This window comes from Pleurodeles waltl, chromosome 4_2 (genome assembly GCF_031143425.1).
Source record: "Pleurodeles waltl isolate 20211129_DDA chromosome 4_2, aPleWal1.hap1.20221129, whole genome shotgun sequence".
NCBI lineage: Eukaryota > Metazoa > Chordata > Amphibia > Caudata > Salamandridae > Pleurodeles > Pleurodeles waltl.
Genome location: NC_090443.1, coordinates 378915764 through 378987852, shown reverse-complemented (window position 1 = coordinate 378987852; position 72089 = coordinate 378915764).

Sequence of the window (72089 nt, the reverse complement as noted above, 5' to 3'; positions counted from 1 at the left end):
GCATGGGAGGGCACCTCTGGGCTCCTTCCGAGCCCACAGGTCCCTTAACGCCTGCCCTGACCAGGCGTTAAAAAATGAAGCAAAAGCGGCTGGACGTCATTTTTTCAGGCCCGTCCACTCCCGTGCGTCATTTTTGCACGGGAGTTTAAATAAGGCGCACATGCCTTAGAGTCATTTTTTAGAAGGGAACGCCTACCTTGCATATCATTAACGCAAGGTAGGTGTCCACGCAAAAAAATGACGCAAACTCCAAGATCTTTGGCGCTAGAAGGGTCTAACGCCAAAGTATAAATATGGAGTTAGCTTTGCGTCGGATTTGCGTAAAAAAAAACAACGCAAATCCGGCGCAAACAGAGTATAAATATGCCCCTGAGGGTTACATCTTGTAAAAAGCAAGCTGGGTTTGTGAGCTGTCTCTATATGCATCTGTGGGTACATAACTCAATAATACCAAAAATGGGTCTCTCATGAAAGGTCTAGTTAAATGTTTTCTGAAATACTGCAAGCGTTTGTAAGCTATTCCCTTCCTTTCCCTTGCGTTTGGCCATTTCCAAAATGGATAGATAGGAAAGTTAGACTCCTGACTTATAAAACTGTATGACTGTTCTCCTAACATATACAATTCAGAAACCATCAAACTCAGAGTGAAAAACAAAGGTCAGTTACACCATGCTTGATATGCTCTAGAGGTCACCAATCAGTCATATTTTTATACAAATTGCAAGAAACTGGAGGCAATGTCTTTGTAGGTTTTTCAAGATTTTTTTTTACTCTCGGACAATGATGGCAAAATGTACTTTAAAGTAGCGCACTGATAAAACTAAAAGATAAACAAAAAAAAAAAACATTGGCTACCGATGAAGCTTTCCAGGGCAAAAATTCAGGCATTCAAGGTCATGAGTCTTTCTATGGCCAAGATCCAGACTAATGACCTCAAAGCTCCTGTGGAGAGAGTTCAACTCATAGAGCCATCGAACACGCTGTTGTGCAAGTCTCAATATCTGCTATTCAGAGGCGCCCCCCCACCCCCCCATTGGAGCAGGGGAGTGTAGCCCCTCTGCTGCCAGTGCAGCAAACATGAAAAATAAAATGGTAATAAAATGAATTATCATTTTATTTTTCACTGCTCTCAACCCGAGCATTGTTTGGGGATGGGGCATTGATGCTGTCTGGCAGCAGGGGAGTGGTGCTCACTCTCCAAGTTTAAAATGTGCATGGTAGTTTGGCCGGCTGTTTTGAGCCTTCAGCTTTAAGTCCGGAGCTCTCAGCATGATTAAGAGCTTTGGAATTTGAGACTAAAGGCATTCTGATTTTTTTTACTGTGCCTGCCACTGGACTGTGGTTCGACGACCCTTCACTGTTGAGGGTCACCAGCCGCAACTGCTGCTATTGGATCTCTGCACAGTCCTACTGATGGCAGGCATAGTGCCATAGACTGCTAAACTGAAAGCTCCAATGGAAGCCAGTCAATGCTTTCAATTGTCAAAATGTGATTACAGTAATTGCCATTTTTGGGACCCACAAATTAGGCTTCTGCGTTTGCACCTAACTAAATAGCTGAATGGCAAAAACTATCGGTTTTGATGCCTTGCTATTTACAGTGCACATTGTTTGAGCCCTCCGCTATCTGATAGAATGTTTATGTTGAAGAAGCTCTCAACCATATCAATGAGGTCACGCAAACCACTTTGCGTGGCTTTGAATGGCCTCATAGATATGAAGTAAGACAAAGCAGCGCAAGTCCCTGCTTTGCCTTACACTGCGCCAGGGAGGCTTTCCATGGGTGTTGCGGTTGGTTTTTCCACACAATGGGTTTTGATGCTGCTCCAGATTTACTAAATCACGTTAACCTGGGGAAGCAAAAAAAAACAGGGGAGGCATAATGAGGAGAAATATTTGTATTTCTCCTCAATTATTTCTCTTTCCATTTGTGGAAAGTGGAAAACATCTCTCTAGATTGTTTTGTGCAGCAAGGTGCCTGCACAAAAACAATCCTGCTGACAACGCAGACACCCTTGCACCATAGGGCAAGGGTGCCTGCTTTGGCGCTAGGTAGCCAAGTGTGCACCAGCGTGAGGGGGAAGGACAAGAATGCACTGTGTGCGCCAGCGTGAGGGGAAAGGACAAGAATGCACTGTGTGCACTAGCGTGAGGGAAAGGAATGCACTGTGTTCTCTAGCGTGAGGGGAAAGGACAAGAATGCACTGTGTGCGCCAGCGTGAGGGGACAGGACAAGAATGCACTGTGTGCACTAGCGTGAGGGGAAAGGAATGCACTGTGTGCTCTAGCGTGAGGGGAAAGAACAACAATACACTGTGTGCGCTAGCATGAGGGGAAAGGACAAAAATGCACTGTGTGTGCCAGTGTGAGGGGAAAGGAATGCACTGTGTGCGCCAGCGTGAGGGGAAAGGACAAGAATGCACTGTGTGCGCTAGCATGAGGGGAAAGGACAAGAATGCACTGTGTGCACCAGCGTGAGGGGAAAGGAATGCACTGTGTGCTCTAGCGTGAGGGGAAAGAACAAGAATGCACTGTGTGCTCTAGCGTGAGGGGAAAGAACAAGAATGCACTGTGTGCGCCAGCGTGAGGGGAAAGGACAAGAATGCACTGCGTGCGCTATCATGAGGGGAAAGGACAAGAATGCACTGTGTGCGCCAGCATAAGGGGAAAGGACAAGGATGCACTGAGTGCGCCAGCGTGTGGGGAAAGGACAAGAAGGCACTGTATTGCATTAATACAGTGCATTCTTGCCATTTCACATTGGGGTTGGGCAGCGCAGCAAGAAGGCTTGCGACACTGCCCTAGGCTAATTTCCCATAAATAAGCCCGGATATTTTTAAGTCCAGGTTGTTGCGTAAATGTTACTGATTGCACTTTTTATTGTAATCTCTTTCTTGGTACCATGTCCCCCGCGTACAGGCTTTCATAGTTTGTGTATTCAACAGAGGTATTCCTCGGGAAAATAAAAACAGAGATACCTACGTGGAATTTAAAAGCCAGCAATCCTGCACATTTATATATTGTGCATGACTAGTAACATCGATTCAATTCAAGAGATTCAATAACAACTGTTGCTTGAATGTATATTATCAACTGATTTTGGAGTGTATTGTATCTATCAGGACAGAACTTTCAGGATGACAAGAGGAAACAGAGACATCTTAAGCTGATTGATCAAACGCCAAGAGTGACAAGCTCAGCCGCATGGTATCAATCCACTGCATTGATAGATGAATGACATGATGGCCAACCGATGCTCTGCCTGCAGCCAATCAATCCATCACTGAACTGACTTGCTACTGTAGCGGTACTTCACGTTCAATACCAGGGAGAACAGCAAGCCAGATCACTCCGTCCACACACAGGTGGAAGGTGGAATCTTTACAACAGTCGTTTCTTTTCGCATTATTTTCGAGCTTTGATTTGTATTTATAAGAATTTTATTTTTCCTTTTGAGCACTTCCAGGAGCTACACTTACATTTAACAAGCATTTTGCTATTGGCATTAATCAGAACTTTTGATTGAACGCCTTAATTATATAGTCGAGAAATACTGTGAGCCACATAAAACATTATTTTTCAATACAAAAAGTTCAAAAGGAGATATCCTGGAAGGATGACACCTAGATTAGGGTCTCTTCATCAGTCTATAGTTCATGCAGTCCTTAGTTTGTGATAGTGGCTGTAAGTGGTTGGCACAGTAACTCATTTTTAGGGACTGGTGCTTATGTTTAATTAGAACATTGGAACGTTGGGAGCTGCATTGGAGACAATGGAGTTCTCTGGGCTTTTACTGGCTGGTAAAAGCCTGGAGCATCATCATTCCAATGTTCTTTGTTCACAGCCACAGCTGGGAATAAAGGGCTCACGGAGCCTGGGGTGAGGGTGATTGTAATCCCCTCTGGCTCCATGAGGACTTTGTTCTATTTATTTGAACATTCTGACCTCTAGTGACAGAATGTTCTAATACCCTTATAGCCCTTCGCAGCTGGGCTATACCAGCAATTAAAGTCCCGCTCCTTGTTCAAGGCCCTCGCCTTCGGCTGGGGCCTTTAACACTGGAGCAGGTCTTTCATGGTCGGTATAGCCCGCTATGGTGGGTTTAAGGCTAAATTAACAGACTTTGACCCAGAGTAAGAAACAGAAAGGAAGACAAAGGGAAAAAAGAGGAAGAGGAAGATAGAGACAGTGGAAGAAGGCAGTTATGAAAAAGAACCTGCAAGAGTGAGCTATAGAAACAGAAAGACACAGATGGTGGAAGAAAAAGGCATGAGATGGACTCAAAACCTAGCAGCCTTGGTGTTTACCTGAATTAATTTTTGTATAAAATAGGAATTGTTTGAATTCTGAGTGACTAATCTCAAGTGGATAAAGTGTTGCACTGTAAGAAAGTTTCGCTAACATCTGCAATGATGTGACATGCTTGGTCTGGCTGTGCAGGACAGAGAGCGTGCAGCTTCCTTTGCAGCATAGATGGCCCTTTAGCCTATCCCCTTACTGCTTCAGCAAGTATTGAGACTTGCATGGAAAAGCAAGTTTACCTGCTTGCCTTTCTGACTATCAAGGAAATCCTCATTAATTGGGGCACACCATAGTTTACATGACATCTTAAACGTCACTATAGATATTGAAATTCTTACGTAGTTGTTAACATGTATTCAGTCCAGTGCTTGTCTGGGTATCATGCCTTCTTTTCTCCTTTGCTTTCTCAGAAATCATACATTCTGGCCCTGTTTCACAAAGGTAAAATTACAATTTTGTGTAAATTTACGATTTTCTGCAATTCACAAAGCAATTTTAGATAGTAGTATCTTTATGACTGCCTATCATTGTATGTGCAGAGTCTATGCCACAAGTGAAGACTCTGCAGTCGTTACCATGCTACCCATAAAATTCCTTTGTGAATTGCAAAAAAATGTAAACGTACACAGACGTGTCAGTTTACCTTTGTAAATCAGGTTCTAAGTGCTTCTAGAAGTTAACCAGTTGTGTGCTAAACGTGTTTGCTCCAGGAAATATTTGTGTGTCACTTTTAGTTATTCTCTTCTCACCGCCGTGCAGATGACATTTTTTTAAGAAGTCTGAATCACAATCACTACTGATATTGTGTGTGACATCACAAATTAAGAAAAGTTGTATTGCTTAATACTTGATTTATCCTACATCTGTTAGAGTTTTCTTAAAAGTGAAATTTAACATGGACAGGTGTTTGCTCTTCAATGTGTATGAAAAATTGTTACATGCCACTTTCAAATGTCAGCTTGAACACTAAGGCTTGTTGGGCTCCACTGCATCAATTACATTTTGGCCCTAAAAATGACTGTTCTACACACACTCAGGGCCGCTCCTCCATAATAGCAGAGGAGCGTAAATCCCCCCCGCTCAGAGTCAGTCAGTGAAAAATAAAATGATAATAAAACAATTTTACTATCATTTTATTTATCACTGTCTGACTGAGCCATCAAATCTAGGGCAGGGACATGCCATGGCAGAGATGCAGAGTGGTGGGCATTTTAAGTGTTCATGTCGGGTTGGACGGCCAACTTAGGACGGCCAAATCGACATGTGCACTTACATTTCTCCAACCTAGCTGTTTTACACAGCTAGATGAAGTGGCATAGGCTCCCTGTGCCTGAGTAAGTGTCAGACCAGCCCACTCAGGGCAATCCCGGCGCTTCTATCATGCTTGGTGTAGCATGGGAGCAGCGCCTGATTTGGGAGCCTGTGCTTGTGCCCCAGTGATGTCCGGGAGCAGAGGAGCACCGAGGCGGCCGACAGTGCGACCAGGACTATCAGGTAGGTTTTTTTATTACTGTTATTGCGCTAACACACATCCCCCCACCCACCAATTTAAATTGGCGGCATCCGCCACTGCACACATTCCATGCCTCACAAATATTCCTGGAGATCAGTGGCATGGGAGTGCGAAGTAATATGCTCTGGTGGGCTTGAAATGCATGAACTGTGCAAATGTGTGAAGGCTTAAGGGAGGGAGGCTCCAGAGTATGAGATCTATGTAAAATTTCCTTTTTTCATTCTGCCCCTCCAAGTAAATTCTCAGTCACACTGTATTGTTTTAGTCTTTTTATAAAGCACTATGTGGCACCTTTTGTTGTCTTCAGAGCACTGACAAAGGTGACCAAAATATAAATTAGTGAAGGACAGGGAATTTAGAGTCCAATCAGGCGGGTGAAAGCGATATCATATTTTAATCAATAGCAAACCTAAAAAACAAACTGATAACCATGGAAGCCCTCAGCATTGCCCTGCAAACAATAATTTATCTTAATCATATATGAGTGTTCTGCAGAACTACTAGGGCTTTATGTAATACTTTTAAGCTTAACGTCAGCATATAATGCAAAATATGCCCACATGCCAAGATTTCATCACAAGATTAAACTATAGGAAAAAACTTCAAACTTAACATTAAGAACAAAAAGTTATCAGCTTTTGCACTAACCTTGTCTGCCAGATCCAATGGAAACTATGTTCTTTTCCATTCGTCACTGACTCGACCAGTGACTACATGTATTAATATAAGAGGAACAGTGGTATAGGCATATCTTTAATCTAGGGGCAGGGGCTGCAGGTTGTAGTGGATCTTTACAAGACAAAGAGACGCCTTAAAACAGTGGTTCCCAACCTTTGGTAAGGGGACCCCTGGGGGTCTGCTAAGTCTCCTCAGGCGGTCCACGACTACTTAGAAAATTAAATAGTATTAGCAGATTAGGTCACCAGCTTTCAGTAATGACTCAGTAGTGGGTCCCCAGATTCCAATAAAGATTCAGCGGGGGTCCCTGGGTTCCAGTAATGATAAAGTGAGGGTCCACAGATGTCAAAAGGTTGGAAACCACTACCTTAAAACTTTTGTCAGTGGACCACTGAACATAACTGTAACTGTGGAATGATATACCTTAGTAATATCTCTATATAACCGACTGTCTTTGCTCTGACAGGATCTGGGGATTCTTGAGAGCTAATTGGATAGATATACAAGTCTCTAACTCGATATATAAATGTACTCCCCTCCCTATGTTAGAATAACTACATCAGGGTGAGCTACTATATGGTCTTTCATGTAAGATGAATATATACAGGGCCACTGGACTAGAATTATGTGATTTCGCTGCTGCTGCATTGTCTGCATAATTATCAATTTGCTGCTGTTGCAACAAGCTCAATTAATTTTGCTGATCCTGAGTATACATGATCAAGGTCTTGCTTCTTTGCACATAGGTCCAAAATGAGGGTAAGGGGCACTTCATTCAGCACCCTGACCAAAAGGACAATATTTGCTAATGTGCGTAAAAATAACACATCATTGGAGACCAAAGACAAGCATGTTTGGGCAAATAATATTACTGAACTGCATTGAGCAAGCCAATTTTGTTTGGACCTCACCTTAGCTCTTTGCGTCATAGTTTATAACAATTGAACTGTCTTATATAGGTTCCAGAAATCCAGGTCCTGATTTATTAACACATTGCATCAGTGAAAGTGAGCAAAAGGACGCACACCACTACAAACGGATGATTTGTGATTTATTACACTGGCATGTTTCTCACAAGTAACACAAATTAGCACTATGCACACCATTGTGTCAAGGGTGTGGCCTGTGGGTGTTTCAAGGGTGTACCCATGCTACCAGGCATGGTTTTTGATGCAAAGCCAGACCTACAAATATTTGTGGAAAGGACAGTGTACCCAAAATGTATGCCTCCTCAAATGCAAGTGCAAAGAAGAAGTACTTTCCCTTCTCCAAACTTTTCAAATTTTGCATGTTTGATGCAATGTACAGTACACATACAAAGTAGAAAATGTTTTAAAGTTAGTGTAAACATAATGGGCTTCATTTACACGAGTCCTGCACCAAGGGAGGGTCACTTGTTTAGATCTTCCGGAGGTGCAGGACTCTCTATCATATCTATGAGGTGACGCACAGCCACCCTGCATGGCTTTGCATGGCCTCATAGATATGAAGAAAGGCAAGGCAGCACTTTTACACTGCATTACCTTACTGTGCATCAAGGAGGCACTCCATGGGCACTGCAGCAGGTTTTCCCACGTGACACCCATGGTTTTTGACTCTGCCCCTGATTTACTGAAACAAGTAAACCTGGCGCAGTGCCCAAACCTCATGCCTCCCCAGAGCAGGCATAACAAGGAAAAATGTTTTCATTTCTTCTCATTTTTTCCTTTCCACGTGTGCTGCATTCTGTAGTACACATAGAACAAAGAAAACACCTCCAGGGATTGTTTTTGTGCAGGAAGGTGTCCCTGCACAAAAACAATCCTGCCAACAACGTAGATACCCTTTTACCATGGTGCAAGGGTGCCTGCAAAAGAGCTAGGCAGCAATTTCTGCACTGGCACTAGCTGAAATATAGGAATTCACAGTATCTCGTGGATACAGTCAGTTTCTGCCTTTTCAATTTGGCGTAAGGCAGCACAGCTACAAAATGTGCGGCTCTGCCCTGCTCCAAATCTTTGTAAATGAGGCCCCACGTTTTTTGTACTGGGAAAGACTCCCTTCCTCTTCACAACCATGCTAGATTCTCGCACACACCTTTGCACTATGGTGCATTTTTGTAGACATTAAGCTCCCCTCGCACCCTTTCACACATCGCAGCATCTTTTGTTGCTGCAATGCAATTTGCCCTTCATGATAAGTGCATTCTTTAAAAAAAAAGATAGAAAAAGAGCCATTTCCTTCTAAAACCTTGACAGAAAGGGAAAGAACTCAAAAAAATGGCTTCACTAACATGCTCATTACAGTTTAGGTCTGTTTAGCATCCATCATTTGCCATTGCTGATTTCACTATGCCCAAAATCCTTTTGAAGGAATTAGTTAACGTGCATTCAAAGAGACGTCACACAATTATATTCTGCCATATTTTGTTACATTAGTAAGAAACCATTCATTTACTCCGCCTTTGATTGTAAATATTATCATCAACATCGCATCTCTATCACAGAAATTTGCAGGACACATTGGTTTTCACATAATAAATTAAGATTTCAGGAAAATAATTGTGTGTTAGTTAGAGAGCTGTGTATCCAAAGCTCAATGTCATCTTCATGTTTTACAGCGATTAAAATGAACACGAATATCAATAACAAGAAGCATCATTAAGGGAATCTTGTTATTTTAAATGGTCATTTGCAACAATTAAGCCCCACAAAACTATTCGCCCTTCACATTTTCTCGGCTTCTTTAACTTAAATAAATGGTTGCAGATAAGTGTTCACAGTTATTTTCTGGTAACAATATTCTCTGAAAAGATAAGTGGAAATAAATAAGACAAAATCATTTCCAAACAAAAAATGTGCTTCCTCAGTCGTATTCGTTGAAGATTTGTCTGCCTTCTCCTCGGGTGTTTTTCTTGTTTTCAACAACTTCTACGCAATATTTCCAGAGACAGAATGATGACTAGTCTATTACTTTACTGTTTCTATTATAACCTTTCATTTTCGAATATTTTTTTATGAACATGGACGATAAAAATCTGCTTACTTGACTGACAGGTTGTGAGTAAGACAAGTCGTCCTCCAAAATCCTAAATCAGAATTTCACGAGGCAAAGGTTCGAATCATAATGTGGCCTGCACAGTACAATGATATTTAAGAGCCTTGAAACTAATGTTTTAGGCGTTTAGTACATACATAGTCAATGTTATCACTTTACAGGGTTTACCAAGCAGCAGAGGAGCATACCGAATCTACACCTGTGGTGGTGTGGCCCTTTTGCCTAAAATAAGTTCGTGAACCTGTGATATAGATTTAACCGTCCAGTTTAAGGAGCCTCTAGGTACATGTGGCATCCTGTTATTATTGAGCATTGTAGACCCATATATTATGCACCTGTATACATCTACCTACGCCCCTATGCCTCCTGCAGGAAACTGCCTTTCAGTGCAGACTGTGCTTCAAATATTATTGATCATTCAGGTGTGCGTAGACAACGTTTAGCCATTAGGCTCCATCTGGAGTCGGATTCTGATCTAGCTCTGGTTTTTCACCTAACAGTATGCAGCACAAGGGCCTTGTACTTTCAGTTTTCGCACATAAATATTAGCCTTGAAGTTTCCACGTGCCATGGCCCATATTTATACTTTTTGACGCAAAACTGCGCCAACGCAGTTTTGCGTCAAAAAAAATAGCGCCGGCTAACGCCATTCTGAAGCGCCATGCGGGCGCCGTATTTATTGAATGACGTTAGCCGGCGTTAGCCGCCGGCGCTGTCTGGTGTGCGTAAAAAAAAACGACGTACACCAGGCAGCACCGGCGTAGGGGGAAAATGGCGTATGGGCGTCCACAAATGGTGCAAGTCAGGCTGAGGCAAAAAAATCGCCACAACCCGATTTGCGCCATTTTTTTACGACGCCCATCCCCCATTGAAATGACTCCTGTCTTAGCAAAGACAGGAGTCATGCCCCCTTGCCCAATGGCCATGCCCAGGGGACTTCTGTCCCCTGGGCATGGTCATTGGGCATAGTGGCATGTAGGGGGGCACAAATCAGGCCCCCCTATGCCACAAAAAAAAAATAATAATAATACTTACCTGGACTTACCTTAATGTCCCTGGGGTGGGTCCCTCCATCCTTTGGTGTCCTCCTGGGGTGGGCAAGGGTGGCAGGGGGTGTCCCTGGGGGCTTGGGAGGGCACCTCTGGGCTCATTCTGAGCCCACAGGTCCCTTAACGCCTGCCCTGACCCAGGCGCTAAAATCCGGCGCAAATGCAGGTTTTTTAGTCCCGCCCACTCCCGGGCGTCATTTTTGCCCGGGAGTATAAATACGACGCATATGCATCGCAGTCATTTTTTAAGACGGGAACGCCTACCTTGCATATCATTAACGCAAGGAAGGTGTTCACGCAAAAAAATGACTCTAACTCCATGAAGTTTGGCGCTAGACGCGTCTAACGCCAAAGTATAAATATGGAGTTAGTTTTGCGTCGAATTTGCGTCGAAAAAAACGACGCAAATTCGGCGCAAACGGAGTATAAATATGCCCCTATGTGTCTATGTCAGAAAAATCAGGGCTGGATAAATGTAATTCTCATGATATGGGGTCAGGAAAGGCTACATAGCTAGACCTGAAGAATGCAGACAATTATGAACCATAATTTCCTGGCCTAAAATATGAAGGGATAGCCTCAGGTATGCTAAATTTCACAGATCACATGCATAACTGTCCATAAACGTAACAGGTGTATCTCTGCTCCAGAGTTTTTCTTGAAAATGCAAACCTGTGCAGTTTAGCAAGTCTCTGTTACCAGCCAGAAAATGTCACTCCCTCTATAGCAAAGAGCTCTGGGTTCAACTCCTGCAGTCATCTTTCAACTCCAAATAAACAACTAAAGGAAAATGTGAGCTGTGTGAACTATGTATGTGCATATACATTTCTGTGGATATTATAAAGAACAAGCATAACTACATTTAATTGATGCACTGTACATCAGAAGTGGACTAGACGAGGCCCTAGATTTATTAATAGTTTTCATCTGGGTTGTGTTGTTTATTTGGCCTAGTCCCCATGCCAACTCCATTTTGGGATTTACAAAGCCACATGAATCCCAAGTTGCATGGCTTTGTAGGCACTGCATGGGTGGTGCATGGGGATTCTCATGCATCCATTCATATATATTTGTAACACAAAACCTTATTTACAAACACAAACATGGATTTGCACAAAAATATAGCGCCTACATGAGGCTGGAGTAACAAGGAGAAATGTCTTTATTTCTTTGTTATTTTCTCTTTGCCTGTGTACTGGAATCTGCAGAACACATATAAAAGAAGAAATAGCCTCTAAGGCTAGTTTTTGTACAGGAAGGTATGTCTTCCTGCACAAAACGATCCTGACCACATTGCAGGCACCCTTGCGCTATGACACAAAGGTGCCTGCAATGGTCCTAGGCAAACAAGTCCACCAGCATTGGAAGAGAGCAGAACTGTGCCACATCTTTGAAAATATGGTGCTATTCTGTTCTCTGTCTTTCACACAATGCAGTGCAGCAACTTTATTTGCCACACTGCTTTGCATTTGGGGGCATATTTATACTCCGTTTGCGCCGAATTTGCGTCGTTTTTTTCGACGCAAATTCGGCGCAAAACTAACGCCATATTTATACTTTGGCGTTAGACGCGTCTAGCGCCAAAGTATGAGGAAAGAGCGTAATTGTTTTGCGGGAACGCCTTCCTTGCGTTAATGAGATGCAAGGTAGGCGTTCCCGTCTAAAAAAATGACTGCGACGCAAATGCGTCGTATTTATACTCCCGGGCAAAAATCACGCCCGGGAGTGGGCGGGGCAAAAAACCCCGCATTTGCGCCGGATTTTAGCGCCTGGGTCAGGGCAGGCGTTAAGGGACCTGTGGGCTCAAAATGAGCCCACAGCTGCCCTCCCATGCCCCCAGGGACACCCCCTGCCACCCTTGCCCACCCCAGGAGGACACCCAAGGATGGAGGGACCCATCCCAGGGACATTCAGGTAAGTTCAGGTAAGTATAATTTTTTATTTTTTTTATATTTTTTTTTGGCATAGGGGGGCCTGATTTGTGCCCCCCTACATGTCTCAATGCCCAATGACCATGCCCAGGGGACATAAGTCCCCTGGGCATGGCCATTGGGCAAGGGGGCATGACTCCTGTCTTTACTAAGACAGGAGTCATGTAAATGACGTCTGGGCGTCGTTAAAAATGGCGCAAATCGGGTGGAGGCGATTTTTTGGCGTCAACCTGACTTGCACCATTTTAAGACGCCCTAACGCAATTTTCCCCAACGCCGGCGCTGCCTGGTGTACGTGGTTTTTTTCCACGCACACCAGGCAGCGCCGGTCTGCTAGCGCCGGCTAACGCCATTCAATAAATACGGCGCCCGCATGGCGCTTCAGAATGGCGTTAGCCGGCGCAAAACTTTTTGACGCTAAAATGCGTTAGCGCAGTTTAGCGTCAAAAAGTATAAATACGGGCCTAAATGTTAGTAAACATGCCCCTAGATTAGGTAGCTCAGGGAGAGTTCCCTTGAAGGTGTCACAAATGAGATGGAATGAGAGACAAGGAAAGAAAGGGTGAGGACAGCAGGACAAATTGGAGCAGAGTCCAAAGGAAGTGCAAGGGCGAGGTGCAAAGAAAGTATCATGGTTAGGTTGTGGTTAGGCAGAGAGAGTGTGGTCTTTGGACTAGGGCTTGATGGACACTTTTTAAATAGTGCAATAAATATAGCCATTTGGTGCACCCAGAATCAGGTAGACCTAGAGTTAACAACAAAAATAATGTTATCAGCAGCACTGGAGTTCACTCTCTGTCAACATATAAATCAGGCCCATAATCACTTAGCAATAGAAAAACTATTTCCCATGAGGACGATGCCCGATCAGGAATTTATTATTTGCAGTATCCTGCTGATGCTAAGAAGGGTCAATGAGGTAATAATTGTTGCTGCTCTTGATGGTTTAGGGGTTGAATCTTGGCAAGGCTAAATCAATCATCTAAGCCTTTTCTATTGTTGAGGACCACAAAACTAGAAGACAATAGTGTCCGTTGTTTACAGTGCTTGGAAACACACAGTTGAAATATGCCCAAAACTCTAGTATTTTAAGTACTCATACAAGCTTAAAACATAGCCATCGCACATGCGCTGCCTAGATTACTTCATTGCGACATTGACTCCCAGGGTTTTATCTTAATCCTTAAACTTGAGGAACTGACTGGGCAACCTTCAAATTTTATTAAGTATGCGAGTCCTTCGGTGCTATCCTTGTCCAACTTGAACGGGTGTCTGCTATTCTCCACATAAGCCCCTCTATCATTTAGGTGTGTACAAGAAACAAAATAGGTAAAGCAAATACACATTCTACTGAGAACATTCCTTCTAGTCACTTCAAGGTGAAGTTATAACCTACCTTAAAAATTAGTAAAAACAATCAGTGATGAGTTCCTCAGTAATCCTTGTGTTAACATTCAGGGTGCATTTAAATTCATAAATTGATTAGAGGTGAAAGCTTTCTGCTTCATGGTGCAGTGCATGAATGAGACTCCACTAAATTTTTGAATGGCTGAGTGTGCCTGGGTGGGTCTCTGTGTGTTGGGGGCCGGAGTGGCCACTACTTGTCCCCTACCTTTTTCCCTCCCCATATTCACTTAATAGTCCTACTATACACAGGCTTCCTCTTTCCCCCCACTTAGATGAATACAGATGAGGAATAGTACATCATCACAAGTATGTGGATATAACTGTCTCCAGTCGCTGCTTAGCTCTACTCTGTCTGGTTTTCAGCTGTATTGTTCTGCTATGATTGTATTATGTGACTGGACAGCTTTACTACTTGGTCATTGCCTCTGATTGTGGAACGGATATTACTCTGCTTTCACGTGAACCATATATACCACATTAATGAACCTTATCTTGTCCCAATATCAATAAGAACATGTTTTAGAAAAAAGTTTGGCAGTCATTCCTGCTATTTCGCAAACTGCTTCCAAAGCAACTAACAGCGAGTAAGCAAACATTCATAATTATTGAAAAATGTGTATTTGTTTGTAAATTGCGAGTAACTTACATACATATTTTTAAATGTAATAGCACTCACCTTGGTAAATACAATTACACCCCTAGTTAGTATTTTCAGAGTCCCACAAATACACCTTAGGCCGTGGGGCTCCAACAAGTATCTCAGGAGCCACTGGTGCCCTCTAGTACCCTGGAAGTAGTTTGCAAAGGCGAAGTCCAGCCCTATGTTGCTTTTTTCATTTGAATTTATTATTGCAAATATTTTTCCTTGACAAATCGAATGAATTAACAAACATTTCACATGAGAATTTCTCTTGATATTTGTATTCTGTGTCCTCTGATTACTATGGAAGGTTTTCTTTATATAAAAGTTGCTAGGTATTTGTCATACATATGTTAGTAGTGTGGCAAGCATTTAATCATCTATTATGAAGCTATTGACCACTAATATATAATCAATAGGAGCACCACGAAAACTCTGCTACCACCACAGCCTCGATCTTCAGCCCTGTTGGAATTGGCTACAAAGCAGCATTGGCAAAGTATTACTTAATATATATACTCTCATTACGAGTCTGGTGGTCCCACAATGGGACCCCCAAACTCATGGGGAGGATGCCAACACCATGCCGATGGCGTTCCCCTTGAAAGTATTACAATGTTCCTGCTGGGCTGACTGGCGGGAACATTGCAATACACGTTCCTACATGTCAGTCTGGCCAGAACAGTGCTACGAGATAGCACTTGGCTCTGTTAAAGGAGCCAAGTGCTATCTCACAGCATAGAGGGGGCCGACCAGCATCCTCGGAATGTGCACAGACCGCAAAGACAGTACGCATTCTGATGGTGCTGGGCAGGGAGGACCCTGCACTGCCAATGCCCACCCCCTCACTTGTTCTCTGCCAGCCTTTTCATGGTGGGGCAATCGGCATTAAAAGGCTGGTGGAGAAGAAGGTTGTAATCAGCCAGGAAGCACTGAGTTCAGTGCCGCACTGGCTGTATACAACCAAGACCACCGTCAGCCCATCGGGAACCATGTTCCTGGCATGGACAGCAGACCTCTGGTGGGTCTGCCAGTCAGGGTCGTAATTGGGTGGTAGGGCCGCCCAAAGTTCAGTGGTTCAACCGCTAACGCAAGTGTATCGGTCCTCGGACCGCCACACTCATATTGAGGCCCATAGGACTTTGTTACGAGTTTGGCGGTCCCACCACGAGACCGTCAAACTCACAGGAAGGACGCCACCACCATGGTCCTGACGTTCCCCCTGAACGTATTACAATGTTCCTGTTGGGAACATTGTAATACACATTCCCGCTGGGCTAACTGGTGGGAACACTGTTAGGATATTGGCCTTGGTTCCCTTGAAGGAGCCGATGCCAATATTCTAACACTCCAGCACACTTGGAATGCGCACTGTCTGCAAAGCAGACAGTGCGTATTCTGAAGGTGCTGGGCAGAGGGGCCCCTGCACTGCCCACAACATGATTGTGGGCAGTGCAGGGGCCCCCCTGTGGCCCCCAGCACTTCCTTTCTGCCAGTATTTTCATGGATGTCTCCCCGCCATGAGAAGGCTGGCAGAAAGAGGGGTTGTAATCAGCCAGGTGGCGCTGAGTTCAGTACAGCCATGGTTTGTTGCAAGCCAGACAGCCATCATGATGTCAGGAACTATGCTCCTGGCAGGGACGACGGTCCTTTGGCGCTCCGACCGCGAAGTCATAATTTGGAGGTCGGACCGCCAAAGCCGTGGCAGTCCAACCACCACTGTGAGTTTGACGGTCCCATAACCGCCAAACTCATAATGAGGCCCATAGTCTTCTTCAGGAGAAGCCATTAATGCAGTGCCTCTAATCCAATTGAATTCCATCCAAAATCTCTTAGGCCAAAACTAGTTGCAACTGTGATCACAAAACATTACATACAGCCTGCAACTTCCTGTTAAGTGACAAAGGGGGTCATTCTGACCCTGGCGGTCGGTGTTAAAGCGGCGGCCAACCCGCCAACAGGCAGGCGGTGCAAAAAATGGAATTCTGACCCTGGCGGAAACCGCCAACACAGACCGCCACTTTAACACTCCGACCGCCACGGCGGGACAAACAAACAGCGCGGCGGTCCCCGCCAACAGACAGGCGGGAAACAATGTACCGCCCACCCTATCACAACTCACCAATCCGCCACCTTTTCCGGGGCGGGAGCCCCACCGATAAAAACACAGCGGAAACAGACTACGAATGGGAAAACGCTCACCTCTACACACTCCACGAGGAATCTGGACAGCATGGAACCAGAACTACACATCCTACCAGCTATTGTCTACCTGCTCCTCTACCAGGAGCACGAACGCCGGCGCAGAAGACAATGGTGAGTACTGCACCTACGACACAGGGGAGGGGGGAGGAGAAAAGATTACGGGCACACACATACGCGACACACCCACCCTCACCCACAACTACCTACACATCAATGCAGAGCAACAACTCAGAGTGACACCCCTCAAACCCCCCGGAAGAATGCAAAGACAAAATAAAATGATCATGAAATTCAAATATATTGTAAGGCTACGTAAAACTTTTTTTTCAAACATCTAGAACTATATGCACATATGTAAATTGTCCTGTCCAAATTGGGTTTCAGTCATTGTACGTGGGCCGATGGGCCTCAACACATGGGCAAAGCCCACACAGGAGACCCAAAGCCATTGGAGAGAACACTGCAGGGGCATCAGATAGGAAAACTACAGGCACCTCAGGTGGAAGGGAAGGGGAGGCACCTCAGCCACATGAGTCCACGACGCCAGATCCACGAGGGGCCTCCGTGCCATCCTGGGGAGTGCAAAGCCACAGTCTCACAAGTCTCTACAGTGGGTGGCTTGCCCACTGTGCCATCCTGGGGAGTGCAAAGCCACAGTCTCACAAGTCTCTACAGTGGGTGGCTTGCCCACTGTGCCATCCTGGGGAGTGCAAAGCCACAGTCTCTCAAGTGGATTACAGACTCCACTGGTACTGGAGGAGGCATGGTGCCCAGAGTGCATCGTGCAGCCCTGCCCGACACAGATCCGGACCTGCCCCTTCTGCCAATGGGCCAGCGGTGCTTGAGACGGTGGTGCCCACGGGAGCTGTGCTTGAGACGGCGGTGCCCACCGGAGCTGTGCTTGAGACGGCGGTGCCCAGCGGAGCGGTGCTTGAGATGAAGGGCCCAGCGGAGCGGTGCTTGAGATGAAGGGCCCAGCGGAGCGGTGCTTGAGATGAAGGGCCCAGCGGAGCGGTGCTTGAGAGGAAGGGCCCAGCGGAGCGGTGCTTGAGATGAAGGGCCCAGCGGAGCGGTGCTTGAGAGGAAGGGCCCAGCGGAGCGGTGCTTGAGATGAAGGGGCCAGCGGAGCGGTGCTTGAGATGAAGGGCCCAGAGGTGCGGTGCTTGAGAGGAAGGGCCCAGCGGAGCGGTGCTTGAGAGGAAGGGCCCAGCGGAGCGGTGCTTGAGAGGAAGGGCCCAGCGGAGCGGTGCTTGAGATGAAGGGCCCAGCGGAGCGGTGCTTGAGAGGAAGGGCCCAGCGGAGCAGTGCTTGAGAGGAAGGGCCCAGCGGAGCGGTGCTTGAGATGAAGGGCCCAGCGGAGCGGTGCTTGAGATGAAGGGCCCTGTTCAGCGGTGCCTGTCTTGAAGGGCCCTGTTCAGCGGTTCTTGAGACGGCGGTGCCCTGTTCAGCGGTGCTTGTCTTTAAGGGCCCTGTTCAACGGTGCTTGTCTTGAAGGGCCCTGTTCAGCGGTGCTTGTCTTGAAGGGCCCTGTTCAGCGGTGCTTGTCTTGAAGGGCCCTGTTCAGCGGTGCCTATCCTGAAGGGCCCTATTCAGCGGTTCTTGAGACGGTGGTGTCCTGTTCAGCGGTGCTTGTCTTGAAGGGCCCTGTTCAGCGGTGCTTGTCTTGAAGGGCCCTGTTCAGCGGTGCCTGTCTTGAAGGGCCCTGTTCAGAGGTTCTTGAGACGGCGGTGCCCTGTACAGCGGTGCTTGTCTTGAAGGGCCCTGCTCAGCGGTGCTTGTCTTGAAGGGCCCTGTTCAGCGGTTCTTGACACGGCGGTGCCCTGTTCAGCGGTGCCTGTCTTGAAGGGCCCTGTTCAGCGGTTCTTGAGACGGCGGTGCCCTGTTCAGCGGTGCTTGTCTTGAAGGGCCCTGTTCAGGGGTGCTTGTCTTAAAGGGCCCTGTTCAGCGGTGCTTGTCTTGAAGGGCCCTGTTCAGCGGTTCTTGAGACGGCGGTGCCCTGTTCAGCGGTGCTTGTCTTGAAGGGTCCTGTTCAGCGGTGCCTGTCTTGAAGGGCCCTGTTCAGCGGTGCTTGTCTTCAAGGGCCCTGTTCAGCGGTTCTTGAGACGGCGGTTTCCCTGTTCAGCGGTGCTTGTCTTCAAGGGCCCTGTTCAGCGGTGCCTGTCTTGAAGGGCCCTGTTCAGCGGTGCTTGTCTTGAACGGCCCTGTTCAGCGGTGCTTGTCTTGAAGGGCCCTGTTCAGCGGTTCTTGAGACGGCGGTGCCCTGTTCAGCGGTGCTTGTCTTGAAGGGCCCTGTTCAGCGGTGCTTGTCTTGAAGGGCCCTGTTCAGCGGTGCTTGTCTTGAAGGGCCCTGTCCAGCGGTGCTTGTCTTGAAGGGCCCTGTTCAGCGGTTCTTGACATGTGTCTCCAGGGCACCATATCCGGCCAATATATGGAGTTCACTCGCCATCCGACTTCTAGCTTCCGGGGCCCTCCTGTGCTGGAGTCCCGGGCCCGTGGGTGTCCTCCTTCACACCCGGAATGGGGCTGGTGGGGCCCTCCTGGGCAGCTAGCCTGCTGCCGGACGTGTCAGCCGTGCTGCCCTTGCCATCCTTCCGTGGTTCCCTGTGGCCCTTGCCTCCCTTTGTAGATGTGCCAGGTGGCACCCCACAAACTGATGGTGCCAGGGTAGTGCCTTTGGAGGCTACCGTCTCTGGCCTCTCGCGCCGGGCCTTGCCTTTCTTGGTTTTCTTCCCAGGGGGTGGGCTGGCTGTCCCTTTACTGCTGGCCGATGTTGCTGCCCTTGAAGTTGGTGGACTCCAATATCCCTGTACTATGGACCTTGTAGGTCCAGGGGTTGTGGTGGCTGAGGTGCTGATTGGACTCTTACGAGATGGAGGGGGTTGGTCAGGTGATGGAAAGAGGTTAATTTTGGACAGGAAAAACTTTTTAGGAGCAGTGGGAAGGGTAGGTGCAGTGGGTATGGGAGTGGAGGAAGAGGATGTGGTTGTAGGAGAGTCAAGTGTGGTGTCTTTGGGTGCAGGTGCTTGTGACGGAGGCTGTCGTGAGGTGGATGGCTGTTGGGTGGGTGGCTGCCTGCGTTTGTGTGATTTGGAAGAGGGGGTGACAGACACACTGGGAGAGGACACAGGGGACGTGTAAATGGCAGTGGGGGTGGTGACTGCACGTGTGCGGAGTGTTCTGGTGGGTGTGCTGGTGATGGACGTAGTGGCTGATGATGTTGTGCATGCAAGTGTGAGTGGAGACGTCACAGGGAGGGAGGAGGGAGACGAGGAGGAGGGGGACACAGAGGAGGCAGTGGCTGTTGGTATGTCTGCATGTGGCTGTTGCTTGTGTGAATGCTTGTGTGATGTGTGGTGCTTATGTCTGGATGAGCTGCCCTTGGGTGTTGAGGTGTGTGCAGGCTGGTCTGTAGGTGTGTCTGGGATAGGCAGAGGAACAGGGGAGTGGGACTGGGTGGAGGAAGTTGGAGGAGGGAGGCAGGAGACAGGGACAATGGCTGCCGTCAGTGCTGAGGCCAGAGCGTTGAACGATCGCTGATGGGCAGCCTGACCCGAATGAATGCCCTCCAGGTATGCATTGCTCCGGTGCACCTCCCTTTCTACCCCCTGGATGGAATTCAAAAGGGTAGACTGCCCAACAATGAGCGTCCTGAGGAGGTCAATGACCTCCTCACTGAGGGCAGCAGGGGTAACTGGGGCAGGGCCTGAGGTGCTGGGGCGAAGGAGATGCCCGCCTTTGTGTGCGAGCGGGCACGGGGCGATCGCAGAGGGGCTGCTGGGAGGGCGGAGCTGGTGCGCTGGGTGGCGGCTGTACCTGTTGTTGCGGTGGGCACGGATGTTGCTGCCACCACAAGGGAGCTCCCTTCCGAGGACGTGTCTGTGTCGCTGATGTCTCCACGTGTCCCCGTTGTGGAGCTCCCCTCGCCCTCCGTCTCACTGGTGAACTCCGAGACGGTTGCATGGCCCTCCAGGGCCATGTGAGATGCAGCTCCCTCGTGCTCCGATGCTACTTCTCCTCTGCCTGATGATGCTAATGCACACATGAACAGGAAGAGCAGCAAAAAAGGGGGGGGGGGAATGAAGACATGTTGAGTGCATCCATTGGTAACACAGTTGGCGGACAGGACAGACACAGAAGCCCACTGCACTATGCCGCGCACTTGGGGTACACTACTCAATCATTGGGACTTGGCCTACAAGCCTATGGACGACTACTGCACACATAGGTGACACAGGGCCATGGATAGCTGTACTTGGCACCCTACAGAGGTGGGGGGCGGAGGGCACAGGGCCATGCCTTACGGAGGGGCCTAGCCTACAGAAATCGCCCTGGCCTAGGGATACCCACAGCCCTCCTCCCCCACCCAGGCGCCTCCACTGCACGCAAAGTCAGCAGAATATGTTTGTACTCACCCCCTTGTGTCTGCTGTGATGTCCTCATGCGCCCATCCAAATCGGGGTAGGCCACCGCCAGGATCGGGCCCAACAGGGGGGTCAATTGACAACTAGCACCCCTCCTACGTTGGGAGGCCATCCCCAGCAGAGCCTCCGCGGTCTTTCTGCTCCCGCGGCGGATGTCCTCCTACCTCTTGCGGCAGTGGGTGCCCCGTCTGTTGTGGACCCCCAGGGTCCGGACGTCCTTGGCGATGGCACGCCAAATGTCGATTTTCTGGTGGGCGCTGACCTACGTGACATGTACAGGGAGAGAAGAAGAATCATCACCTTCTGCATGCTCGATGTGCGTGGCCCCCCCATCCCCACCCTTGCCATGTGGCACATGCTCTCATCCGTCGTTTGATGCATGCCTCAATCGCTCCCCTCCCCACCATCTTTCATCCACCCGACTCAACACAGGCATTGCCCCCAAAGCATGCTCCCACTGTACTTACCTGTTGGTCTGGAGGACCGTAGAGTAGCGCATACTGGGGGAGGACCCCATCCACGAGTTTCTCCAATTCTTCAGAAGTGAAGGCAGGGGCCCTTTCCCCAGTCGCAGCAGCCATTGCATCTTCCAGACCGAGGTCACAGCAGCACTTGCAGTATAGGTCCTCTCCTGTGGATGATCAGGTCTCGAGTGATTAAGCAGGTAGAAAATGGCGGTCACGTCCACGGCGGTGCGTACCGCGGCGGTGCGTCCCGCGACCGCCGGCGCACTTTGTCATTGGCTCCTGAAACGCATAGGGTTCAATGTTAACCAATGCGGCTTAACGCCGCGGTCTTCGACCGCCTACCGCCACGGTGTGCCACGCCAGCGCATTTACCTCACATCCCATTGTCGCACTTCACAGGCCCGGCAGCCGCCATTTCAAGGGCCCACATGGCTTAATTTCTACTGCGTCACACATGCCTAGGCCTTGCATCGACACTCATACAAGCCATTAAATGCATATAGAATTGTGTACTGTGTAAGCTGTAGGAACTTACCTGTGGGTTGATTGACTCTGTGCTCGCTGTTGTCCTTCCTAGGCACCATCCGCTGGGACTTGCGAGGAGATGGAGGAATGTTCCCGTGTACAGACCGCTGGTGGACCTGTCGACAATGGAGGAACGACATGTCATTCTGAAATACAGGCTTGACCGAGCCACTATACATGAACTGTGTGTCCAGCTGGAGGCAGACCTGAAGTCACCCATCCGCCAACCCACAGGGATCCCCCCTCTAGTGCAGGTGCTGTCAGTACTCCAATTCTTAGCAAGTGGGTCATTTCAAACAACAGTGGCCATTTCATCAGGGATGTCTCAGCCTATGTTTTCCAAGGTGTTGTCCAGGGTGTTGTCTGCCCTGCTCAAACACATGCGGAGATACATCGTTTTCCCTGAGGTGGGGGATTTGCCTACAGTGAAGGGTGATTTCTATGCCCTTGGACATATTCCCAACATCATTGGTGCCATTGATGGGACACATGTGGCTTTGGTACCCCCCAGTGAAAGTGAACAGGTGTACAGGAAGAGAAAAAGTTATCATTCCATGAATGTCCAGGTGGTCTGTTTGGCTGACCAGTACATCTCCCATGTAAATGGCAAGTTCCCTGGGTCAGTGCATGACGCGTACATCATGCGAAATAGCAGCATCCCTTATGTGATGGAACAACTACGGAGACACCGTGTGTGGCTAATTGGTGACTCAGGTTACCCCAACCTGTCGTGGTTACTGACCCCAGTGAGGAATCCCAGGACAAGGGCAGAGGAACGCTACAATGAGGCCCATGGGCGAACTAGGAGGATTATAGAAAGAACCTTCTGCCTCCTGAAGGCCAGGTTTAGGTGCCTGCATGTGACAGGTGGATCCCTAATGTACTCACCAAAGAAGGTGTGCCAGATCATCGTGGCCTGCTGTATGCTTCACAACCTGGCATTGCGACGCCAGGTGCCTTTTGTGCAGGAGGATGGTCCAGATGGTGGTGTTGTAGCAGCTGTGGAGCCTGCGGAGAGTGAAGAGGAGGAAGACGAAGAGGACGACGCAGACAACAGGGACACAGTGATACAGCAGTATTTTCAATAACACACAGGTAAGAATCAACACCAGCATTTTACATTTACTTACAGTCTCCTGCCTCTCTACTGTCTGTCCTTTTCACCCAGTGGATGCTAACAGAGTTGTGACTTTCCCTTCCAATTTCAGAGATGTGGGCCCCACTGCGTGACCTCTGCTTTGTTTGCCCATGGACTACAGCTGTGTGACAGTGGTATGTTGTCATCACAATGTAACTGGTCATTTTTGCACGTTTATGTCTAATACATATTTTCAAAAAAAACAGGCAGACTCCAGATTATTTGTGTGCAATAAGTGTGTGTTCATTAAAGTGTTCAATTTTGGGACATGGTTGAAAATCGGTGATGGGTGATGGTGGAGGAATGTCCATGGCAGAGTCCAGATTCTCAGTCTCACAGGTGCATTGTCCATATGCCTGTGGAAGGTGGAGCAGGGGCAGTTTAAGGTTGGACAGGGTGACAATGTGGGACAGTGGGATGACATCAGGGGGTATCCTTTCCTGGCGGGGGTCTTGGCATCCTACTCTGTCTTCTTCCTAGATCTCAGGCCCCGCTTGCGGGGTGGTTCTTCTTCTGCAGGAGGTGGGGTTCTGGTGGCAGGTTGTTGCTGTGTCGGGGCCTCCTGTCCACTAGCGCCGGCAGAGGTGGTAGGCTGTTCCTGGTCCATGCTAGTGACAGGGGTCCTTTGTGGTGCCACATGGTCCCGCAATGTGGTGACAATCTGGTTGAGAGCCACAACGATGGTGCCCATTGCGGAACTAATGTTTCTCAGTTCTTCCCTGAACCCCATAAACTGTTCCTCCTGCAGTACCTGGATCTCCTGGAACCTGGCCAGGACCGTCGCCATCGTATCCTGGGAGTGGTGGTATGCTCCCATAATGGAGGTGAGGGCCTCGTGGAGAGTGGGTTCCCTGGGCCTGTCCCCCCCCTGTCGCACAGCAGCCCTCCCAGTTCCCCTGTTTCCCTGGGCCTCTGTCCCCTGGACCGTGTGCCCACTACCACTGCCCCCAGGTCCCTGTTGTTGTTGGGGTGGTGGGTTCACCTGGGTGCCCTGTAGTGGTGGACACACCGCTGATTGACGTGTCCTGGAGACAGAGGCATGGGCCCGCTGGGTGGGTGCTGTGCTGGTGTTCCCAGAGGGGGGTAGGTCTGCTGTAGCCTGTGGCTGTCTGAGGGGAACCGACTGTCCCGAGGTCCCCGATGGGCCGTGCTGGTCATCTGGGTCCAGGGAGACAGAGCTGCTGTCATCACTGGGGGCCTCTTCTGGGGGTGGGATGGACATTTCTGGACCCTCCTGGGCGGTGTGGTGGCGTTCGGGTCCTGCAGGGGTATAAGAGTATGGTTATTGCTTCTGTGTGTGCCATAGCGTGCAATGGGTGGGTGCCAGTGTACCCCAGTGCAGGCATTCCTTTGTGGGGGCTGTTGTGACGGCGGTTTGTGGGGGAGATGGGTATGTGCAGTGGGCATGCTTAGGTGATGGCTGTCAATGGTTTGTGGTGGCATGCAGGGTTTGGTGTTGGGATGGGTGGGTTGTGATGGTGAGATATTAGCAACGAGGATGTGTGATGGTGGTGGGGGGGAGGGTGGGGGTATGAGTTGGCATGCTGGTGGAGTGGGGGGGATGAAGTAGTGGAGATGAGACTTACCAGAGTCCATTCCTCCGCCTACTCCTGCGAGGCCCTCAGGATGCAGGATGTTCACGACCTGTTCCTCCAATGTTGTAAATTCTGGGGGTTGAGGTGGGGGTCCGCCGCCAGTCCGCTGCACTGTGATGTTGTGCCTGGATACCATGGAACGCACCTTCCCCCGTAGGTCGTTCCACCGCTTCCTGATGTCGTCCCGATTTCGTGGATGCTGTCCCACAGCGTTGACCCTGTCCACTATTCTTTGCCATAGCTCCATCTTCCTGGCAATGGTGGTGTGCTGCACCTGTGTCCCGAAAAGCTGGGGCTCTACCCGAACTATTTCCTCCACCATGACCCTGAGTTCTGCGTCTGAGAACCTGGGGTGTCTTTGGGGTGCCATGGGGTGGTGTGGATGAGGTGTGGGGTGGTGTTTGCGGGGATGAGTGTGGTGAGTGTAGTGGTGTGTGGTGTTTTGTGCGTGGTTGTTGTGTGGCTGATGGTGTAGTGTGCCTCTGTGTGATGGTGTTCTCTATTCTGTGCTGTCTCTCTCTGGCCTTCTTCTCTGATTTGTGGTCGTAGGGGTTTGTGGGTGATGTGGGTGTGAGTTTTATAGTTAATTGGGTGTGTGGGAGTGTTGTGTGTATGTGTCTCAGGTGTGTGTATTTCAAATTGTCCAATGTGGCAGTGTTTTGGAGCTGTATGTGTATTTTGAGCGCGGCGGTGTGTACCGCCAATGGAATACCACGGTTGAAAGACCGCCGCGTGGATTCGTGGGTCGTAATGGCATGGGCGTTTTTCTGTTGGCGTGACGGTGGAGGTTTGGTCTTCGCCAGTTTAACGCTGGCCGTTGGTGTGGCGGACTTTTGTTGATGTCGGGTTTTTGGCGGTTTGCCTCTTGAGGGTCAGAATGACCATGGCGGTTTACCGGGACCGCGGCGGTGTTGTGGCGGCCTTCTGACCGGCAGTAAGTGCCTTTTACCGCCGAGGTCAGAATGACCCCCAAAGTGTGCACCACACTCCCAAACCTCAGTTCACTTAAAATCACTGATATGGAAGTATGTCCAAGAACATATTTGGCTCGTGGAATATGTTTGCAGTTCACTGTAAATATTTAAGCTATGTGGAGTCAAGAATAGTAAATCTATGCTTACCTATACATATATACATAAAAACCTTCTTGAGGTTCTGGAAGTCGAGATTCTTACTTTGATATTTTTATCGCACAACATTATTTTGATTGATATTCTGACATACTACTCATTAGGACATGCAGAAATGTATCACAAGCAATTTGTTTGGTGATCTTGGTATATTAATTTGAAACTTAGCGAGGGCCTTCCAGTCCCTAAAGGGTTAGACCATACTGCTCAGGAAAGAAGATCTGATTCAATCTGAGGCAATAGTGAGTATTATTTCCAATTGAAAAGGCAATATGGTTATCCATCCTCCAAGAAAAAACATGCTTTCACATTGTAGATGAGGCTGAAGAACATGGATGGTTGCCATGCCTCCATTTCCTCTTTTTACTCTGTGAAGTACAAATTTGCCCATAGCTGCATTATTGTTTGGTCTCATGTACCCAATTTCCTTCTAGTTCCTTGATGAATGTCTGCTCAGATTGAATTGTATCTAGCCATTTTGGGGCTGGCTTGCTCACCCTAACTTTCAAATTAATTTACCAAGATCACCAAATGTTGCACTTGTTCCTAATTTCTGCATGTCCTCATGATGACAGAGTGTGACATAAGTGTCAAAATGCCATTGATTATTCCAGCAACTTGGAGCAGGAAAGACATTAATAAGTATAGTTTTAGAAGTTTGCACCATTGCCTGCACCTACTCACATATTCGTCACTGTATGCTGTGATGTTTTTTTAGAAACACATAGATCATATTTTGGCATTGTGTGATCACTTTTTGCTCTGAGCACTTATTTGTATTGTTCCTTATTCCATTTAGTATGTTCTAAAATGTCATGTTGGTGTCTATAAATTGTAGTGATGAACCTTCTTTAACAATAAAGTCAAATGTTTCATTACAATTTTGAAAATGCAACTTTTAGAACATTGGCATTTTCCTATCTTTATCCTTTTTGTGCCTGTAGCCTGGCCTGGGTCACATGACTCGTTGTAACTGACAGTTAGACTTTGTGAATTCCTCTGAGTTAGTCACTTAATGGAGGGATTAGTTGTGCCTGAATGGACCACCTGATGGCAGGATGGGGAGCAGAACAGAGCAGAGCCCAACTTGCAACTGAATAGCTTGTGCTCTGTCTTCACGCAAAGGGCCTAATGACCCCAGATTGCTACTGTAGCCAGCTTGGAGCTTGGGCAGGCGGGGCAGGAAATTTGGTTCACTTAAAAGGCACGGTCTAAAAATGTCTTCCACCTTCCAGATCCATAAAAAGGGGATCTCAGACACCAACTCTTCAGTATACTTCTAGACCTGTGGAAAGAAGGGCAGCTGTACTTCTGGAAGGACTGTCACTCTGCTGGACTGATGCTCTACAAGACTGCTGATCTGCTGGATTGCTGCCTTTATTGTCTTGCTACTCTGTTACCTTCTGCTGGGTACCTGGACTGTCCCAGGACCTCCAGAGTGACTTACAATGGCTAGTTTGCTGGCCTCCTGTTCAGAGCCACAAGGACACAAAAAAATTAGAACCCACACCTGGGCCCATCCTGAGTGAGTCCTGACCCTCCAAGTGGTATCTCTCCAGTCCTGGAACCTTGAAGGACGTGCTAAAGGTGCTCAGATAGCCAAAATCCAGAAGTGCAGGCTTTCTGGGAATTATTTTGGCTTAAAAAAGCTCTGAGAACCAGGAGGAGACCTGGACCAACCTGCAGGCCTAGCTGCCCGAGGTGCATCGCTGATCATCTTGATGTTGTGGCTTCTCCTGCTACATTCTTCTCCACAGCAGCAAATCTGATTCAGCAGTCCTTTGCCAAAGGTGTACCTTACCATGTGGAACTGTCTTTGGCTACAGCCCCATTCCTCGTCATGCTAGAGAGTTTTGACTTCCATGCCAGAGACTAAGGGCCTGATTTAGATTTGGTGGACAGGGTTACTCAGTCACAAATGTGACAGATATCCTGACTGCAGTATTACGATTCCATTATATCCTATGGAAGTCGTAATATGGCGGACAGAATAATTGTCTGAAAGTCTGTACGTAAAAATCTTTAATACGACTTCGACCCAAAGCTATCTGGCGATGAAGCTCTCCTATACCTCCTGCAGCCTTAAGCCTCTGAACTTTACCTTCTCATGACACGTTTATCAAGAATTTTTCTAAGTCTGAAGGTATGGGCAGACAAGGCCTAATCCGGAATGTGCTCCATTGCGATCTGCCATATTTTTTTACTTTGACTCGGTTTTTCTGCGACAAGATGTCTGGGGTTGACATTATGATCTCGTAGGTGCTCATTTTTTCTAAAAACTTTTAAAAATCATAACTCTGGTTCTAGTGTCTGGATTTTTGTCATTTTGCTGTCAAATAATTTGTTAAAATTGACCCTACGTTTTGTGTTGTGTTTGCACTTTATTTCTTTTTGTGTGCTGCATAAATACTCTACACACTGCCTCTAGGTTAAGCCAGACTGCTTTTTTTGTGCCAAGGTAACAAGGGATAAGCAAAGTTTAAGTAGTGACCTTTTGTGGGTCATCCTACAAGGTACTGTGACTGCTGCTTGACCAGGGCTCACACCCCAGTCAACCAATAACCTGAATTTCTAACATGTATCATGCCTCAGTTTCCACGCTTGATATGAAGTACAATTTACCTCTTAAAAATCTGCAAGGTGTTCGTTGCAAAAGCATTTCATTAATTATAATGAGAGAAAGGTAGATGTCCCTTGCCCCTGCAACCTCAATCAAGAAATTTTCAATGACTTATGAAACGTAATTATGTGTATGATATGGCCAAGGTGGCCTCGCAGCAAATGTGGGTATTGCCGAAGAACCTTACAAAAGTGGTGTCAGAGGGATTTTTACAAGAATGACCAGGTATTTGTTTCAGTATTGGGGTTCTACCTATTGCTGCCATTCACCATGACAATACTGGAACTGAAGAAGGACCGAACTGTACAGTTAACTGGATAGAACAACAAATTCCTACCGCGGTGGAGGTATCCCTCGTCACCATCCAATTCGATCTATGCAAAGCTCATTGGCATGGCAAGAATCCACCCGGTCTTCTATGACACTTACACCACTGAACCAAGACATATATTTTGAACTAATATATTTTTTACCTACAAGGAGCGGCGTCTGTATATAGGAACTGAAATTGGCAATTTGTGTACACTGCATTGAAACTGCAAAGAATAATTGATAGGATGGATAATCTCTCTGAACATGTAACCACTTATAACTTGCATATGGAAACTTGTATACACAGTGCACGCCTGCAAAATGTGCCTGCTTTGGTTGTTAACTTTTCAAAATATGTAAACACCAGCTCTGGTAGTAGAATGCATTTGTATCTATTTTAAAGTGATCGAATACCTTTGCATCATGTTGGCTATGGAAAACGCTCAAAATAAATAAATAAATGAATACATGAATAAATAAATCTTGCCTGTAATATAGTACCATAATTTTAGGGTGTACAAATATGCACTTTCATTAAACACCTTTGTAAGAGACCATACACTTAGGCTCAGATTAAAAACTGCAGTGTAATTCGGATTTGAACAAATCAGGCGGAAGAAAGGTTTCTAAACTGGTGTTAGGGTGGGTGACGAAAGAAAGAAAAATAGGTAGCGGAAATGTTGCTGGGGACATTGATACTGCCCGCTGTAAAAAGCTTGTGGTTTCGATTCGACAAGGCCCTCTCCATGACTATTCAGGCTACGAAGCTAGCAGCGACCTGTCATAGGTTGCTCAGAACTTTGAGGAAAATTCTTCATCTGCTCCCTTTTCCATCTAAAAGAATAGTTGTCCCGGCACTTGTACTGTCTAGACTGGGTTACCGTAATTCTCTGTGCTTGAGAGCCCCAAAGTCCACGATACAGTAGCTTCAAGTGGCCCAAAATGCTGCCGCTCGCATATTATGTAATGTTCCTAGACATCTATCACCCAACCTGCTCTCAAATCCCGTCACTGGCTTCCTGTGACACAGATTATCAAATTTAAAATTTGTTCGCAGAGCTCTGACGAATACCGGACCGATAATTTGTAACTCTCTTGTTACCCCCTATGTGCGGATTAGGTCTCAGCGCTTTGCAAAGGCCTCTCGATCAGTTGTTCCTCCCATTAAAAGAGCCAAGAGTGGAGGCCACTCTCTGCCCTCCCACCCCGCTACCGGTCCTAGATCCTGAACTTCAGTTCCGTAAACAACTAAAAACATGGTTGTTTACTCAAACGTCTTAGATGTTTATTTAAGGGTGGTTTTCTTTGCTGGCTTTTCTGACTGGTAGTGCTAGTGTACTTAGCGCGGGGACGCCTTTGGGCAGCCATGCTCTATATAAATACTGTGATGATGATGATTGAAAGGGGCACATGAATCATAGAATGGAATAAAGATAATTTAACAGGAGGAAAGCATTTTTCAACAGTAAATTGAACCTGGATATTGGATCGAGAAAGGCCCAAAAACATGTGCATTAGTGTTTTACGTTTAGAGTCCTATCCTTTGTTTTGAAGAGTAAAAGAGGCAAAAAAGTTACAATGCTTGCAAAAGTGGAAAAGAAAAGAAAACAAATGGAGAGAGGGGGAAAAGTGTGAAAGAAGGATAACAAAGGCGAGCCAAAATAAAATGGGGAAAGTATGGAAACAGAAAAAAACACAACAACTCAAGGAAGACAGAAAGCTAAAGGGAGGTGCCAAGAGTAACCGAGAAGTAAGTAGGACGAAGAAAGGATTACATTACATCACTCTAAGGAAACAATAAAAAGGGGGTAGTGGTGAACATACAATTGAGGAGGGGGAAAAGAGGCCAAAAGGAGGGGGGAAGAGGCTAAATAGGAGGCAATGAGGAAAATTGAAAGGAAATGAACGGAAAAGAGGAGGCAAGGCTGCAAAGGTGACAACAAAAAAAAAACAGAAAACTTGGTGAAGGTTAAAAATTTAAGATAAAAAGTGGAGCGAGGCAAAGGGAACACCAAAGAGCGATAATACTAAAATAAGTGAAATAAGAGCTGCTATTGGAATCAAGATTCAGAGCTGCGAGTAAGCCAAAAAATAGATAACGATACTTATTTAACAATCTTAGATAACCTATATTTCATGTTAACCTTAGCACATTGTTATAAAAAATTAATCCATTAATTTATTTAGTTAAACATGAAGGACACATTTGGGAAATAGGTGGGACCTATTGTATCTGGTATGACAGAAATATCTGGACATAAAAGTTAATGGCGTTCATATGCTAACATGAAGGACCTCAGATGCACCCTCATTCTCAGGATTGTCTCAGCAGGGTTGTGCTTATCTGTTATACTGGCAAAAATTGAATCTATTCTTGATTAATAGAACATAAAAATGTTGGGAGCACGACTGAAGACACAAAAGTGGCTCAGATCTCCTGAAATGCTAGCTGGTGCTTCATGTTTCCCCCCAAAAATATGTATTACTTGAAGAGCCAGTAATGTGATGCTACATCTTTATAGGGACATAAGGCTCACTCAATTGTTAATGCTTAGAGACCTGGGGCCATTGTCAAAATGAGTTGTCGATGTTTCTATTTCCATTTAAGTCTCAACAAACAAGAAAATGATAGACGAAAGTTTTGAATTATTCTCAGGTGACCGGGTCGCATTTCAATCTATCATTTTTTGCTCAGTGTGCCATTCTAAGAACAGACCAGCTGTATGAAAATCAGCCTTGTTCAATACTCCAATAGGAACCGACCAGCCCAAACTTCCAGGTCAGGTCTCCTCCAGGTGGGAGCACAGGGAAATTCCAGACCAGTTTCTGCCTACTTGGGCCTTGTCATTGAGGTATAGTTTGAGAACCATGGGCAGCAAGTACAGGGACCACATTTAGGCATACCTGTCTCACTTGGGGTACCTACTGCAACAAATAATAAAATGATGTATGAATGGACTGAATTAATCCCATCCACTGGCAGTTGCGATAGCAGCAGAACAGGAATGTCACAACCTGTCTGGGTAAAACTGAATGTCCGGACACTCCTCAGTGTCTTAGGCAAAAGGGTCTGTATCGCACCACACACATCCCCCTACATAACGAGCACTCACACGTTTCTCTTGAGAACAGATGTACTAAAACCCATTCAATGACACTTAGGCAAAGATTTACAAAACGTACACACAATGTAGCGCAGCACCTAAAAATGCTGCGCTGTGTTGCATGGGAGGAAGAGGGAAGGACAGTAGAGATATGGCACTCTCCTCCCCATTCCCTAGCGCCAACGCACAATCAGGCTGCCAAGCAACACACACACACCTTTGCAATTTAGCGCAAGAGTGTGTGCATGACTCCAAGATAGGTTTTGTACTGGAAGGGCACTCTTCCAGCACAAAAAAACTGTGCATAGATTAACTTTAAAACATTTCCCACTTTGAATGTATGCTGTACAGTGCAGCACACATGCAAAGTGGGAATCGGGAGAAATAAAAGCATTTCTCCTTTTTGACGCCTGCATCAAAGGGATGTTATTTTTTGGTGCAAAAGTGTGTCTATTAATGTTAGTAGATAGAGTTTTGCATTGAAACCACTGGTGGTTGCATTGGAACGCCCATGTACTACCCATGTAATGCTCCTTTTATCACTAAGGCCCATATTTATGCTTTTTTTGCACCACATTTGCATCATTTTTTGATGCAAAAGCAGCGCAAACTTAGAAAAGACAATTATATTTTGTAATTTTGCACCGCTTTTGCATTGAAAAATGACGCAAATGCGGTGCAAAAAAAGTATAAATATGGGCCTCAGTAACGCATGTCACTTTTGTGATGGAAACATAGAACAAAGGCCCATATTTATACTTTTCTTAGCGCCGCATTCTCGTCATATTTTTTACGCAAAAGCAGCACAAACTTACAAAATACTATTATATTTTTTTAAGTTTGCGCCGCTTTTGCATCAAAAACTGAAGTATAAGTATGGGCCAAAATGTTTGTAAATTTGGGCCTTAGAGTTGTTTAGAATAAAATTCCAAATTCTTTGCACCTGCCACACTATAAGGGCTCAGTTTACCAGCAGAACTTGTGCCTCAGAAGAAGCTAGAAAACACATTATTTTAGTAGGAGTTTGAGAATGATACATAATGTATGACTGACTCACAAATCACAAAACTAAGTAGGGCAAACCATAATGTGTGAAAATTGAGTTGGAGCGAATATTTGTCAATTGCACATCATTATTTAAAGTGTCTTGATTTGTTTTGACCCTATTAAAATCTTTGTTTCTGTCACCTTTCAGAATTAGAAATAAACTCTTCATTTGTGCAATCCTAACTATTTATTTTGAAACATTTGTATAGTTCCTTTATAGGTACTTACATTTTCCTACAGCCTTTCCTTTTGCACCAGCAAGATTGTCACAAGTTTACAAAATCTTCACACTAAGAGAAAGAAAAGTAAACAGCAGCCTCTGTGCTAACAAAATAAGTAGTAATTTGTCAGAAGACTAGGTTAACATTTAACCCCTGTCTTTGAATGGACAGCAAAGGTGACAAAACAACAGGCATTGATCAACTAATGCAAAAGGAATGTAGAGTCTACAACATGATTGTAGTTTACTAACAAATATAATACTATAATCAGTTTTCTTACACTGTCTCTAGCTTAGTGCTTCACATTGTCCAGAAGGCAACATGACAGTTCCATAAACAATACCACAAATAAATAAATATATTCTAAGCGACACGAATTTTTCGAGAGCAACGGGTCATCTACGACCCTAGAAAGGAAATACATAATCGTGAAGGTTCATCGAAGGTCATTTATTCGAGTAGAAACGATGGCGTAAAATAATTGGCCAGTCAGTGGCATGGCTGGCTATTACCTGAACTATTAGGTACGTTTTATTGCGGCTGACATTTCATCTACAGCCTATGCTGCCGTATCACTGCTTAGCCTTGAGTTTAATTCCTATATATCTTCAGAAACTGACAGCGACTGACACATCGGTGCCGCACGTGCCAGGCTTACCGAGGTAATAAGCCGCCCTGTCCTCTGTCGCACTGTGATTCTAGTCACTTTTTCAGGTAAACACATACAAGATTGAAATGCTTTTTAGAAAGTCAGTGGTGTATGAGTCGGTATATGAGTCCATGATTGCCTGACTACCTACCATGTATATATATATTCTTCACTGAAAAAAAACAAAGATTACAGGGAGATTATAGTTATAAACTAGAACTTAAAAAACATAAAAAAATCACTTAAATAATCCAAAGGTTATATGGGAGTTAGGCTCATATTTTAAATGCACAAAACCATGGAAATTCAACTGTTAGAGTTATCTCAAGTTGCTATAACTCATGCCCTAAGGTAAGTATAACTTGTACCCCTGTCATGCACAGTTGTTTTGTCAAAACTGTCACTGCAAATATTACATTGATATTATTAAAGATGTTTTCAAAGATGTCAGGAGTGCTGTAGTTTGTGGGGTACCTAGCAGTGCATGACAAGGGTGTGAGTTATAGTTACATTAGGGCAATGCGTCGAGTGATGGTGGGTTTGGGTCTGTGAAGTATTAAATAGAGGAATACTGGATCATTTGGAGTGCTGCATTTTACTTTTTGTCAGTTGGTGAAGAAAAAAAAAATATATGTGTGTGTGTGTGTGCAGTGTTTTCTTTTTATCAAACAATCGTACTTTCGAGCATGCACTTTTTGTAGGTATAATAAACTGGGAAGCAGCCTAAACAATGACGGCTGAACAATGACGTAACTGACCACATAGTTTCAGACTGTAATTTCCTTTAGATGAGTTCTTTGATACTAGTTAGATCTATCGGGTACTGGATGGGCTCCATGAAATAGCAGGAACATTATAAGATATGTCTAGCGTTTTTTTGCTTTTTATGTCTGGGATTTGATAACAGGTGTCCCCCAGACGCCTTGTTTACAATATGCATAATGTGTACATTTTGTTCACCACCTTTAACTTTTGACTTTTTTGTGCAAGCCTCTTTCAGCCATTTGCTTTAAACTTTCTCAATAGCATCTTGGCTCTGCCCAGCACAGTATTTCTCTATTGTATTCTTCTACCTCCAATGGAATGCTTCAATTGCAACGACAGAGGGACTATTTTACAACTACCGTCTTCCTCCTCTTTCAGCTCCTCGTGGTTCTTTCCTGCTCATTCACTTTCCAATCGAGTGTCCAGTCCTCCTATGTTTTCCTCTTACCCCTGTATGTTGGCTGTTCTTTGATCGTTTTAACCGAACTCTCTCTCTACCCCCTGTGTCATTCCTAGTCCCTCCCTTTTGTTCTCTGTCCCACCCATCCCTCTTTCCTCTGGTGTCAGTTAAAGTCTGACGCCTTCTTATCTGTGCCCTGATGGACACATTATGGACACGTCATATTTTTTATGTTTTAACCCCTTCGCTGCCAGGCCTTTTCCCTTCCTGCGGCGAGCCTTTTTTTGGCTATTTGGGGCAGTTTGCGCTTAGGACCTCATAACTTTTTCTCCACATAAGCTACCCATGCCAAATTTGCTTCCTTTTTTCCAACATCCTAGGGATTCTAGAGGTACCCAGACTTTGTGGGTTCCCCTGAAGGAGACCAAGAAATTAGCCAAAATACAGCGAAAATGTAGTTTTTTTCAAACAAATGGGAAAGAAGGGCTGCAGAAGAAGGCTTGTGGTTTTTCCCCTGAAAATGGCATCAACAAAGGGTTTGCAGTGCTAAAATCATCACCATCTTCCCGGCTTTCAGGAACAGGCAGACTTGAATCACAAAACGCCATTTTCCAACACAATTTTGTCATTTTACTGGGGCATACCACATTTTTACAATTTGTTGTGCTTTCAGCCTCCTTCCAGTTAGTGACAGAAATGGGTGTGAAACCAATGCCGAATCCCAGAAAGCTAAACATTTCTGAAAAGTAGACAACATTCTCAATTCAGCAAGGGGTCATTTGTGTAGATCCTGCAAGGGTTTCCTACAGCAAATAACAGCTGAAATAAAAAAATATTGACATTGAGATGAAAAAAACAGCCATTTTTCTCCACGTTTTACTTTGTAACTTTTCCCTGCAATGTCATATTTTCAAAAGCAATACACCATTACGTCTGCTGGATGCTTCTGGTTGCGGGGATATATAGGGCTTGTAGGTTCTCTAGGTACCCAGAGCCAATAAAGAGCTGCACCTTGCATCGGGTTTTCATTGTATACCGGGCACACAGCAATTAATTTGGTGAAATATAAAAAGTGAGAAATAGGTATCAAGAAAACCTTTGTATTTCCAAAATGGGCACAAGATAAGGTGTTGAGAAGCAGTGGTTATTTGCACATCTCTGAATTCCAGGGTGCCCATACTAGCATGTGAATTAAAGGGCATTTCTCAAATAGACGTCTTTTTTACACACTGTCTTACATTTGGAAGGAAAAAATGTAGAGAAAGACAAGGGGAAATAACACTTGTTTTGCTATTCTGTGTTCCCCCAAGTCTCCCGATAAAAATGGTACCTCACTTGCACGGGTAGGCCTAATGCTCGCGACAGGAAACACAACATGGACACATCACATTTTTACATTGAAATCTGATGTGTTTCTTGCAAAGCGCCTAGCTGTAGATTTTGGCCTCTAGCTCAACCAGCACCTATGGAAACCTACCAAACCTGTGCATTTTTTAAAACTGGACACCTAGGGGAATCCAAGATGGGGTGACTTGTGGGGCTCTCACCAGGTTCTGTTACCCAGAATCCTTTGCAAACCTCAGAATTTGGCCAAAAAAACACTTTTTCCTTACATTTTGGTGACAGAAAGTTCTGGAATCTGAGAGGAGCCACAAATTTCTACCACCCAGCGTTCCCCCAAGTCTCCCGATAATAATGGTACCTCACTTGTGTGGGTAGGCCAAGCGCCCGCGACAGGATATGCCCCAAAACACAACGTGGACACATCACATTTTCTCAAAGAAAACAGACCTGTTTTTTGCCAAGTGTCTAGCTGTGGATTTTGGCCTCTAGCTCAGCCGGCACCTAGGGAAACCTACCAAACCTGCGCATTTTTGAAAACTAGACACCTAGGGGAATCCAAGATGGGGTGACTTGTGGGGCTCTCACCAGGTTCAGTTACCCAGAATCCTTTGCAAACCTCAAAATTTGGCCCAAAAAACACTTTTTCCTCACATTTCAGTGACAGAAAGTTCTGGAATTTGAGAGGAGCCGCAAATTTCCTTCCACCCAGCGTTCCCCCAAGTCTCCCGATAATACTGGTACCTCACTTGTGTGGGTAGGCCAAGCGCCCGCGACAGGATATGCCCCAAAACACAATGTGGACACATCACATTTTCCCAAAGAAAACAGACCTGTTTTTTGCGGAGTGCCTAGCTGTGGATTTTGGCCTCTAGCTCAGCCGGCACCTAGGGAAACCTACCAAACCTGCGAATTTCTGAAAACTAGACACCTAGGGGAATCCAAGATGGGGTGACTTGTGGGGCTCTCACCAGGTTCTGTTACCCAGAATCCTTTGCACACCTCAAAATTTGGCCCAAAAAACACTTTTTCCTCACATTTCGGTGACAGAAAGTTGCGGAATCTGAGAGAAGCCACAAATTTGCTTCCACCCAGTGTTACCCCAAATCCCCCGATAAAAATGGTACCTCACTTGTGTTGGTGGGCCAAGTGCTTGTGACAGGGAAGAGCCAAAAACATGTAGAAATTGAGGGGGAACCTAAGCCGGTCCAAAAGGGCAGTGTGAAAAAAAAACATTTTTAGGCTGACAAGTGCAGCAGAATTTTTATCAGTATAGATGAAACAATGCTGGGTGGTAGGAATTTTGTGGATTCCTGCAGATTCCGGAAGGTTCCATCACAAAAATGGGGGGAAAATGTGTGATTTCCAGCAAATTTGGAGGTTTGCAGGGCATTGTGGGTAAGAAAATGGTGCGGGGTGCCTGTGAAGCACACCACCCTGGTTCACCCAGATGTTTAGTTTTCAGTTGTGTCTAGGTCTTGTGGATTTTGCTACATGGCAGCGTCCCAAAGTTTATAAAGTGCAGCCCTCACCATTCCAAGTGGGTCGATTTTGAGAGTTAGCCAAGCTCTCATGGCCCAAATGTAAAATGAAAACCCAAAATAATCAAATGCCCTTTTGCTTGCCATGGGATAAGATGTTTTAGTGTGTGGGTGACAGCTGAAAGACTGTTACCCCCTTCAGTTGGGGTGGGGGCATAACCAGGCCCATACTGGTTGGTAGCCACCACCCCACTATTTTTTTTTTTTTTAAATTCCCTGGCATCTAGTAGACTTTCTGCCCCCACAGGGTGTGGATCAGGGTAATTGCCCCATCTGCCCACTGGTGGACAGAACAACTTTGTCCCCATTTATTTGGGGTGGGGGTATGGCCATACCCCCACCCGTCTTATTTTGAAAAAAAAAACCTTCCCTGGTCTCTGGTGGGCTTTTTGCCTCCCTTGGGGGCAGATAGGCCTTCCAAAAATAAGCCACTCTGCCCCCAAGGGGGGCAGATATGACCAACAGTAATGTGCCCCCATGGGGAGCGACCCTTGCTCAAGGGGCTGCCCCACCCAAACAAAACACACACATACACACACACCAATCCCTGGTGCCTAAGCGGTTTCTGCCCCCCGGGGCAATGGCCTAAAATAAATTCCCTCCCCCCAGGGGAGCGATCCTTGCCTAAGGGGTCGCTCCCCTTGCGTGAAATTGGCATAAAAAAAAATCCCCGGTGCCTAGTGGTTTCTGCCCCCCTATAAAAATAGGCCGATCTACCCCCAAGGGGGGCAGTAATGGTCTCAAATAAATTTGCCCCCCCCCCCAAGAGGAATGACCCTTGCCTAGGGGGTAGCTCCCCTTGCGTGAAATTGATGCAAAAAAATAAAGATCCCTGGTGTCTGGTGGTTTATGCCCCCCTTGGGGGCCGATTGGCGTAGCAAAAATCGTCCGATCTGCCCCCAAAGGGGTCAGAAATGGCCTAAATACAATCCCCCCCCCCCCCAGGGGAGCGACCCTTGCCTAAGGGGTCGCTTCCCATCTGTTCAACAACAAACAAAAAATCCCTGGTGCCCAGTGGTTTCTGCCCCCCTTGGGGGCAGATCGGCCTAATTAATATAGGCTGATCTGCCAGGGGGCAGAAATGGTATAAAATAATTTGCCCCCCAGGGGAGTGACCCTTGCCTAAGGGGTTGCTCCCTTTGAGTGAAATTCGCATTAGAAAAAAAACTCCCTGGTGTCTAGTGGTTTCTGCCCCCCTTGGGGGAAGATTGGCCTCATAAAAATAGACCAATCTGCCTAAATATAATTTGCCCCGTAGGGGAGCGACCCTTGCCCCAGAGGGTCGCTCCCCACCTCTAAAAAACAAACAAAAAATAATATCCCTGGCACCTAGAGGTTTCTGCCCCCACTGGGGGCAGATCGACCTAATAATAGGCTGAAACCCCCCCCCCCCTGGGGAGCGACCCTTGCCCAAGGGGTCGCTCCCCTTATGCCAATTTTCTAACAAAATAATATCCGTGGTGTCTAGTGGCCATTTTAGCAGCCGGATCGCTTCACAATCCGGCTGCTAAAATGCTCTGAGAGACTTCAAAGGGAAGGAAATTCCGTTCCTTCCCTTTCAAGCCTCTCAGGCCCCCATCACATGATCGGAAGAGAAATGCTTTCGCATTTCTCTTCCGATCACGCTGGAAGCTGAGCTTCCAGTGCGATGGGAGTTGGCCTCTGTGAGGTCAGCGCGCGATCGCGTGCTGACGTCATGGGGTGTGGGCGGCTCGGGGGGTGTCGGGGGTGGAAGGGGAAGGGCTTCCCCTTCCATCCCTGCCTTGTGGGGGTGGGAGGGAAGCCCACGGAGGGAGCACTAGCACGCCCTCCGAGCTCCAGTCCGAGGATGTAATGGTTACGTCCTCGGCACAGGAGCACTGTGCCTTGGTACGTAACCATTACGTCCACGGCACAGAAACGGTTATGAGGGTGGCAAGGTTGTGCTTTTATCATGTTCCTGTTTCTTCCAAGGGCTCTGTCACCAGCTTATCTTCGCTTTTCATAGAGTCCTGTTTTATTTCTGTATGAAATAAAAGCTGGGTACAAAGGGGCCTTCAATATAGTCCTCCTTTTTGTTCTACGACATAGAAATGCAATAAGGACTATAATGAAGGTATCTTTGCCATCAAACATTACTCTCATATTGAAGAGAAATCAGGGCTGGAATTCTTTCACAGCGAGTGGGGGTAGTACACAGCGAAATGCTGTTTTTGCAGTTCCAAGTCTTGTTTTGTGAAACACAAAGGAGCTGATATAAGAAAAGTGGCACTGCACCCAGTGCAACGCCACTTTCCTTGCTCCCTTTAGCACCCCACTACCGCCACCATGTGTGCACAATATTTAAAATACTGGGCACCATGGCGCAGGGTAGAGATTAATAGCATCAGAATTCCTGACGCTATTGATGTACCCTGCACGAGTAGTGCCAACATTTTGTCACTACTCTTACAGAGTACATAGGGGCCCACTGTATTCACTGGCATGCCCCCTTCTAGCGCCTGCTCCGAGCAGGTGTTAAAGGTGCCAAAAAATGGAGCAAGAAAATCTTTTAAATTTCCTTCCACCATTTTTTCGCCCTCCCTAACGGGGAACACCCCCTTTGCATACATTATGGCCCTCATTCTGACCTTGGCGGGCGGCGGAGGCCGACCGCCAAAGTCCCGCCGTCAGGTTACCGTTCCGCGGTCGAAAGACCGCGGCGGTAATTCTGACTTTCCCGCTGGGCTGGCGGGCGGTCGCCTTCAGACCGCCAGCCAGCCCAGCGGGAAAGAGGCTTCCACGATGAAGCCGGCTCGGAATCGAGCCGGCGGAGTGGAAGCTGTGCGACGGGTGCAGTTGCACCCGTCGCGTATTTCACTGTCTGCGCAGCAGACAGTGAAATACATTTAGGGGCCCTCTTACGGGGGCCCCTGCAATGCCCATGCCAGTGGCATGGGCACTGCAGGGGCCCCCAGGGGCCCCGCGACCCCCCCTACCGCCATCCGGATCTCGGCGGTCCGACCGCCGGGATCTGGATGGCGGTAGGGGGGGTCGGAATCCCCGCGGCGGTGCAGCAAGCTGCGCCGCCGCGGAGGATTCAATGGGGCCGCGGTACACTGGCGGGACCCCGCCAGTGGTGCCGGTCCGACCGCGGCTTTACCGCCGCGGTCGGAATCCCCATTGGAGCACCGCCGGCCTGTCGGCGGTGCTCCCGCGGTCCTCCGCCCTGGCGGTCAAAGACCGCCAGGGTCAGAATGACCACCTATGTCTGGTGCAGGCATAATGTGGGGCAAGGGTTTACAAAGTGACGCAATGTCATGTTCACACGTGTAAAAAGCCACTTTAGCGCCGCCTTAGCATAAAAAAATGACGCTATGGTGGCACTAAGGTGGCACTAGGGCCTCTAAAATCAGGCCCAGAGTTTGTACATCATGCCCCAGAGACTTTATTGGGCACAGCCTGGCCAGAATTCAGGGTTGCAAAACTCCATATTGCCAAAGATTAAAACCATAGTGTTGCCTTGGTTCAGGTGCCAAAGCTATACAGCAAAATACAGGATCTGGTGAAACAGAAGTTAGTTGTTAGCCCCTTCTAGATATTAGCAGACGACTTACACCATCACAACGATGACAGATAAACCGTCTGCCGAAATCTAAATCCCATAGTATATAATGGGATTTAAATTTCGGCAGACTGGATGTCAGTCACCATTGTTATGAAGTAACTCATCCGCCAACATCTAAATCAGGCCCTTAGCTCTATAAATACAAGGAGACTTCTTTGTCACACTCTCAAATTCAAGAAAACTATTTTAACATTGCCACATTCAAATAAAATCAATTTTGTGTTGGAACATGTTATGCAATGTTGCTTTATGTTATGCTATTCCACTGGGGAAAATGCTCAAGACTGATTTGCATTTGGCTGGGTCCAAACTAGGGTGTCATGGTGAGCAAAAGAACAATGTACTAAACCTGGATCTGTGATTGGGGTGAGTGTTTGAAAAGTTTAAGCACTTTGTCCATTATCCTTTTGTTTTGCTGAAGTCACCCTAAGTGGGAAGGGCCGTCCCAGATGTGGGTCCCGTGCTCACAGTACCAATGGTTTTAAGCTAACCTGCCTGATGAAGGGTGAGAACGTGAAACTAGTCTCAGGATGCTTGTTTCCAGTCCAGGGAGGACTTTGCTTGGCAGTTCCCATGAGGAACAGGGTCAAGACTCATTTGCATATGGTTGGGTCCAAACTGGGGTGGCATGGTGAGCAAAAGAACAATAGATTAAACCCAGATCTGTGACTGAGGTGAGTGTATGCATTGTTCAGCACTCCATCCATCATCCTTTTGTGTTGCTAAAGTTGCCATTAGAGAGGAACACTCTGGAATTCCATGGGTCGTGTTGCCCATGACACTCCAGAATGTGATACTTGGGAAGGCAAGTGATGCAGACTGCCACACATAGACAAATACTATGGTTGCTGTCATGATAGTGGTAAAGAGGATATTACACGAGAATTGAAAAACATGGCCTACCCAACAAAAACAACATGCTGAACTGGGATAGATCAATTCAGAGAGACTTAGGGGCATATTTATACTCCGTTTGCGCCAAATTTGCGTCGTTTTTTTCGACGCAAATTCGGCGCAAAACTAACGCCATATTTATACTTTGGCGTTAGACGCGTCTAGCGCCAAAGTATGAGGAAAGAGCGTCATTTTTTTGCGTGAACGCCTTCCTTGCGTTAATGAGATGCAAGGTAGGCGTTCCCGTCTAAAAAAATGACTGTGCCGCAAATGCGTTGTATTTATACTCCCGGGCAAAAATCACGCCCGGGAGTGGGTGGGGCAAAAAACCCCGCATTTGCGCCTCTTTTTAACGCCTGGGTCAGGGCAGGCGTTAAGGGACCTGTGGGCTCAAAATGAGCCCACAGCTGCCCTCCCATGCCCCCAGGGACCCCCCCTGCCACCCTTGCCCACCCCAGGAGGACACCCAAGGATGGAGGGACCCATCCCAGGGACATTCAGGTAAGTTCAGGTAAGTATAAAAAAAAAAAAAAATTATATATTTTTTTGGCATTGGGGGGCCTGATTTGTGCCCCACTAAATGCCACAATGCCCAATGACCATGCCCAGGGGACAGAAGTCCCCTGGGCATGGCCATTGGGCAAGGGGGCATGACTCCTGTCTTTACTAAGACAGGAGTCATGTAAATGGCGTCTGGGCGTCGTTAAAAATGGCGCAAATCGGGTGGAGGCGATTTTTTTGCGTCAACCTGACTTGCACCATTTTTAAGACGCCCTAACGCCATTTTTCCCTACGCCGGCGCTACCTGGTGTACGTGTTTTTTTTCCATGCACACCAGGCAGCGCCGGTCTGCTAGCGCCGGCTAACGCCATTCAATAAATACGGCGCCCGCATGGCGCTTCAGAATGGTGTTAGCCGGCGCTAAACTTTTTGACGCTAAACTGCGTTAGCGCAGTTTAGCGTCAAAAAGTATAAATACGGGCCTTAATGGGTTGCATATGGACAGAGAGGATCACCCTGAAAATATCTGACTGTTTTGGGACCCCAGAAGGGTTAGTTATTGTGACAGGAATGCAGAGAATATCCCAGGAACTGAAGATAGAATAGGGTAGGCTGAAATAATAACTGGAGCCCATGCCAGTTTAGGTATAAGTTGGAATAGATCAGAAAAGCTGTTCATGAATATTATGTAGTAGATTGACTTAGGCATAATAATGAATCATCAGTGCATGCGCACTATTGCAGTACTTTTTTTATTGTGCTTGAACTTGTTCAGAAAACAATAAAAATAATAAACAAAAAGGTATGTGTAATGTAGAACTGTGAAGTCTACTGTTAAGTAATGTCTCAGTCACATTGTGCCATCTGCCACCTCCCCTCATGTTCTGTGTTTGGTGATCTGATTTCAACCTGGCCTCAAACAGATAATTCTGCTGTAAGTGTAGCATCACCAGTTCAAGATGTTCTTTACCTCTTTCTGGAATAAAGGGCTATATTGATCAAAAATGATACACAACTGCCCTAGCGCAGTTGTGATTCAAAATGTTTAACATAATCTAATGCCATTCGCTTGCTCCATCCATGCAGCAGATTTAAAAAATGATGCACGATGGTGCTAAGGAATGGTTAGCGTAAAACAAATGACGCTAACAATTGCGACATGCCATAAGGAAAAATGATGCTGAAGCTGCAAAAGTGGCGCTAGACCGTTTTGCGGCACATATTTATCATGCACAATGAGTTAACACCATTTTTTACCGCATTAGCGTAAAAAAACAATGCGCAAACAGGAAAAAAACTATTTGAAAGACAAGATGGAGATTGCAGGCCAGGAGAGACCACAGGGAGACCCCAATCCCCTAAGTACCAGCCAGGAGGGTCCAGGAGAAGGAGAAGAAGAAGCGCAAGTGCTGCGCTAGTGAGGAGTATGAAATCCTGGTCAGAGAGGTGACAGAGGTCCAACACCAGCTCTTCGTCTCCTCCAAATTGCCAGTCAGTAGGAGAGACGCATTAAGGCAGGCAATAGTAGACAAAGTCAACAGCGTGGCAAAGGAGAAGAAGACTGCCACCGATTGTAAGAAGCACTGGCATGATTGCAAGCACAGGGCTAAGGAGAAACTGGCCAGGAACCGAAAAGCAGCACTGCAGACTTTAGGTGGAAGTCTCGCACCACAGGAAGACCTGGATGAGCGAGAGGAGATGGTTGCAGCGGTCATTCCGGAGGAGCTGGTCTCTGGAATCGCAGGACAGAACAGAGCAGACTACCAAGAACTACCACAAATGAAGGGTAAGTTGCAGGGGGAAATACCTGGAATCTCACAAATGGCAAAAGGGGGAGGCACAAGGGACACACTCAGTGCATGCTAGAGGGTTGCACTGGGACAGATAGGCCCTGAATGAAGACGTGCCATCCCCAGCCGAGCCACACATGTACTGACACTTTGGTTGTGCAATGCTCGCCAACATATACACAATGTGGACAGAAGCCGCTTCCTATGGCTATACTCCACCATGTAAATATGCAGCACATAGCCTGGAAGGGAAATGCAAATAGTGTGGCTGTGGCTGTGCCACGATAACACCCATTGCATATTGTTAAAGACCCTGATCCTACACAATTTGTACAGCAGAGACTAGGACTGAAGCCAATACAACCCCCGGGGTGGTATCAGGGTGGTGTAACAGGCCAAAATGCATCCCTTCCTCCTTGTCTCATTGCCCTTCTCATGTGTGCTGCATCTTGCAGCACACATTGAAATGCCACCTTAACCAGTACCTGTTTAGGAAGGGACACCTCCCTGCACATAAACAAATCATCTCCTCAAGGCAGGTACCCTTTCATCATGTTGCAACAATGCCTGTGTTGGTGCAGGGAGAAAAAATCTGTGCAGTCAAAGAGGGAATTGCAGGGCTGTACCGTATTCCAGTAAACATGGCACATCTCTGCATTTCTAAACAGGTTCAGCGTCGGGCACATATTGCTGATGCACTGAGCTGTGCCACTTGAGAAAAAATCAGGCATAAAATATGCAACCTGTGGAACGGAAATCACACAGGGTGGACCCAAAACAACACACACACAACTCTGTGTGCCATATGGGAATGCCCACAAAATACAACACATACAACACATGGTGCATTTCTGTGAACATCATGTGTGCAGCTGTACAAGTAGCTGTAATCTCACCATCCGACAAGATAGAGTGTTTTGTGCGAAAAGTTGGTCTACTGCTTAATGGTACAATTAACATGCGTGAGAACTGGCACAAGTGGCATCAATGTTGCACTACCGCCACAATGAGACTAGCCTGTAATGCAACTGTATCATCATTCAAATAATAGCTCATGTAGAACTAAGCTGCACATTCCCCTTGTGCGACATCTGCAAAGTCACAAAATGCATGCATTGATCCACATTAACATCCTTGCACCAACACATGCCTGTTGCTGATATATTGTGTGCAAGGACATTTTTCAAATTTTGGGAGGGACAATCTAATGGGGCAGACAATAAATAATGGATGCACTGCCCCTTCCAATTAGCACATGTGTGCGGCCTGCTACAAGCAGATGACAATGTAAGAAAAGCATTGTATGCAATGGACCTACCCGTGCTATGCTGCACTAGTCCCATCATTCCTGATGCCAATGCATCATTGCATCAAAAGATTGACAGCACACATTACACTACTGTGGCAATGTTCACCATGGGGAATAAGACGGCTCATTGCATGCCACCATTGTGTCAGTGGCAGGGGCAAGGAGCCTGCAAGGAAGTAGGTAGTGTGGAATAAAATCACAAAGGCCCAGATGTAATAGGTGATGGTGTGCAACGCTACCTCAAATTTGGCAGCGTTGTGCACCGGCATTTTCTAAAATCACTGCTGGCCAGTATTCACCAGAATACAGGGCACCACTGTGTCACTCCCTGTGCAGGAGCTAAATTAGCTGACATGAGCCAATGCAGCAAGCCTCGCATCATAGTGCAAGGATCGCTGCGTTGAGGGGAGATTGTTATTTGTTGAGGAAGGAACACCTTTCTGCACAAAAACATTCTCAAAAGGCCATTAGCTCTGTCTATGTGTGTTGCTAAATGAAGCACACATGGAACAATATCAGAATGAGGAGAAAATATGGCATTTAACATCATTGCACCATGCCAGTGCCACCCCTGGGGTGGTGTGATATTTTGGCAAGCACTCTGGTTTACAGAAAGTCGTTAATCTGAGGCACTGTCAAAAAGCAATGGGTGTTGCTGTTGCACACCCACAGCAACACCCATTACACGCCCCTACCACGCAAAGTGCTGCCTTTGAAGGGGCCCTTCTTACAAGATGGTCCTAAGCCACAATAAGTCACTTAGCAGCAATTTACTTTTCACTATCTCATTCTAGAAGATGCTGCTGTACCTCCTGCCAACCTGCCTGTCCAGGATTTTACAGATGACATGGATGACCAGCTGCAGGTCATCAATGAAGAGACTCCAGTCACAGGGAGGACACTCAGCGCTGCGGAGCCTCCACATGAACCACCCAGCTACCAACACACACCACCAGCCAGTATTGACATAGCCCTGGATTCTGAGGACCCAGACATCACCTTCAGAGAACAGTGACAAGAGTCCAGCGGGAGCTGGCCAAGCAGGTGTGGGTGGGGATGGAGACCATGGCAGGCAGCCTATGGAGAGTGCAGAGGTGTCTCAGTCCAATTAAGGACAACTCAGCTGCCATCAGAGGTGCCCACTCCCTGCTATGTGGACTCCAGCAGTTCCTGGCCAACATAGCTGCTGTCATGAGGCAGAGGTTTAAACAATTGCCCTCCCACAGTGGCAGCAGCATGGTAGACAACAGGCTGAGGTATATGCAGAATACCCTGGAGTCCATACAGCGGGACGTAGCCTCCCTCAGGGAAAACATGGCTGCCTACCACTGTGATATTGCCGCAGTGTTGAGAAATCAGCAGTTCCTCCTTTCTGCCGTGATGCCTTATGTGTTCCCACAAATGGCAGCTGCTAGGACCTTTGACTCCACATCTCTTTCCCAGATGTGTGTGTGGCCCCCTCTCAACCTCAACAACAGCACCACCCATCGCACAGGAGGCACCACATACATCAGTGGATGAAGATGTGGAAGGAACAACATTAACAAGGAAAACCACCCGGTAGCAACAGTCTGTGCCACATGGATAGTATCTCCTTAGCTCTGGGCTTAAGGTCATGCCAGGGTTGTGACAGCAGGAAATGTGCTCTCTTCACTCAACCACTGTTGACTTGTCTGCTGTGTACTGTCATTGTCTCCATTCTTACCTACTGGCAATTTTACATGTCCTCGCTAATGCACACTTCTCATAGCCATGTCTCTTGACATGTGCCTCACCCCTAGACTCTGATTGTATTACAGATGATTCTCTCATGGCATCTGTGAAGTGGACATTTTATAGCAGTGGTTCCCAACCTGTGGTCTGGGGACCCCTGGGGCTCCACGAAGCCTCCTCCGGGGGTCCGCGACTGCTTAGAAAATTAAGTATTATTAACAGATTAGGTACCCAGCTTTTAGTAATGACTCAGTAGGAGGGTCCCCGGTTTCCAGTAATTACTCAGTGCGGGTCCCCAAGTTCCAGTAATGATAATGTGGGAGTCCACAGAAGTCAAAAGGGTTGGAACCGCTGTTTTATAGCATTTGAAATTACACTTGCACTTGTAAATAAAGCACCTAGTATACATGTAACATTTCTACGTTTACTGTGATCCATCTACTCAGCTAAATGATTGCATTGTGTGAATCCAGAATGAGTACAGAACATCATTACATGAGTGCATTACTGTCAGGCACAAAGCCACACACTAGCATCCTAACATGAGAAAGGTGAATGATGGTGTTGTGGACTGCAACCAACTTACAGCGTATTCTATGCATATATTGAGCAGAGATCCATGGAAGTTGACATAAGGCATGCATGGCTTAGAACCACGTCAATGGTAATTTATCCAGATGGGAGTACCAGTACAACTAATATGTGTGGTACAGAAGAGGCTAACCTTATGAGTGATGTGCACCTGTCAGTGTTGCAGGATACAGTTCCAAATTTGCCTGCTGTCATATGTGCCACACTTGTCAACAATGTTATTGCAAGACTCTGCCAATGCCAGTTGAAGTTCCATATTTACCTGTTCAAAATAACGTATACATATGTAATGTGAATGGCTGGAACAGTGGATTACAAATGTATGGACTAGTTGATGTTCTTTAGCAGCCAATCTGACTGCTCCTTGGTCATAGGGGATGCACGTGGTAATCCAGGGAAATCAAGACAGTAAGCATATCCTAAGCCATTCCTCCAGCTTGGCCAGTGCACACATGGAACACCAAGACACCCAGTAAACATGGCAAAAACATTCTCTTATACAAACAGGATTTATTTTAAAATAATTAAAACTACATACATAAACCTATCCTAAAACTACCTTAGACTAAACTAACCTAACTTAGCTCACAACTACACCTATCTAACCTATTCTAAACTAATTTTACACCAGTCATGCCACACTTTAAACATTGTTCCCCACCTCCTAAAGAGACAAGATACAAGTAAGACAACATAAACTAACGCTACACATGTACTTACTTAACCTATGGCCTAAACAAATATATATTGTTTTGGTATCTTACATTTTTTATATTTTTCTTTTTTCTTTTTTTGCACATATACTCCAACATAACCCCCAACCAACCCCCCACAATTTTTTTACTAAAACCCACCCCGCCAACTATACTTACTCTAAGCTATTGCTACCCTACACTATTTCACTAACCTAACACTACCCATCTAAAACCAAATCTAAACAAATTACAACAGTAAAAGGGAGAGAGAAGGAACTGGGAGGTTGTGGCACTGACACATCCCAATTTCTTCAATTTTCCTTTGCAGTTCTTCAGTAACTTGTGATTTTTGGCACTTTCCTGCTCCAACTTGTCCAATCTGGCCATCATGGCGCCATCTCATGTCACTTTCAAAGTTTGGGCTGAAGGCTGCAGCAGATGGCTGCACGGGTGCCTGGCTTGTGACAGGTGCAGCAGATGGGGAGGGGGACGGAGCTGCAGGGGCCCCCTGGACCTCTGTTGTTTTTTTGTGGCTGCTTTAGAGGTCCCCCATGTGGGAAAACACGCTATGCTTCTGTGGCCTTTTCTTTCTGGAACCTCGTCGCCATCCTCTGGTACAAGGTGTTCTCATCCAAAATGTGACAGTATCTGCCTGCCCTTTTGTGGAATGAATGTTGTTCCTCAGGTGTCATATTGGCAGCTGAAAAATTAGGAGAATAAAGCATTAAATACAGCATTGGGTGGAGGTAGAACAGACATATAATGTACACTGCATCCACAGATGACACATGCAGTCCACCACACAGTCTTCAACAATGACTCACTCCGAATCTATGACTTTTTCCTACCAGCCTTCTACGGTATTATGTACGTCAGTGGGATGACGGATATCCATTGTTTACCATCAGGGCCCAGAGGTGAGTGGACTAATGCGTCCTTGTTAGACTTTTCATCCTTGGCGTGGTCTCCCTTAACTTTTTGCCTCTGTTTCCCAGGTTGTTGATGTGTGTTGGACTCTGTTTTTGCTGTTTTTGTTACCCTGGGCACTTTACCACTGCTAACCAGTGCTAAAGTGCAAGTGTTCCTATACAAAATGTGTATGTACATGGTTTATCCATGATTGGCATATTTGATTTACTAGTAGGTCCCTAGTAAAGTGCACTGGAGGTGCCCAGGGCCTGTAAACCGAATACTACTAGTGGGCCTGCAGCACTGGTTGTGCCACCCACCTAAGTAGCTCTGTAATCATGTCTCAGACCTGCAGTGTCAGACCTGCAGTGTCTGTGTGTGCAGTTTTTAACGTAAATTCGACTTGGCAAGTGTACCCACTTGCCAGGCCTAAACCTTCCCTTTTCTTACATGTAAGGCACCCCTAAGGTAGGCCCTAGGTAGCCCCAAGGGCAGGGTGCAGTGTATGGTTAAGATAGTACACATAGCAATATGTTTTATATGTCCTAACAGTGAAATATTGCTAAATTTGTTTGTCACTGTTGCAAGGCATGTCCCTCTCATAGGTTAACATGGGGGCTACCTTTAAATATGATTAAAGTGTAGATTCCCTTTGAGAGCGGATAGACATTAGGAGTTTGGGGTCTCTGAGCTCACAATTTAAAAATACATCTTTTAGTAAAGTTGATTTTGAGATTGTGTGTTTGAAAATGCTACTTTTAGAAAGTGGGCATTTTCTTGCTTAAACCATTTCTGTGACTGTTCCTGTTTGTGTATTCCCTGTCTGGGTCACTTTGACAGTTGCACCTCTCACTAGACAGTGACACAAAGGGAGCTGGGGTGTAGTCTGCATTTCCTGATGAGCCATCTGTGCTAGGAGGGAGGGGAGGAGTGGTCACTCACACCTGAAAGGGCTGTGCCTGCCCTCACACAATGTAGTCTCCAACCCCCGGGTGTGTGTCTGGGGCTTGGCCTGGGTAAGGCAGGATTTCACAAACAAGAGATACTTTCTTTTGAAGTAGGCCTACTTCTAAGGGCAAAATGGGTATTAGAAGGGCACCCAAAACCACAGCATTTAGAACACTTCTTGAAACCAAGAGGAACCTCTACCTGGAGAAGAGCTGAAGAGCTGAGGAAGAAGAGCTGCCCTGTCTGTGACTGTGCTTTGTGGAGCTATCCTGCAGTTGCTGCTTCTGCCTGTGCTAGAGGACAAAGACTAGACTTTGTGTTGTCTTCCTTTTTGTGAAGAACTCTCCAAGGGCTTGATTTAGAGCTTTCCTCCTGTTGTTTGAAGTCTCAGGGACAGCAAAGACTTCTATCTGCCAGCAACTGGAGCCTCTGTTGAGACTCCTACTCTGCCAAGTGGTGCCCATCAAGGTCCCGGTGCCCTGTAAGGAGAAGCTGGCAGCCCAAGAGTGAGAAATCCACGCACCGACCACTGTGCGGGGAAAAGATTGACGCGTCTCCCATCTGCAGCTGAAAAATCGACACTCGCCTGCAAGGCGTCTGGAAGATCGACGCCCGCGGCTGGAGAAATGATGCACAGCATCGCTGACGGAGACCGGTGAGATCGCAACCCACGCTGCATGGTTTTTGGATCATTGTGCGGCAGGATTTCTGAAGCAAACATCGCTGGGCATGCAAAAATTACACAAGGCCTGCCCAGACCCAAGAGTGCAGTTTGAATTAACACATCGCTCTCCTGCGGAGAGAAGAAATGATGCACACCGACTTGACTGAAGGAGAAACGACGCAAGGTCTCGCTTGTGAGCGAAATCGATGCATTGCAATGCGGTTTTAGTAGGCGTATCTGGATCTCTTTTGGAGGGGGGTTTTTGTCAGTAGCCTTTCACAGGAAAATACATACTGGAATTATGCTTCGCTCTATGGGACAAAGTGTATTTTGTTAAGATAATGGAATGTTTGGTAAATAAAGGAACTTAATGCTGATAAAATGAGGGTATAATTGACGTTATGCATCAACAGATTTGAGTTTGAATGAACCTAATAGGTTCTCTGTGAGCACAGAGTTTTGAGTAATGTTGTTGTGCTTATTGGTTGGAAACTTTTAAATGGTATATATATTTATATATATATATATATATATATATATATATATATATATATATATATATATATATATATGTATATATATATATATATGTATATATATATATATATATATATATGTATAAATGAGACATTTTTATTTCCCCTAAGGGATTGGATTGGAGGAAATAAGTTTGAAGAAAGGATATATGGAATGTTTTTGGTGTAAATTTGACCAAAGGGGGAAGTTTGTTATAATAAATCTCATACATTTCTGGTAAGAGTGTTTTTGTTGTGATTTCTTTGTGAATTAATTCATTAATTGTGTGAGGTGAATAATTGAGAAAGTGTGTTACTTTCTAGATTTGTGAAAATTGAAGTTATATTGGAGAAGATTGTTGGTCTACAAGATTTAGTGAAAGTTGGGGTGAGTAATGATGTGGTTATTTCTGCAGCATAGTATTAAGTATAAGAGAGGGTAATAGTAAGGTTGATACATTATTTTGGATTATTTTAGATGTCCCCTATCTACTAGTCCTGAGGAAGACCTGTTGTGGATCCCGGAATTGGCCCAAGAGCTAGATGGGATCGAAATGTCGACGGTGATGCTTTAGCCTGGATTTGGTTTCTTTCCTGGAAACTAGTGAAGGACCAAAGTGGGAATTGAATTCTGATAAAAACTAATATTGAATCAATGTGGAAAAAGGGTTAACCAACAGGCTGTTTTCAAAGTTTTTTTCTTTAATGGATAGGTGGGAGATTAATTATCTCTTTTTCTTTCTAATCACGAGCACTTGATTCTTTTGTGTTTATTACTGACCTTTTTTCTCTTTTGTGTTGTTAATGTTAGGGATTTTTATGAATTTTTTGTATATGATTAGAAAATATATTTTGTATATAAAATAAAGGATGGCTTTCATATGATTATGCATCTATGCTGCATGACAGTAATAAGGGTTTGTCTTTGTTGTAAAGTTCTTCCTTGTTCCCTGAGGGGTCAATGTTGTTTTGTAAAATCACTATTAAGGCAAGCAAGTGCAAAATAGGGCAGGTGTACTTGGGACACCGAGTGGCCAGGTGGCACCCTTACAGCCTAAGATCGATACCATTCTGGCTTGGGAGCCTTCCAAGACCCAGACTGAAGTGACAGCCTTCTTAGTTCTCACAGGATACTACAGGAGGTTTGTCAAGGGATATGGTACCATTGTTACCCCCTTGACTAAGTTGACTTCTAAGAAGCAACCCAGGAAGGTGATCTGGACAGAGCTTGCCAGAACGCTTTTGATGCCCTGAAGGCTGCCATGTGCACATGACTACTCCAAGGAGTTTGTTGTGCAAACGGATGCCTCAGAGCATGGTATTGAATCAGTACTCTCACAGCTTAATGAGGAGGCCCTAGATCAACCCGTAGCCTTCATTAGCAGGAGGTTACTTCCCAAGGAACGTAGGTGGAATGCCACAGAACGTGAAGCGTTTGCCGTGGTCTGGACGCTGAAGAAGCTAAGACCCTACTTGTTTGGGACTCACTTTCGGGTTCAGACCGACCATAGGCACCTCAGATGGTTAATGCAGATGAGGATTGAGAATCAAAAACTGTTGAGGTGGTCCATTTCCCTACAGGGGATGGACTTTACAGTGGAACACCGTCCTGGTACAGAACACGCCAGTGCTGATGGCCTGTCCAGGTTCTTCCGCCTTAGTGATAAAAACTCCCATGAGGTTAGACATTTCATCCTTGGCGTGGTCTCCCTTAACTTTTTGCCTCTGTTTCCCAAGTTATTGTTGTGTACTGGACTCTGTTTTTGCTGTTTTTGTTACCCTGGGCACTTTACCACTGCTAACCAGTGCTAAAGTGCAAGTGCTCCTATACAAAATGTGTATGTACATGGTTTATCCATGATTGGCATATTTGTTTTACTAGTAAGTCCATAGTAAAGTACACTAGAGGTGCCCAGTGCCTGTAAACCAAATACTACTAGTGGGCCTGCAGCACTGGTTGTGCCACCCACCTAAGTAGCTCTGTAATCATGTCTCAGACCTGCCACTGCAGTGTCTGTGTGTGCAGTGTTTAACTGTAAATTTGAGTTGGCAAGTGTACCCACTTGCCAGGCCTAAACCTACCCTTTGTGTAAGGCACCCCTAAGGTAGGCCCTAGGTAGCCCCAAGGGCAGGGTGAAGTGTATGGTTAAGGTAGGACATATAGGGGGTCATTCCTACCTCGGCGGTAAAAGGCGCTTACCGCCGTTCAGAAGACCGCCATAACACCACCGCGGCCGCCGTAAACCGCCACGGTCATTCTGACCCACAACAGGCAAACCGCCAAAATACAGACTTCGACAAAAGTCCGCCACATCAAAGGGCAGCGAGAAACTGGCGATGACCAAACCTCCACCGTCACGCCAACAGAAATACGCCCACACTATCACGACACACAAATCCACGCGGCGGTCTTTCAACCGCGGTATTCCATTGGCGGTACACACCGCTGCGCTCAAAATACACACACACTTACAAAATACAACCACATTGGACAATTCAAAATACACACACCTGAGACGCATACACACACCACTCCCACACACCCAATTAAATATAAAACACACACCCACATCACCCACAAACCTCTACTCCTAGAGATTCGTGAGCACGCACCGAGAAAAGACATCTGAGCACCCAGACGCCCAATTCACTGTCACCCAGCAATATTTGCACGCACTTCACACAACACAACAATACACATCCCCACACTTAGCACCACACAATCCACCCTACACATCACCCACACCACCCCATGGCACCGCAAAGACACTCCAGGTTCTCTGATGATGAACTCAGGGTCATGGTGGAGGAAATTGTACGAGTAGAGCCACAGCTGTTCGGGGCACAGGTGCAGCACACCACCATTGCCAGGAAGATGGAGCTATGGAGCAGAATAGTCGACAGGGTCAACGCTGTGGGACAGCACCCAAGAAATCGGGAGGACATCAGGAAGAGGTGGAACGACCTACGGGGGAAGGTGCGTTCCATGGTATCCAGGCACAACATCGCGGTGCAGGAGACTGGCGGCGGACCCCCACCTCCTCCCCCAGAATTTACAACATGGGAGGAGCAAGTCTTGAACATCCTGCATCCTGAGGGCCTCGCAGGAGTAGGCGGAGGAATGGACTCTGGTAAGGCAAATCTTAACTACTTCTCCCCCCCACCCCACCTGCATGCCAACTCATACCCCCACCCTCACCCTCACGGCCATCACATCCTACTCCTTGCAACTGTCTCACCATCACAACCCACCCATCCCAACACCTAGCCCTGCATGCGTCCACAAAGCATGGACACCCATCACCTAAGCATGCCCACTGCACATACACATACAAACCCCCCCCCCAACCACTGTCACAACAGCCCCCACAAAGGAATGCCAGCACTGGGGTACACGGGCAACCACCCATTGCACGCTATGACACACACAGAAGCAATAACCATGCTTTTATACCCCTGCAGGACCCGAACGCCACGTCACCGCGCAGGAGGGTCCACAAATGTCCCCTCCACCCCCAGAAGAGGCCCACAGTGAGGACAGCAGCTCTGTCTCTCTGGATCTAGATGACCAGCCCGGTCCATCGGGGACCTCGGGACAGTCGGTTCCCCTCACACAGCCACAGGCCACAGTAGACCTTCCCCCCTCTGGGAACACCAGCACAGCACCCACCCAGCGGGCCCATACCTCTGTCCCCAGGACACGTCAATCAGCGGTGTGTCCACCACTACAGGGAACCCAGGCTAACCCACCACCCCAAAAAAAAGAGGGACCTGGGGGCAGTGGTAGTGGGCACACGGTCCAGGGGACAGAGGCCCAGGGAAACAGGGGAACTGGGAGGGCTGCTGTGCGACTTGGGGGGGACAGGCCCAGGGAACCCACTCTCCACGAGGCCCTCTCCTCCATCATGGGAGCATACCACCGCTCCCAGGAGACGATGGCGACGTTCCTGGCCAGGTTTCAGGAGATCCAGCTTCTGCAGGAGGAACAGTATATGGGGTTCAGGGAGGAACTAAGAAACATCAGTTCCGCCATTGGTACCATCGTAGTGGCCCTGAATGAGGTAGTCACGACATTGCGGGACACTGTGGCACCTCAAAGGGCCCCTGACACTAGCATGCACCAAGAACTGCCTACCACCTCCGCCGGCGCTAGTGGACAGGAGGCCCGACACAAGACCAACAGGCCACCAGAACCCCACCCCCTGCAGAAGGAGAACCACCCCGCAAGCGGGCCCTGAGATCTAGGAAGAAGACAGAGTAAGATGTCAAGACCCCCGCCAGCAAAGGATACCGCCCTGATTGTCAACCCACTGTCCCACATTGTCACCCTGTCCAACCTTAAACTGCCCCTGCTCCACTTCCCACAGGCATTTGGACAATGCACCTGTGAAACTGATAGTCTGGACTCTGCCATGGACAATCCTCCACCATCACCCCTCACCGATTTGCAACCACCCATCCAATTTAGAGCACTTGAATAAAAACACTTATTGCACAAAACAATCTGGAGTCTGGCTGTGATTTATAACAAATGTATTAGACATGACCGTGCCAAAATGTTCATTCACATTGTGATGGTAACAAACCGCTGTCACACAGCTGTAGTCCATGGGGAAACAAAGCAGATGTCACGCAGTGGAGCCCACAGCTCTGAAAACGGAAGGGAAAGTCACAACACAGTTACCATACACTGGGGGAAAAAGTCAGACAGTAGAGAGGTAGGAGTCTTTAAGTAAATGTAATATGCCGGTGTCTACTCTTACCTGTGTGTCACTGAAAATACTGCTGTATTACTGTGTTCCTGTTCTCTATGTCGTCCTCTTCGGCTTCCTCCTCTTCAGTCTCCACAGGCTCCACAGCTGCTACAACACCACCATCTGGACCATCCTCCTGCAGAAAAGGCACCTGGCGGCGCAAAGCCAGGTTGTGAAGCATGCAGCAGGCCACGATGATCTGGCACACCTTCTTTGGTGAGTACATTAGGGATCCACCTGTCATATGGAGGCACCTGAACCTGGCCTTCAGGAGGCCAAAGGTTCGCTCGATCACCCTCCTAGTCCGCCCATGGGCCTCATTGTACCGTTCCTCTGCCCTTGTCCTGGGATTCCTCACTGGGGTCAGTAGCCAGGACAGGTTGGGGTAACCAGAGTCCCCTAATAGCCACACCCGGTGCCTCTGGAGTTGACCCATCACATACGGGATGCTGCTATTCCGCAGGATGTAGGCGTCATGCACTGACCCAGGGAACTTGGCATTAACATGGGAGATGTACTGGTCAGCCAAACACACCATCTGTACATTCATCGAATGATAACTCTTCCGGTTCCTGTACACCTGTTCACTCCTGCTGGGGGGGACCAAAGCAACATTTGTCCCATCAATGGCACCTATGATGTTGGGGATATGTCCAAGGGCATAGAAATCACCCTTCACTGTAGGCAAATCCCCCACCTCAGGGAAAACGATGTAGCTCCGCATGTGTTTCAGCAGGGCAGACAACACTCTGGACAACACCTTGGAAAACATAGGCTGGGACATCCCTGATGATATGGCCACTGTTGTTTGAAATGACCCACTTGCTAAGAAATGGAGTACTGACAGCACCTGCACTAGAGGGGGGATCCCTGTGGGTTGGCGGATGGGTGACATCAGGTCTGGCTCCAGCTGGGCACACAGTTCCTGTATAGTGGCACTCAACATGTCTTTATTTCTCCTCCCCCCCTTTTTTCTGTTCATGTGTGCATTAGCATCATCAGGCGGAGGAGAAGTGGCATCGGAGCACGAGGGAGCTGCATCTCACATGGCCATGGCGGGCCATGCAACTGACTTGGATTTCACCAGTGAGACGGAGGGCGAGGGGAGCTCCACAGCCGGGACTCGTGCTGATGTCAGTGACAGCGACTCGTCCTCTGAAGGGAGCTCCCTTGTGGTGGCGGCAACATCCGTGCCCCCCGCAACAACAGGTACAGCCGCCACCCAGCGCACCAGCACCGCCCTCCCAGCAGCCCCTCAGCGTTTGCCCCGTGCCCGCTCACCCAGGAATGTGGGCATCTCCTTCGCCCCAGGCACCTCAGGCCCTGCCCCTGTCACCCCTGCTGCCCTCAGTGAGGAGGTCATTGACCTCCTAAGGACCATCATTGTTGGGCAGTCTACCCTTTTGAATGCCATCCAGGGTGTACAAAGAGAGGTGAACAAGAGTAATGCATACCTGGAGGGCATTCATTCGGGTCAGGCTGCCCATCAGCGATCGTTCAGCGCTCTGGCCTCAGCACTGATGGCAGCAATTGTCCCTGTTTCTAGCCTCCCCCCTCCAGCTTCCTCCACCCAGACCCAATCCCCTGTACCTCTGCCTATCCCAGACACACCTACAGACCAGCCTGCACACTCCTCAACACCCAAGGGAAGCTCATCCAGACATAAGCACCACACATCACACAAGCATTCACACAAGCAACATCCACATGCAGAGATACCAACACCCACTGCCTCCACTGTGTCCCCCTCCTCCTCATCTCCCTCCTCCCTCCCTGTGACGTCTCCACTCACACTTGCATGCACAACATCTTCAGCCACTACGTCCATCACCAGCACACCCACCAGAACACTCCGCACACGTGCAGTCACCACCCCCACTACCATTTACACGTCCCCTGTGTCCTCTCCAAGTGTGTCTGTCACCCCCTCCTCCAAACTACACAAATGCAGGCAGCCACCCACCCAACAGCCATCCACCTCACGACAGCCTCCAGCCCAAGCACCTGCACCCAAAGACACCAGACTTCACACTCCTACAACCACACCCTCTTCCTCCACTCCCATACCCACTAACATCTACCCGTCCCTCTCTTTCCTAATTGCTTTTCCTTGCCAACCTTAACCTCTTTCCAACAACTCCCCCACCCCCTCCATCTCATAAGACTCCAATCAGCACCTCAGCCACCACAAAACCGGGACCTGTGAAGTCTGTTGTCCATGGACTGTGGAGTCCCCCACCCTCAAGGGCATCCAGTTCAGCTAGGAGCCAAGGCACGGCCAGCCCACCACCGGAAAAGCATCCTAAGATTGCCAGTGCCCAGCGCGAGCGACCAAAGACCCCAGGGACCAAAATCCCTACATTGGCTCCGTCAGGAAGTGGGGTGCCACCTGGCACACCGCCAAAGGTGGGAAAGGGCCACAAGCGTGCAGGGAAGGGTGGGAAGGGCAGCACGCCCGACAAGTCCGGCAGCAGGCCAGCTGGCCAGGAGGGCCCCACCAGCCCCATCCCAGGTGTGTAGGAGGACACACACAGGCCCGGTACTGCAGCCCAGGAGGGCCCCGCAAGCCACGTCCCAGGTGGGCAGGAGGACACCCACAGGCCGAGAACTGCAGCCCAGGAGGGCCCCGCAAGCCACCAGACAGATGGGCATGAAGGCCCCGCCAGCCACATGTCAGGTGGCGAGTGACATCCATGCCTGGGCCGGATCCGCTGAACTGGGCCCTTCATCTCAAGCACCGCTCCGCTGGGCACCGCCGTCTCAAGAACCGCTGAACTGGGCCCTTCATCTCAAGCACCGCTGAACTGGGCCCTTCATCTCAAGCACCGCTCCTCTGGGCACCGCTGTCTCAAGAACTGCTGACTGGGCCCTTCATCTCAAGCACCGCTCTGCTGGGCACCGCCGTCTCAAGAACCGCTGAACTGGCCCTTCATCTCAAGCACCGCTCCGCTGGGCACCACCGTCTCAAGCACCGCTGAACTGGGCCCTTCATCTCAAGCACCGCTGAACTGGGCCCTTCATCTCAAGCACCGCTCCGCTGGGCACCGCCGTCTCAAGCACCGCTGAACTGGGCCCTTCATCTCAAGCACCGCTGAACTGGGCCCTTCATCTCAAACACAGCTGAACTGGGCCCTTCATCTCAAGCACCGCTGGCCCATTGGCGGAAGGGGCAGGCCCGCATCTGTGTCGGGCAGGCTGCACGAAGCACTCTGGGCACTAGTCCCCCTCCAGTACCAGTGGAGACTGTTATCCACTTGAGAGACTGTGGCTTTGCACTCCCCAGGATTGAACAGTGGGCAAACCACCCACTGTAGAGACTTGAGAGACTGCGGCTTTGCACTCCCCAGGATGGCACAGTGGGCAAGCCACCCACTGTAGAGACTTGAGAGACTGTGGCTTTGCACTCCCCAGGATGGCACAGTGGGCAACCCACCCACTGTAGAGACTTGAGAGACTGTTGCTTTGCACTCCCCAGGATATGGCAGTGGGCAAGCCACCCACTGTAGAGACTTGGGAGACTGTGGCTTTGCACTCCCCAGGATGGCACAGTGGGCAACCCACCCACTGTAGAGACTTGTGAGACTGTGGCTTTGCACTCCCCAGGATGGCACAGTGGCCATGGAGGCCCCTTGTGGATCTGGCGTCGTGGACTCATCTGGCTGAGGTGCCCCCCCTTCCCTTCCCTCTGAGGTGCCTGTAGTTTTCCTATCTGATGCCCCTGCAGTGTTCTCTCCGTTGGAGGCAGGTATCCTGCGTGGGCTTTGCCCATGTGTTTTGGCCCAGTGGCCCTTGAACAATGGCTGATAGACATATCGGACTGGACAATTTATGTATATAAAGTTATAGATGTGTGAAATATTTTATACTCAGTCTTACAATATAATTCTATATTTATAATCATTTCCTTTTGCCTTTGCATTCTTCCGGGGGGGTTTGGGGTGTAACTGTGATGTGTTGCTATGCATTGATGTGTGTGTTGTAGTGGTTGAGGGTGAGGGTGGGTGTGTCGCATATGTGTGTCCCCGTAATTTTTTGCCTCCCCCTCCCCTGTGTCGTAGGTGCAGTACTCACCGGTGTCTTCTGCGCCGGCGTTCGTGCTCCTGGTAGAGGAGCAGGAAGACAATGGCTGGTAGGATGTGTAGTTCGGGTTCCATGCTGTCCAGATTCCTCGTGGGGTGTATGGAGGTGAGCGTTTTCCGTTTGAAATGTCTGTTTCCGCCGTGTTTTTATCGGCGGGGCTACCGCCCCGGAAAAGGTGGCGGATTGGTGGGTTGTGATAGGGTGGGCGGTACATTGTTTCCCGCCTGTCTGTTGGCGGTGACCGCCGCGCTGTTTGTTTGTCCCGCCGTGGCGGGCGGTGTGTTAAAGTGGCGGTCTCTGTTGGCGGTTTCCGCCAGGGTCGGAATTGCATTTTTTTTACCACCAGCCTGTTGGCGGTTTGACCGCCGCTTTAACACCGACCGCCAGGGTTGGAATGACCCCCATAGTAATGTGTGTTATATGTCTTAACAGTGAAATATTGCTAAATTTGTTTGTCACTGTTGCAAGGCCTGTCCCTCTCATAGGATAACATGGGGTCTACCTTTAAATATGATTGAAGTGTAGATTCCCTTTGAAAGTGGATAGCAGTGGAGTTTGTTGTTTCTGAGCTTACAATTTAAAAATACATCTTTTAGTAAAATAGATTTTCAGTTTGTGTGTTTGAAAATGCCACTGCAACGCGACCGGAAGATCGATGCCCGCGGCTGGAGAAACGATGCGCAGCATCGCTGACAGAGACCCGTGAGCTCGCAACCCACGCTGAGTGGTTTTCGGATCATCATGTGGCAGGTTTCTGCCACAAACATCGCAGGGCGTGCAAAAACTACGCAAGGCCTGCGTAGTTCGAATCGACGCATCGCTCTCCTGCGGAGAGAAAAAATTATGCACGCCGACTCGACTGAAGGAGAAACAAAGCAAGGTCTCGCTCGTGAGTGAAATCGACGCATCGCAAACCCTTTTTGACACACACTCGCCTGTGCGAGTATATTTTTGACGCACCCAGGTACATTTTCACGCTAACAGCGCTAGCGTTGTGTTTAAAATTACATGAAGATTGTTTTTGGTTTTTAATTGATAACTTGACTTGAGTATTGTGGATTTTTGTCGTTTTGGTCTTGTTTTGTTCAGATAAATATTTTCTATTTCTCTAAACCTGTGTTGTGTCATTTTGTAGTGTTTTAATTAAATTACTGTGTGTGTCGGTACAAATACTTTACACCTAGCACTCGGAAGTTAAGCCTACTGCTCATGCCAAGCTACCAAGGGGGTGAGCGGGGGTTAGCTGAGGGTGATTCTCTTTTACCCTGACTAGAGTGAGGGTCCTTGCTTGGACAGGGGGTAACCTGACTGCCAACCAAAGACCCCATTTCTAACAGTCCTTCCTCAACATTTGTGTTAAGAAACTTGTGAGGATCATGTGTCCCAACAAGTCTAGATTTCCTGTGTCCTTGTCAATATGGGGGGGCTTTGTATGGAATCCAGCACTTTGTCACCCATGGTGCTACATCAAGGCTCGCCCAGGTATCATGTATGCAAGGTGGAGGTCTTCTGATAGGGGGGCTGGAAACTTCTCACCGGCTATTCTAAGGTTTGGTAAAGCTTCATTCATGTGTCCTGGTTTAAGACCTTGTCTGAGCATATGTTACAAGGGGGAACACCATTGCTCATGATGTGCCCACGTGTAGAAATAATGCAATGTCCTCATAAAGTTTGGCCAAAGCCTGACCAGCACATCAAAGCTGCCTACAGATTATGGGGGTCATTCCGACCCTGGCGGTAAATACCGCCAGGGCCAGGGACCGCGGGAGCACCGCCAACAGGCTGGCGGTGCTCTCTTGGGCATTCTGACCGCGGCGGTTCAGCCGCGGTCAGAACAGGAAAACCGGCGGTCTCCCGCCGGTTTTCCGCTGCCCTGGGAATCCCCCATGGCGGCGCAGCTTGCTGCGCCGCCATGGGGGATTCCGACCCCCTCACCGCCATCCTGTTCCTGGCGGTTCCGCCCGCCAGGAACAGGATGGCGGTGAGGGGTGCCGTGGGGCCCCTGGGGGCCCCTGCAGTGCCCATGCCAATGGCATGGGCACTGCAGGGGCCCCCGTAAGAGGGCCCCACTTTGTATTTCAGTGTCTGCATTGCAGACACTGAAATATGCGACGGGTGCCACTGCACCCGTCGCACATCCTCCACTCCGCCGGCTCCATTCGGAGCCGGCATCCTCATGGAGGGCTGTTTCCCACTGGGCTGGCGGGCGGCCTTTTGGCGGTCGCCCGCCAGCCCAGTGGGAAACCCAGAATGACCGGGCGGTCTTCTGGCGGTTCCCTCCAGGCGGGCAGCTCCCGCTGCCCGCCGGGGTCAGAATGACCCCCTATGTACCTAATGCCCCCTACCCTGTGCTATGTTGTGAAAAATGTGTAATATGTCACACATATGGTGGCTGTATGGGTGCCCTTAGGGCCACAATAAGTTTGGGACTGCACTGGGTGCTGCTACAGTATTCTTATGTATTGAACATCATGTGCACATGCATGTCAGATATCATCAAAGTACCAGGTACGCACTCAGCATTCACATCATATGCACATGTGATGTGATCAAGATCACGCACCAATATCATGATGGCAGGACCATGTTGGTAATTCTGCTTTGGGCAATCCATAGACATTTTCCCACAACCATCTAGAGCTGAGTTGTGTACTAATTGTGTACTCTACTGACTGTTGTCCACCACAATATGGCTCCTGGCACTTCTGCGGCCTCCATTTATATCTGAAGGGTACTGAGGCACCAGTGGTGCAAGTGTCTCCTACTTAAGCCCCCTAGAGACCTCTATACATTTCCTTCATCTGTACCGTTTTGTGAGTAAGTGTAAGCTATGTGTGGCACACAGTGCTGTCAACAGCGCTGTGACAAAGTTGTTGTCAACAGTCATGCTAATTACATGAACAGCTGCTATGACACTTATCATGATAGACATCAATGTATATGTGGCCATGCATTCCATTTCCTAACACCCACAATTCCAAACCAGCACACGTTAGCACTTGTGCAACAATCAAGCCATTCTCAATGCTCAACATTGCAACAGACATGATGTCACTATCCTAAGTCCAATGATATCATGGCATTGGTCCAGCGAAACTTTTATTCATTGCATTGAACACATCAGACTGTCTCACACCAAACCCTGGATTGCTACACATGATGCACAAGGTGACACTTACTGGCAGCAATGGGGACTTCAAATCTGGCCACCTCGCCAACAGTGTAGGGTGAAGATCCACCTGCAATAAACGAAAGGAAAACATAGCTTTGTGATATTTCAACATTTCTGTGAATAGACAACAGTGTTAAAAATCAACTTGTTAGTCTGAGTGAGCAAGTCAACCTAGTGGTAGATCAGACCAACTGTCAAACATTTATTATCAGTCAATAACACATAGGCCCTCATTCCAACCCTGGCGGTCTATGACCGCCAGGGTGGAGGGCAACGGAAGCACCGCCAACAGGCTGGCGGTGCTTCCAGGGCCTTTCTGACCGCGGCGGTAAAGCCGCGGTCAGAAAAGGGGAACCGGCGGTTTCCTGCCGGTTTTTCCCTGGCCCAGGGAATCCTCCATCCGCCATGGGGATTCCGACCCACTTCCCACCAGCCTGTTTCTGGCGGTTTATACCGCCAGAACTAGGAAGGCGGGAACGGGTGTTGTGGGGCCCCTGGGGGCCCCTGCACTGCCCATGCCACTGGAATGGGCAGTGCAGGGGCCCCCTAACAGGGCCCCATTAAGATTTTCACTGTCTGCTTTGCAGACAGTGAAAATCGCAACGGGTGCTACTGCACCCGTCGCACCCCTGCAACTCCGCCGGCTCCATTCGGGGCCGGCTTCATTGTTGCAGGGTCTTTCCCGCTGGGCCGGCGGGCACCCTTTTGGCGGTCGCCCGCCGGCCCAGCTGGAAAGTCGAAATGACCCCCGCGGTCTTTTGACCGCGGTGTGGTCTTTCGATGGGGTTACTTTGGCGGGCGGCCTCCGCCGCCCGCCAAAGTTAGAATGACCCCCATAGTCTTAGTTAATGGAGACCCTGGCACCTACTAACGATCACTTTCCCTGCCACTCCTGTGGTGCTTTTCACTGCACCATATGTACATGGAATTGTCATGCACATGTTTTGTAGCTTTACACCTCCATGACCCCATGGGACTGCATGACACTGTATTCTGCATCTGAGGGGCATGCAATGGTTGTTGCAGTGGCCATCCGATTGTGACACACATAGCTTTGAGCCTGCTCCAACTGTTGAAGACATCTACCTCATTGTCACCGCAAACTGACGGACAACTGCCAAGGGGTTGTGTGAGTATTCCAAAGTGTTGAGGAATGCTTTGATACAACCTTGTTTGTAGTTACTAATATGTTTGTGTCATTACAAGACACACACTTGAGCTATAATGCCATTGCAGTTTCCCTATGTTCATTCAGTTATTCTTACCTGCACATTAACTGATTGAAATTACAGATGTCTTGCCAATACTGTGGGGTCAGCCATTGTTGGCATGATATTCCATTATTTGCCCAGGAAGGGATAAGAACATGCACATAGACATGTGCCTCAACACAGACACACTTGCTCTGTGGTCCAAGGATGCATGTGTTGGTGGAGGTTTCTGAGTAATGTGCCAGTGCTGGTGCAGATGCAGGGCAAACTAATACTGTCAGTAAGATGCAGCAGGCGTGTGGTACAAAATCAGCATATGTGTGTGGGGTGATAGACAAAGTTTGAGCTGTATGTGATACACAATATGTAGGAAGAGGAAAGTGCTAGTAGTCTGGACCCAGTGCATAGTCAAGCTCCCTTAAATGGCATTGGCCAATGACACAAAGGGACAGATTGAAGGAAAGTGGTGCTGCACCTTAGTGCACCCCTTTCCCCTGCCATGTGTGCGCCTCATAAGAAATAAGGCACATCATGGTGCAGGTAGGACCCAACTGCATCTATTAATATGGAGGCGAATTATGGACTCAGCAGAAGTAGCAACAAAACAGATTATCACGACTTCTGCTGAGAACATAGGGGCCCATTATACACAATTACATGGCCCCTTATAACACCGGCTCTGAGCAGCCGTTCAAAGTGCAGAAAATATGGCATTAGGTAATTTATCATATTTCCCAGAGACATGTACTTTAGCCCCACCAAACAGGTGTCGGGCCCCCCTCCCATAAATGATGCCTGGCGCAAACTTCATGTTGTGCTGGTCTAAACAGAGTGGCGCTATGCATGCATCACAACACTTTATTATGATTGCACAGAGAAGAGAGCACTTCTGCCCTGGCTCTGCTTCATAATGGTTTATTACAATAGCCCTAAGGTGGCGCTGGGGCTCTTAGTACAGGCACAATACTACATGTCTAGATCCTTTGATAAAAAAACATGCTGCACTCAACCTTATCAGCACCTGTCATGCAAATGCAAATAATTTTGTTGTTATGGAAATGGAATAGTTACCAACTGCTCCACCAATCTCAGTGCCTAGGTGATACAGTAGATCTTGCTCTCTTGAGACCAGGTCAGCCCAACGGTGTTTGAGTTGGTGGTCATTGCGTCTGCTGCTGAATATTCGTGTCAGGTGGTGGGGCACCTTGACCCACCGCAGCTTCCAGCCCTCTGTTTGGTAGCTCTGGATAATGCAGCCACCCAGTACAAGCATCAATGGCAGGAAATGCCGCACACGGCAAATAAATCCTTCCAGCTCATCTGCCAACATCTTGCATATCCTCCCTTTCCCTGACATCATGCAGTGTATATATACTGCAAATGCAATTGCAGGGAAAAACTATAAAATTGAAAACTGCCCCAACTACTCAACAAACGATCCTACCCCTAGACAAACACCCCACAATACAGTGACAGACACAGTACAAATACACTACAAAATACTGATTAAAAGACAAAAAAGACACAACAGCTACAGGACACAGCACAAAAACACTCCAAAAACTCCAATCCACCAACAACACCAGCTCCATACACCCTCACCCAGTCACAAACATTAAGACTGTGAAGTGAAAGTAAACTCACTGTACCATGCAGGCAGACAGGATGTCCTGTTTCATCACTTCCTGGGGCTGTGCGACACGTTTTCAGTTATGTGTTGCTTTTTTTTGACGCATGACGGTCGTGCATCGATTTTGTCCCATTGTGCGTGACAAGGCCTGTGGACTTGCAAAAGATGTTCAGGGGCCAGGGGTCTTTTTGCTGCACTGAAAAGTATGAAGTTTAGGTGTTAGCACCTCCATTTTTGATGCATGACGGTCATGCATCGATTTTGTCCCATTTTGTCTGACAAGGCCTGTGGACTTGATATAGACGCTCAGGGGCCAGGTGTCTTTTTGACGCATAATGGTGATACGTCATTTTTGCCCCATTGTGGTTAAAAAAGGCCTGTGGACTTGTGGTAGCCTCTCAGGGGCCAGGCATAATTTTTCTGCCGTTGCAGAGTATGGAATTAAGCAGTTTGTGTCATAAAATGTTGACACATGGTGGGCATGTGTGGAAATTTGCTATGTAGGCCTAGATTGCACCCAGATTCACATACCAGGTCACAGGGGCTATGCAATAATGTTTTCATTATGGTATGGCTGCATGTGTGTGCCTATCCATTCATATCTTGATGGTGACATTGGTATGTTCAACCTATATGTTTGTGTATGTGTGTGATGCATGCAATGACTTGTACCTTGTGCATATGTGCATGTGTAGCTACACTGTGTCCACATACATGTTAGCACATGTGTACTATGAGTGTACATGTGTGTTCTAACACATATTTGTGGGTGTACCACATTGTTATGTCTGATATGCAAATGTACACATACCAACAACATAATAGTTATTATGGGCTATGTCCAATACATGGTAAGGCATGTGACAGCTATGACAATTTGTACTGAGACTATGGCTGGGCTGAAATCACGTTGCCCCTGGCAATTTGGTGTGCACGTGTGTCAACTCTGTGCTGTGTTGTTGGTTTAGCCTTCATGATGCTCTGCTACACGTGTGACATATGGTTCTCCATGCATCTTAGTTGTAGGAGATGGTGTACACACATGTGTCAATGAAGGTTGCTATATGGTGTGTGTGTAAAGTTACATGTAGTTTAATTTCAGTAACATATGACCAGAGTGGTGTGTTCATGGGATATGAAACCTCACATATCTATCTTCCTGCATGGACACATGGATGTGTAGTCATATCAGTGCCATCTATGTTTCCGTATATCGGAACACATATGAAGGTCATTTATTTCTGTCAATGATCTTGTGATACATATGTACTTACATTTGTGGTAAGTTGCCTTTTGTTCAGACTCCAATACACATTACCAGGCCAATGCTATTTTATGTGGTACATGATTGAGTGCTATTTTATGTGGTACATGACTGATGAGTTATCTGGTATATGTGTGCATGCCACCAACTAGGCACGCACAATCGTCCACATCATGTTTGTTATGACTGTCACATAAAATAGCATACAACTGTGTAGCAGTGTTGCAGTCTGGCAAAGATGGCAGCCCACTCTTCATCACTATTGTGGGAGTTTTAATGCTGACACAGACACATGGTTGCATGTGAAGGTGCACGTTTACAGAGCTCCACACTACTCAGTCCACTGTGCACATGCATCAGGCCCCTGACATTGTCAAAAGTCGATGTAGCCACAGCATTTGTGTTAGGGTGTTTTGGGCAGGGATCTAGCCTCTTCATGATTGCTAATCAGTAGAGCGATGCACAGTCCCCTGCAGACAGACATATGCACAATTGTGATCAAACGGACAGGGATTTAATTTTTCCTCTGAAGTACTTGATGCCAGCCTTCCCCTATCATGTACTGAGGACTGGCTATTTGCGTTTGTGGGACATGTATTATCATTTGATGTCCTTAGTAATTTCCATGGGCAGCTTGGTTAGGGGTTGTATCTCTGTTGTGACTTCTATTATGGGAACGTGGCAGGGGACAGATGGTGTTATCTGTTACTGCCTCCAGTCATGTTAGCATTTGATGGGCAACTACCAGGTTATGGTAGTGGCAAACATGACTGGGTTATGTACTGACCTGGCCACCCTCTCTGTACATATGTTGGGTGATCACATGTAGACATTGATATGTTGCACAGTCAGTATTGTTAATGTGTGTTCCTTCTCCACTTTTTACTGCATTACTTGTAAGGAATATTTTGTGTCCTACGTTGCTGCCATTCATTAAGTTGCTTACACTTTGTACACATCTTCTACAGCAACATTGTTCGGTCATACATGGACAGGATGCAACGTGTGACTTGTGTAAATTGTAGACAAACACATCTTCTACTATTGGCTACATGATAATTACTGTCCTATTGCCGGGCTTTGCGAATTTAATGAGTGTCACACACACATGACATTACACCTGCCACAGCACTTGTGTTATCTCCAACTGACCTCTCATGTTGTATTTCCTAGTATCTTTGGGTATCGCTCAGCTGTCCATCCACATCCTCCATTGAACATGGGTATGCATTTATTCCTGCATTCTACAACCTATGTAACTCTTACCATGACTGTATGATTTTGATTTGTGAAATAATCTCAGTGCTACTTTTTTCATTAGTGAAATGCAACATATCTGTCTACTTCTACTCCCATTCATTTTTTGAATGGGTATCTGCCATGTTTGGACATTGCTATGCATACTTGCACATCCCACACCTGATTGGCATGTTGGTGACCAAAACATATTTGGGAAATGTGCCACTGTTTGTACCTTGCTCTTGGTCTGGCTCGTGAGTGACTATACGTGGTGTGTATTGCTATGTGCTGTGTGATGTTGTTATACAGAGCATACTAGGTTACCATGCCGACACATGTCAACCATTGTTGTACCTAGGCCATACACCTGTACATCAGTCTTCATGTGTATATCTGGAATTGATGTAGGCATATGTCAAGACAGCATATTTGTGTGTCAAGTCTGTATATAATGTAATAGGGCGTGGAACACACACTGCCTCGATTCCACCCAGACAATAATTTGGTGGTGCATTGTCCACTTTGGATAGTGATTCAGCACCCATTGCTGCTTCATTTGTCTGGCAAACCATAGCACACTCCACAGCCAACATGTTTGTGCCATCAGTGTGGTACAGCACACCATGGTGGTCATTACAACCTCGGCGGTCTTTTTACAAGACCGCCGAGGGACCCCATGCGGAAGACCGCCAGTGGTGGCGGTTTGCTGCTCGGCCTATAATGACCGTTGGCAGCTCTCCGTCATTTTACGGACGGAGAGCCGCCAACAGCCATACTGGCGGGAGGCGGGGAAGTGGAGGTTGCTCCACCTCCACCGCCACGCCAACAGAACACTGCCCAGCGAATCACATCCTGTGAGTCGCCGTGGCAGTGTTCTGTTGGCGGTGTGGTGTCGGCAGAGCTGCCCCCATGGCTCCCTTCCCGGAGGATCGACGGAACAGGTAAGTCGATCGTCCATTAGTGGAGGGGGTGGGGGGGTGTTGTGTGTTGTGTGGGTGCATGAGGGTGTGCGTCTGTGTATGTAGAGGGGGTGTGTGAGTGCGTGTATGCTTGCGGGGGTGTTGCGTGTTTTGGGAATGAGTGCGTGTATGTCTGTGGGTATGTCTGTATGGATGTGTGCGTGTATGTTTGTATGTGGGTGTGCGTGTCTGACTGTGTGTGTGGATGCCGGCATATATGTCGGCGTGTGTGCGTGTATGTGTGTAGGTGGTGCCTGTGTGCGTGTCATGTGGGTATGGGTGATGTGCTGTTGGGGGTCGGGGACCCTGCTACCTTTGGGGGGTGGCAGGGGTGGTGGGGGGTGTAGGGGAGGGAGTCGGGGTGGGGGTGGGGGGTGGGGAATTCCCTGGCACTGATAGTGCTTACCGCCATGGATTTCATGATGGTTCAAACCGCAGGAAATCCACGGCTGTAAGCCGGGTCAAAATACCGCCGGCGGTATAATGACGGCCGCTGGGCTGGAGACCCAGGTCTCCAGCCCGGTGGTCGTCTCCGTCCTGGCGGGAGGAACGGAGAACTGGCGGATGACCATGGCGGTAACTGCCATAGTCATAATACAAAAAAAAAGACCGCCAGCCTGTTGGCGGTCTTACCGCCGCTTCTCCGCCTTCTGCCAGGGTCATAATGACCCCCCCATGTGTCAGGGTTGTGCCCAATGGCAGTGCCAGGACATAAGCCCATGGATACGCAGTAAAGGCTCTGCATCTAACATTGGTTACAAACCCTGTACAGTTACTGAAGGACCATAGTTACCATTGATGTCCCCCCTTGTACACATGCACAGTGCTGGTGAAGCAGCAATCCTTCTGAGATGTGACACTGTTCTGTTCCTGCATTACTTAAACACCATTTGATTACAGCCCCTACCTTGTGTATGCACCCCTTGCATACATCCTGCCAAGCGTGGTGATGATGTGGAGAAAGGGCTAGAAATTAGCACATTGCCCACTTTATGGCACGTTATATGTTGTGATGCATAGATCTAGGCCTTCAAGAGTCACATGCCTGTGAGTTACGTGAGAATGATGTGTGACATGGAGGCACTACTCCCTCTTACATCACAAACTATGTTGCTACCATACTTGTAACTGTTGTGTTACTTACCTGCTCTCTGAGGTTAGAGTACATTCCAATGGTATATATAGTGGAGAATGAGTAGACTGAGGAGATTCAGGTGCAGAGAGGTTTATTGGAGATATTTACAAAGTGATAATAATTGTACAGTGACTATGTGTAAACGTTCTGTACAATTTGTAGTCTCCTGCAAACTTCTGCAACAGTGTTATGTATCTCCCCCTTCAAATGTGCTGCACCATTGTCATTCTCCTCCTCATTGGGGACATCTACCTGTTCATCCCAGGGAACATTATATATTGTGCAGGATTGCACATACCAGTATGATCTTACATACCAGTGGTGGAGCATACAAAAGGCTTCCTCCTGTTAGGGCCAGGCACCTGAACCTTGACTTTTAGAAGCCCAAATGTCCTCTCCACCACATTGCGTATTCTTCAGTGCCCTTCATTATATGCACACTCTTCCACCGTTGTGGGTTTGGCAAATGGAGTTATGGCCCATGACTGTATGC